Source organism: Pyrgilauda ruficollis, unplaced genomic scaffold, assembly GCF_017590135.1.
Source record: "Pyrgilauda ruficollis isolate IOZ18807 unplaced genomic scaffold, ASM1759013v1 scaffold32, whole genome shotgun sequence".
Lineage (NCBI taxonomy): Eukaryota > Metazoa > Chordata > Aves > Passeriformes > Passeridae > Pyrgilauda > Pyrgilauda ruficollis.
In genome coordinates this window covers 813,602-874,549 of record NW_024524600.1, presented here as the reverse complement: position 1 = coordinate 874,549, position 60,948 = coordinate 813,602, and the positions used below count along the sequence as shown (strand labels likewise).

At 39.2% G+C, this 60,948-nt stretch overlaps 2 protein-coding genes across 2 annotated transcripts in view; both read left to right on the top strand.

Moving 5' to 3' along the window:
• The first annotated feature begins 10,416 nt into the window (after positions 1-10,416).
• Positions 10,417-34,640, top strand: SLC17A8 (solute carrier family 17 member 8). Its single transcript, XM_041474364.1, has 12 exons — positions 10,417-10,547; positions 17,173-17,425; positions 19,502-19,620; positions 23,000-23,114; positions 23,574-23,661; positions 25,501-25,587; positions 26,511-26,650; positions 28,180-28,329; positions 30,619-30,751; positions 32,012-32,122; positions 33,482-33,609; positions 34,244-34,640. Exons 1-12 carry the CDS (start codon positions 10,447-10,449, stop codon positions 34,580-34,582), a joined length of 1,764 nt encoding a protein of 587 aa, XP_041330298.1. The 5' UTR covers positions 10,417-10,446; the 3' UTR covers positions 34,583-34,640.
• An 18,082-nt stretch (positions 34,641-52,722) lies between these two features.
• The window catches only part of NR1H4 (nuclear receptor subfamily 1 group H member 4), a 38,507-nt gene continuing 30,281 nt past the window's right edge, over positions 52,723-60,948 (top strand). The window contains exons 1-2 of the mRNA XM_041474387.1: positions 52,723-52,789; positions 57,939-58,078. Of these exons, the coding sequence (XP_041330321.1) occupies positions 57,994-58,078 (85 nt within the window). The 5' untranslated portion in view covers positions 52,723-52,789; positions 57,939-57,993. The remainder of the gene's footprint in view (positions 52,790-57,938; positions 58,079-60,948) is intronic.

Sequence of the window (60,948 nt, the reverse complement as noted above, 5' to 3'; positions counted from 1 at the left end):
TGGAGCAAAGTTGACATTTTTACAAACTTTTTCATTAATCCAGATAGCCTAAATCTTCAAACAGGGAAGCTGGTTGGTTTTTCTTTGCCTGGAATCCTTTGATATTGGCAGCTAATTTTCTGTATTTAATCACTTAAATATCTCTAGTCCAACCTTTGGATTTGTCATATACCAGAACTTTAGATTAATCTTGTTTATGTCAGCATTTGTAGAGCTGTGTTACCAGCTGCAGACCACTGCAGTTGCTCAGAGGATTGGAGAATGGTTCATAAGGTAACAAGGTGGATTCTGATTTCCTGTGCCAAACTGATAAAGCAGGAATTCACTTCATGCTCCTACCCATGCACAAAACCAAGAGCAGCTCAATAAATACTAGTTATTCAAACCCTGAAATAATTTACTAAGTATTCTAGACATAAAATTTAAGCTCTAGACTTTTTTACTTTTTTAATCTTTTTTTTTTTCTCCTCTGTAGGACACCTGCCTATGAAGTGTACTATTATGGATCTACTGCAGTTTCTTCCCTCAGATTAAGGCTGTTGTGGGTGTGGAATGATTGGAAACTTAGAAATGGTAGAAGTTTAATGACCTACTTTTACATACCTACCAATTTTTTAAAGGGTTTTTTTTTCATTATTTTGCTTGTGCCTTAATTATTATTTAGCCCTTTATGATGGAATTTCTTAAAATGCTTCATCTTCTGCACAACATCAAAAGACTAGGTTTTACACTCTCCTGTAATAATTAGCCAAATAATCAAATAAAGACCTCCATTTGTAACTACATCAATGAAAACATTGTTAAAACCCCTGAGAAGCAAGGAGTTTGGGAGCTGAAGTTATGACACAGGCAGCCTTTGTTCATGTCACTCTCTGTGTCTCCTTAATGCAACCTAGTACTTGTAAGAGTAAACAAAATCAAAACCTTTAAGAGCTTGCTTTCCAGCAGGTGACTAAAGAATAACTGCTTATCTTCTGAACAGAAAAATCAAATATTAGAGCGGAGAACTAAAAAAAAAAAAACTAGAATTGCAATTCCTGCTGTTACCATGCAGGTGAAATAAACACTTACCTGTGGCACCAAAGCTGTAAATAAGCATTTTAACCAATGTCACAGCAATGACTTCAAGTATTGCAAATAAGAAAATGCTAATGAAGCAATCAGATGCCTCTGCAATTACTGTAAATTTCATTTGAAGAATCTATCTTAACTTGGCACCAGATAAATATTTTTATTTTTTTATTTTTTAAGAATTTCTAAAAATAATTGTGTCTTACAATGAAAATCTTAGAAAATCAAAGCAGGAGAATCAGGAAAAAATAAAATTAGACTAGAATATAATCTTCATATTTTTGTTGTTGAGTGGGAACTTCAATTGTAGACCTTACTCAACTAGCCTTATCCTATAAACCCTGGCTTTACTTGGGTTTAGGGAATAGGAAAAAAAATTTAAAGTATTTGTAGAACTGTATACAATTTTGGTGCAAGCTATGCTTAAATTCTTGATCTGTTCAATAAAACTATCAACTGAAGTATTTTCTGTATAATTTTCGGACTTGATAGATACTAAATGTCATTTCTGCAATTAGGGTGATTTCAGTATAAAGTACTAACATTTTAATCATTATTCTGTGCAAGATTAAATTATTGTTTATCCTTTTTTATTATCTGGCAAGCAGGAAGCTGTTAAATTAGCTTTTTTTTTTTTTTCAGTTTGATTGTCCTTAACTGGTTTTATGTTTCCTAAAGAATTCATTGCTTGAGTCTTACTGATTTACAGCCATTACAAATAAAAGATTTGCAGCGACATAGCAAATACCTCTTGCAATATCTTCACTGCCACACTTTGCAAACCAGAGCCATACAGCTGAAATTCTTTGATTTAGCAAACAGTAAGTATTTCTTAAGCTAACCAGATCATTAACTGGCTGCTGGGTAGGGAGTGTTACCTTACTCTCTGACACAGATAGGACAAAGCTGTGATTTCCTGCACACTGCAGAGATTAAATAAGTGTGTCATAAATTATGTGTGTGTTTTACACATAATTTCCAATTTCACTGAGCTCAATCCCACATTAGCACTTCCTTTGTCAGAATTTTTCTTTGGACCATGTGCCTGCTACTTTTCCAGGCCCTTTCTGGTGAAGGCATTTCTTGCATCTACTTTCTTCGATTTTTTCCTGCATCAGTGCTCCCAAGCAGTGCATGGCTTTAGACGTGGAAGGGCAACAAAACTCACGGGCTTCTGACAATTTCTTTTTTCTGGTGATGCTTGTTAAGGGAATGCTGACTTCATGAAGAAGGGCAACAAAACTCAAGGGCTTCTGATAACTTCTTTTTTTGGTGATGCTTGTTAAGGGAATGCTGACTTTATGACAGTGACAGCCTGAATTTTGTGCTTGTTGCTTTTCAGCTGGAGATTGTTGCTGTGCCATGAGGGGCTGCAGAAGGGAACCTAACTGGAGGCTCTGCATCTCAGCTTGATGGTCCAGCTCTGGCAAGGCAGTGGAGTGGGCTGATGAGTAGGCATCTGTTTGCCTTGTCTTCTGTTCTACAGGCAGCGTGAGCCTGAAGTAGAAATATTAAAAGCAGCTGCAGGTGAGTGACCTGAAGGATTACTGAATTCAGGTGCCACAGTGATACAGCAACCCTTCAGTGCAGAGAGGCAGAGTTCAGGGAATTGCTGAGGCAAAAGAAAAAAAAAAAAGGAGGACGGTGGAAACTGTCATCTGCAAAATGCCAGAGTATCTAGTGCCTGCCCTGCAGGGTTGGACCTATTTTCTTTGAAATTGTATCTCCTGCCCACCTGCTCTCTTCACATTCCTGGGTCCTCTGCAGGGAGTGCTGCTGGATGCTGTTTTATGGAAGAGCCTGACTGGTCCTGACAACTATTGCTGCTGTTGATGGGCAGCTGCTTGAGCTCTGATTTAATCTAGTCTTAACACTTATTGAAATACTTCATTTCTCTGTGTTTGTTTTTTTGTTGGAAATTACTACTTTGTTAAATTGAATGACTGCAATTGGTAAGTTGAAAAATTCACTTTTTTTCCCAGTCCCTGTTTCACTATAACAGACATTTTCTGGTGAAAGGTAGGTCAAATATTCAGCATGTAAAGATACATAAAGATTAGAGACATTAGAAAGGAACTTTATTAAATCTGTTTTAAAACAAAATTTATTTGAACAAAAGTAATAATAATTAAAAGTACTATCCTGAACAGTGAGTTACTGGTCACCGTGTCTTTCAAGAAGGTACAGTTGTTTAATTTCATTTTTTTTCAGTACATTTTAATACAGGCATTGTGGGGGAAGAAGTTTTGCTTTCTGTGTTGCTCAGTTTCTTAGTTTTGCAACACTAATGATTTTAAATTGAAATAGAGCTGGTTTCCTTTCCGTTCTTTCAAAAGAGCTGCAGGTGATGCTAGGTGTTTAGTCAGTGATTTCAGCTAGCTTAGCAGTGAAGATACATTTAAAATTATGGCAAAAGCATGTGGGTTTTAATTTTTTAATTTATAGATTGTAAGAGATTTTACATATTTAGTCATTGACATCTGTTAATACACTTAACAGTGTATTAACTGACATCTGTTGGCGCTTAAGATATTGATTTAAAGCAAATATCTTGCTCAAAGAAAAAAAAATCTTCATCATTTTAAGCTGTCTCTATGTCAATTTTAAAACAAGAAAAAGTTATCTGAAAAGTATTCTGGAGTTTATTTTATTCTAAGATAACTAAGCCCTAACTGCAGTTCAGCATAAACACAACTCCTCCTTCAAGTCAGCTTGAGCATTTGTAGATTTTCATCTCTGTTTTTAAGATTAATGTGACTGCTCAGCCATCCTTCTCCCTCATTCCTTCTCAGCCCCTTGCAACTGCAAACCTGTTGCCCACTTTCCGCCCTTGTTTGATAAAAGCATTGTTAAAGCGTTGTTAAGATTCCAAAGATAAAGAATTAATGGACGTTTTATGGTAATTGTTGCCTCATTAGAGGGACCAACTTTGCACCTCAGGTGAGGGAAGGGCTGTAAGTAGAGATAGCTCTGGTTAGACACAGGAAAATTCATTAAAGGGAGAGCCCCAGGAAGGCATGTTTTGTAAATTCTGATCTTCATGTAGTAGTGAGTTGTATTTTCATGTCCCACCGTTTTGGTTTCCAACAGTATTTAAAAGGAAAAAAAAAATCATTAACTTTTGTCATGATGTTTTGTTTTAAAGAGTTCAGATCTAGGATTAGAGAAACACAATGAGCTACATTCTATAATTTAGTGAATCCATCAAGTAAGAGACTATTCACAAATTGGGTATCACCATAGGTAGTTATGAACAGTACGTTATAGCTGTACTGCCTGGCATAGATTATCTGTTAAATGTGGAGAGAAGATAATACCAAAGACTGTAAAAATATTTTTTTTTAGTAAGAGGAAAAGGGAAAACACAAATTTGAAAAGGTGGAATGATCTTTTGAGTAACTTGTAACTAAAAGATTTCTAAAAACATCAAAGCAGTTCCTTACGGATAGAGACAGGCTGTAAAATGTTGAGATGTTAATTTCAAAATGACCTGTAAGGTACAATAAAACTGCCATAAGGTGTCACTATAACCCAAGAAACTTTCAAATAAATTTCAAACATTATAGAAATAGTCTTGTCCAGCTAGAAGACTTTTCTCATACAGCTTTGTGAAAGTAAAAAAGGACTTATTTTTAATTAATAAACTGTATTCCTGTATGCACAGAAATCATAATTAAAAAAAATCTCTATTAGTGCAATGGTGTAGAAACTCTGCCCATTTTCGTTTTGTGGAAAAACAGACATACTTCACCTAGGAACTTTCCACATAGAAATCCTATAAATGCCCTCTTACAGCCTAAGGTAAGAAATGAGTACTTAATTAGAAGCTATCAGTAAGGAAAATTATAAACAGGAAATCTTATTTCTATTGTTATTTTGTATGTTTTTAACATCTCAAGAGCCATTATTTTTATTTTGTGTCCAACTGTGATGTTTTTCATACCAGCCATCTGATCAGGAAGCAGAAACTAGAAACTAAAGAGGGATTTGTTTAACCCTTTTAAAACTTAGAATAAGTGCTGGTCTTGCTGTTGTTATCAGGGAAACAAACATAACATCTGACAATTTGGTTTGGGCTGACTCAACATGAAGCATTTTAACCTGGCAGGAAAGCATTCAGTTCTCATATATGGTAAAATAGAAATGAGGATTCGGAAGTCTTTGAATCTATCTTCATTTATGGCAGAAAACTGTAGGTGTAAAGCCATAGGTTTCAAAAGCTGAAGGACCAGATTGCTCGCTTACTCTAAACCCTTGTATAACATGGGATCCCAGGTCACCTCTTATCTTTGACAGCTGATGCTGTAGATCTTGAAGGCTGGATTCCTACAGTGCCCTCTTTTTTATGCAATGTTACAATGACTTTTACAGGTGCCAAGAGAAATAGGGTTTCCAGTACACCAGACACTATTCAAATACAAAGGAAGAATTGGCTTAAGCCCAAAATTTTGTGCCTAACAATAAAATATGCTTATCATCTCAGTGGACCTCTTAGGCACTGCCTAAGGACATGGTTTGGTGGTGGCCTTGCCAGTGCTGGGTTAACAGAGGGACTTGATGATCTTAAAGGTCTTTTCCTGAAAGAATGATTCCATGATTCAATGAAATCTACCAGCCAACTTTTATCAAGGCCTTGTTCTTGGGAAAGCATTGTCAAACTCCCAGTGCTGTAAACATTAAAGTCTGCCAGCCCTAAGACCTATGTTCAGATGAAACCAACATTCATTATCTCTGCTTCATTACTTTGCTCATTTGCAAGAAATGGAGGCACTTAAAATGTTCAAAGATACTTAGTTTTGAAACATCAAAATTTTAAAATTCAATTTAAGTTAAGAAATCTTCAGTTAGTAAGAGAGGTCACTCAGGATTTTCTAGCCTTTGAGCTCTTGGTAAGAGCTAAAAAGGCAAAGTCATCTCGCTTTAAGAAAAGAAGGTTCCTCCAAATAACAAGGGAAAACTATGATCTAAAATCATCTCACAAGCACCAGGGATGTGACCACATGGCCTTGAACTGAAAAGAAACTGATTAAAAATTGACAAAGTTATTCTTGTGTATTTCCACTGGAGGAGCCCAGCAGCCTTTGGTTATTGTTAAGGTTGATCACAAAGTGAAGCATCTGTATGTTAATTCAGCAGAGACACCAAAAGGTTAAATTGACTTTCTCAGGATGTTAGTGTCAGGGTGTCAATTACTGTCATAATTAAATACTTGTAAAGAGATCAAAATTTTATATTTTACAAGCACTGGAAGAAGTGACTGCTTGCAAGACAATCAGCAGATGAAATGTGTATGCTATCCAGTCTGCACTGAAAGCAGTAGCAAAAATCTCTTTTAAATGTGGCAAAGACTTTACCCTGTCCACTATGTTGAGGAATTCTCGGTAGGCGCAGCCTAAAGATGGTATTTCAACAAAAGAAATAACTGTAACAAATTAGATAGCCTCCAGGTGTACATTTTCTTGTACCTGTGGAAAGTACTGCTCCACATAAGTTATGTTTATTGCTAGTTCTGATATTTGCAAGCTTGGTTTTCATAAGGGGTCGCTAAAACTCTGAATCAAGCCCTGTGTCTGCAAGGCACAGCTCTTGTTAAGAAGGCACATCTCCTGTATGTGCACTCGACCAGTTCCAAGTTTTCGTGCTGTTCACTTTACTCTTGAACACCTGAGGTAGTGATGGTGTATGAGCGCTCAGCAGTGGCTGTCTGCATACTGCTTTAGGTCTGTATTGGGTCTAAAACATGGTTTTAATACATTTACTAATTGGCTCTGGAGATAGGAGTCTGTAGTTACAGTAGTATCTGCAAGCTATGTGAGCCATACAGTTTTAATTTTGCAAAATATTTCCTTACAAGTGCAGGCAAATGCTGTGTCTTGGACTCAGCCCCAGCTTGCAAACAGGAGACTTAAAATGAAATTATGTAATACATTGTGTTTTAAGGAGGTCTGAGGTAGCAAAAGGAGAATCACAAAGTGGTATAATTTCTGAAAAAGGAAATTAGGGCACAGGTTAAAACAGGAAAGAAAAAGGCAGTAACGATGACAGCTGGGTCTGTGAGGTCTGGTATCATGTTAGGTCTTATCAAGGAAGAGTTCCTCAGCTGATCCTCTGAAATGTGTGCTGGGATTAGTCCCGCAGGCATTGCCATGGCCTCATCCAGCACATTCTTGTTGGGAATTGGGTGGTGCCCCTGTGGATGGTGCCCCAGCAGGAGCAGAGCACTGCCAAGCTGCTGTGACAGTCTCTGCAGCAGTGTTTTGGAATCCAGGCAGTTTGTTGCTCTGTGAGCCTGAGGAGGAGCAGAGAAGCAGTGCTGCTCCTGTCGAGCTGCCTCCCCTCAGAGAAGGAGCAGTGAGTAACGCACTTTCTCTGGGCCTTAGAGAAAGGATCTGTGAATTTCAGAAGGGGATACTGCTGTAGCACTGCAGACATGCAGGAAGAGAAGGATTACTGAGAGTAAGGAGGAGGGAGAGAGGAAACCTGCTGTGAGAAATGTGTAATTCTGTTAATGGTGAGACAAGTGATATTGCTAATGAGAGACCCCTACATCCTTGAGGAGAACATACTCTGCCGGGGTCAGCCAGGAGAGATCTCTTAGGGAGCCACTTGAATCAGCCCCAAATGCGTGGAGGATAGGCTTCAGACATCTGTGCTAAATGCAATGAGAATGTGTGGATACGTGAACAAAACAGCACATTTTAAGCATAACTCCTTTCTTGTGTCTGCTCTGTGCTCTCTTTATCCAAACCAGGACCAGAAGACCAGAAAGATGGGCAAGATAAAACCCTTTTTTCCACAGCAGATGGCAGGTATGGGTTTTGAACACCACTTTCAACCTGAGTTCCAGTCTTCCAAAGGGGATTCCTTGCACTGGAGTTTGCACCATTTCCAGTTTGGAGCCGGATTCTTCCATTATTTCAGGTGTTCAGCTGCCATAAGAGCATTCAGAATGCTATCTCAAATGCCAGCAAATACATGTTTGTTTACATGGAAGACAATTTTGTTTTGTAGTTTCACATGTATATATTCCCAAACCCCTATGTACCTTTGGTGTCTGGCAGCTGGCCTGCTGGAGTTCATTTTCTGTGTGCCTGGTGAAAACCGGAGGGGCTCCTTTAATGCACACACGTGGTTGTATTGGGCCTTCCCATTGTGGAGACCTTGCTGCTTTGCCTGTCTGCACACACACAACATAGGATTAGGGGTCTGGAGTGAGAAACCACTCAGGAAGGAGGAATTCCTTCTTTTTGCTCAATTTAGAGATGGCCAGATGCAAGCCTGAGAAATGTGAGGAGGAGGAAGAGGAGGTGCAGCTGCTCCCAGGGCAGTAGGACATGCTGCAGGGAGGGTCGCTGGTAAGTCCTTGAGTTGGCATGAGAGCAGCTGCTGTTCAGCCCAGATAGAGAGAAACACACCCAGAGAAGCCCTGCCAGAGGCATGTGGGTAGGTAGTGCTGGGATCTGGAGGTACCCATGGTCTAAATGCTTGCTATGGGAGAGTGTTCTGCAAGGACAAATGTGTTGGTTGTGCTGAGCCAATGCTTCCTACATCACATGAATTATTCAAAGAGGAGAAACTCTAACCAGTGCTGCAACAAAAGAGACTGCAGCAAAGCCAAACTCTCAGCTCCTAAGTATGCTCCCTCTCCCTTTCTTCTTCCCTCCTGGTTCATACTAGGAATAAAGGACTTCAGTGAAAGCTGCTTGCTTGCCTCACATAAATCGCCTTCCTCAAAGTGGAGCTGGGACAATCCAGAAATTTGGTGTTTGTATTATGGAGCGTTCTAAAACCCAGAGACTGGGGGCCCATGCAAGGAGCCAAGAGAGGAATGAAGTGGTGGATGGATAGTCCTCGCACAGCTTTGGCCCAGATTTACATCCCAGCCAAACCTGCTCACTCAGGTCAAACACCCAAAAGAGGAGTTTTTAAGTGAAAACTTAAAAGGAGGAGGTTTTTTTTTTTTGTGTTGGTTTTTTTGTTTTTTGTTTAACTTGTCCATAACCCAAATCCAATATCTGAGGCCTTGCCAAAAGCAGAAGTTCTTCATTTGACTCCAGCCAATGTGCAGGCATGATGAGTGGAGTGGCAGGCTGCATTTCCACAACAGTTTTCATTAAGTACTTTCTGCCACGCTAGGAGGAGTGTGTTGTCGTCATGAAGTCACACTGAGTTGGACTGGTTCACCTCTTTGAGCCACTTTGTGTTTCAAAAATGCAATGGATTCCGTTTATGACTGGTCTTCCATTGTTTATTCAAACAGCATCTCACCAATGCCCCTCCATGCCTGTCTGCCCAAGGGCCCAGCAACATCAATAATAAATGACCAGGCATGGGAAGGCAGCTTTGGGTTCAAACCAGCGAGTGTGTTGGGGCAGGGGGCCTCCCCTGGGCGGGGGGTACAGTGTGTGGGAGCTGTAGCTTGCAGCAATTCCCTCCCTGCAGAAAGGACTCGTAAATATTTAATAAACTTCTGGCCCTTGCCATAGACAAGGTCTTATTAGTGAACTGGAGTGGCTTGAGGACAGGTATTGTGTCTGTTACTATAGCACCACCTTGCACAGGATCTCGGTGTGAAAGAGGCAGGGGAGGGAGGGAGGGAGGGAAGAAGAGAGGGAGGGAGGAAGGGAGGGAGGGATGCACTGAGGATGAGCCCCAGCGAGCCAGGCTGAGGTTTGCCTGTGGAGCAGGCAGCACCTCCTGCCCAGGGGCGCTGGCCTGAGCCGCACCTGCAGCTCCCAGCTGCAGCCCAGAGCCGCTGCCCCGCACAGTACCGACCCAGAGCTCAATTCCCTCCCTGCAGAAAGGACTCGTAAATATTTAATAAACTTCTGGCCCTTGCCATAGACAAGGTCTTATTAGTGAACTGGAGTGGCTTGAGGACAGGTATTGTGTCTGTTACTATAGCACCACCTTGCACAGGATCTCGGTGTGAAAGAGGCAGGGGAGGGAGGGAGGGAGGGAAGAAGAGAGGGAGGGAGGAAGGGAGGGAGGGATGCACTGAGGATGAGCCCCAGCGAGCCAGGCTGAGGTTTGCCTGTGGAGCAGGCAGCACCTCCTGCCCAGGGGCGCTCCCAGCTGCAGCCCAGAGCCGCTGCCCCGCACAGTACCGACCCAGAGCTGCTCCCAGGGCCACGCCGAGCCCCTGAGTGCTTCTGGGGGGGCTTTGCTCCACAGCTTTTCCCTTCTGGCTTTGCAAGATCTGACTTTTTTTATTATTATTATTAATTTTTTACCCGCTCCTTTCTTGAGCAACTGGTTGTTGTTGCAGAGGTCACTGGCGGAACTGGTGGAGGCTCCCGGCTCTGGCATTGGGAAATATGACAGCAGAAGTGAATGCTCGTTAGCATAAGGGATTTACTGAAGAAGAAAGACAAAATGCCTTTCAAAGGGCTTGGTTCACTGAAAGAAAGATTTTTTAACCCAGGAAAGGAAGAGGTGAAGAACACCATTAGTGACTCGCTGGGGAATCTGAGAAGGTAAAACCCAACAGAAAATTCCCAGACAGATCAATTGATCCAATTTATTAAGAGAAATGCAGTTAGGAAAAAAATGTATAAACATAAAACAGACTATAGAGTTGCAAAATTAATATCAGAGTACAGAGAGTGAGACAGCTTGCTGTAAGACAGAAGATGTAAAAGGAGCAGTTACAACAGCATATGACTGTAGGTCATAGAATATTTATATTAAACAAAAAAAAGTGAAAATAAATTATGAAATAATGTTCTAATATTAAAAAGAGCTTGAAAAACTGTTTAATTAAAAAACCTTTAAATAATTAAATGTGACTAATTCTGTGGTTTAGCTTGCATGAGAAAAAACCAATAATTTAATGGGAATTAACAATCCAATGATGCCACTCTTGAAATGAGACTTAAATTACAGGTTTGGGGTTTTTTAAAACTTGTTCCAAATCAGTAAGAGAAAATGTATTGAATAGAGATCTGTATGTGTGAGTTTACTGACTCTTCAAATGAGAGAGAGGATAAGAAGCGGCTGTTTGCTATCAAAAGCAGAAAAAATATTTAAGATTTTAATCTTAACGTGATGGTTTTATGAACCAAGAAAAGGAGGATTCTTATTTTTAGAGAAATGAAAATCTGATGTAAGAAATTATCAGTTTCATAAAGGGAAAGATATTTCTCATTTAAAGGGAAGATTATTTGTGTTTGTAATGGCTACTGACAACACTTATTTGTATAATCAATAGATGAGAGCCAGAGGGGTTAGTGGCATTTCTTCCATGCTTGATTTTGTGTTTTAAATCTTTTTGTGGATCAGGACAACACTTTAACTGAAGGTGTTTCTAGTGACTGAATAGTATTTGCTTTCATACTCACCTCTTTGCCTTCTATTGGGAATGCTATTTTGACTCAAGAAATAGTTCTTGGTACATATAACCAAGCCTTTGATCACAAGAAAATGTGTAAGAATGTACACATATCATACTGCGATTATTCTATTTCTTTATCATGTGAGCAGAGTATCTGTGTTCTACACAGTTTCTCCTTAATTTTTTTAAATTTACAGTGTTACAGATGAAGTATGATGTTTTGCTTTTTTTTTTACTTTTAAGATACTCTACAGTAATTCCAGGAAATCTGTTTATCTTTTAGAACATTGATTCACATCATTTATTCAATGATAAATTCTCTTTGCTGGGGACTCTGCTGGTCAGTTTGAGCAAATGCCTGTGAGGTTTGTATCTAGTGAATACGTGATGTGGCAGTACACTGGGCTCACTTTAGATTATCCAGATTGCTCTCCTCTTATAGCCATGTATCAAAGCTGTCATGCTAGTTCCTACACAGTTGATAGTACAGGCAGCCAACTTCAGCAACACTACTCCTGAATCAAATTAACCCAAATATCACTTGAGGTGCAAGAAAGTTTGCTGAACTTAATTATTTTCTGTTTTAAACATAGGTATCTCAGAGCCTTCCTTAGATGTACCAATCAGCAGAGGAAATAATCCAAACTATAAAATCTTTTTATTATGTCTGCAATCAGATCTAAGTAAGAATTGCTGCAGCTTGAGAAGTCCTGTAGGAAATATGCAGTCATCTTTGAAAGTTTCCATAAATGAATGAAACATGCATGTTTTTAATATGAACTTCATTCTCTACAGCTTAGTCTACAAATGAGAGCATACACTTGTGTTTTTGTATGGTGGCACATATACCTATATACCAGCTGCAACCTTGACTTTGCTCTCCATCTAATACAATTGTCTTTAATGTGGTTAAAATCAGCAAAGAATTTGGTGTCTCTTCTAGCATTCATTATAATTTGATGAATTATTATAATGCACATCCTTGATTAGACCTCCAAGTGTGACTTCACTGACTGTGGTGTGTTGATGTCAAAACTGACACAGTGGGTAGAAAAACATGTTTTAGCTTTGGTAAATATGACTGGTCTATGCCTTCCTGCCACATCCTCTATCTTGCAAACAAGAAAGCAGACCCAGAAGCGGGTGCTTGGCAAGAGCAGCTGCTCCATAGCAATTATCCACAGTCCAGCTCAAGTGCTAAAGCACAAGCAGCATAAAGCAGCTTACTGCCTCCTCACAGGTGTGCTTATTTGGTGGGTGCTGCAAAATAAGAGTCTGCTCACAGGAGGTGACTTTAGAGTGTCTGGATCCTGGAAGGGAGGCAGGGGAGACTGAGCTGAGAGACCCAAGAGCCATCCTTTCTTTAGGCTGTTGGCAGCTGTTTAATTTGTGAGATCTTAGAAAGTGTTTTAGAAAATGTTGTAAATGCTTTGTATAATTTTTTAATGCAAAAGTGGTTTTTTTTTTTGATTAATTTTATGCAGTTGGGCAGTAAAAATATTAGAGAATTCAAGGCTTGGGTGAATGAATATCAGAGTTGGGGCTCTGTCACCATTATGTTTCTCAGAAAAGAAAGATTTCATGCATATCTTCTTGACAGACACAAACACTTTGATCCTTCTGTGAACTTACTGCAGTCAAGGAAAAAGTCAAAGACTGAAGTAAGATCTTAGGCTCTCCCTACTCTAAGGATTTCAGGAGTCCTGGACCAGCTAATGGCAACTGTGGTCTTCTTGATGAAGTGGGATGTGTTTAAGTGGGTTTACAGCCCAGTATTGTCACTTTTAATGTAAAAAGACATATGGGCCATGTCACATGGCTGCTGTATCAAGTGTAGCCCTGATGGGTGTAGTTCTGGCTGCTGTAGGTGTCCCTTGGTGAATTAGCCTAAATTGCTGAAAACTGCATCTTGAAGCTGGGTGATAGACACTTGCATTGGACAGGGCTCCTCTGACTGTGGATCATGCAGTTATTCCTCTTAGATTTTCCCTTTGTGCAAAAGCAGGGGCAGCTTGGTGCCTCCCAGACTGTGCAGTGCTGAGAGCACTGTGTGGGGTGTGCAGACCCAGTTGATGCACCAGTCGTGCCTTTGTAGCACTGTTAGTGCCAGGCCACAGTGCACTCGTGCAGCGCTGCACCGCAGCACTCTGGGGACAAACATCCCTGCTGAGGACAGACTGCCCTGCAGCCCAGGAGTGCAGCACCTGGCACATGCAGTCCCTCAGTGTCTGAGCCTGCCGTGTTGTGGGTTTCATGGAAATACTGTGCAGGAACCAGCAAAAGAGGTCCTACGCCCTGAGTAACTCAAGAGAGTTTGGATATTTGTGCAGGGATTTGGTACCAATGCATCAAATACAGGATTTTTTATGGAAAATTATCACCTGGACACATCCCTAAAGAATTAATAAGATCTTAGGAGATTGTATCTGCTTTTGGATTAGTGATATTTTTTGATAATTGCTGTATAGGTTCCTAAGTTACACAGGGATCATTGTAGTTACTGTATTTGTAGGTGTGAGCTTTGAACATTGTGTACGATTGTGCTCCAGCTGCCTGTGAAAGACTGCCACATCTGGTGAAATCCATTCTACAATGTGTTTTAACACAACAGTTATTAACATTTGCCTGTTACTGTAGAATCAATGAGTTTTTAATAAAACAAAACTAAATTCTAGTACACCTAGAAAGAACTAATTCCTCTGCTAATACCCCCTTAAATACAGAGAGCCGAATATATATGTGCTCTAGGGATTTTACTTATTACTGATAGGGATTTTTAAAATGTCTTTCATGCTTTCAAAATTCTGTATTTGCCAGAGTAGGCATTCAATAAAAAGGAGAAATGTTGCATAAAGTTGTTATGACATTTGGGCAGAGAATATGGATGCAGATTCAAATAACTTAGCTCTTACTTGCCAAGTGTTGTACATTTGCTGAAAAAAGGAAAAACAGATCTAAGAAATGAACATTTCCTGTGCAGGAAAATACACACCTGCATCTCCTGCATGAGGCTGATAATTAGAGGAGAGCATTGGCCCTGAAGCAGTTTTCTTCTAAGTCATTGGTCTACAACTAGTAAAAATTTTCACTGACACTGCAAAAATACGTGGATCAATTGGAAGATAAATTTCTCTTCATTTCATGGAGTTGCTATATTTCCATTATGTACCTGTTCAATAAAATAAAACCAGAAAAACAGTGAAGACACTGGCTGTGTGAATGTTTGCACTGCTCTAATACCAATGTGTTTGGACTGCTACTGAAAAATAATTTTCTTCAAGACAAACCTGGTATAGAGGCATTGAAATTAATCTCTGGGAATAGGAAATAAACTGTGTGGATTTGGGGTGATGGATCAGTCCTCAACTTTCTCCTTTTAGTTAGTGAAATACAATAGCAGAATAATTAATTTCTCTGCAGAGACAATATTGGTCCATAGTTCTAGTCCTAGGTCACCACTTTTAGCACTGAATTTGGGGCAGAAAGATGTTTTCATGCCTATCTGAATTGACAGCCAGACGAAAATGTCCAGATGTTTTGGCTTTGCATGAAATGTCTAATCTTTACCAGCTGCCCAAAATAATGAACCCCCTAAAGTCTAATGTCTTTCTTATAAATAGAGCCTGGTAATATTTGGAAAATTGTTAATTGATTTAATTCCATCAATATCTTATATTCTGTTAGAGGAAGACAATTTTTTTCTTTGGGCTTGTTAATAACACTTTGGAGATGACAACAGTTCCAAAAATAATTATTCAATTGTTTTTTCACTTCCTGAGATCTTTATTTTTGGTATCTCATTCTGTTTACACTTACCTCTATTAACACATAGAGCATGGAATATATGGTTTCTTCTTTTTCAAGTGCCTGACTGAATTAGTCTCTCTACTCCCATTTCACTAACAAATGCTGTTTCCCTGCAGGTGAATCATAAGATCTCAATCACCCCCAATAACACCACAGTAAGGTTACATTTTCTGTGTTACCTCGCTTGAATGGAAAGTCTTTGCTCCAGTGTGACAATGAGCTAAGGATCTTACTTTGCAGTGAGCACTAGTTTGAGAAAGGAATTAAATAAAATAATCCCAGGACTTCCATTCTGGCCCAAAACACTGTGATTCTAGTGTTTCTTGAAAATGTGAGCTGATGGACTGTAGCATGCTTATTTTCTTTTTCTAAGACTATGGCTGAAATAATGGGTTTATATCGTGATGTAAAAAGGAATAATATGGTAAATGATGCTCCAGTTAGCTCTAGGGCCTAAAAATGATGAGATTTTTAAGTGAAACTTTATATTGGAAAGATATATTTAAGTGCACAAGAAGCCATACTTACCATGTTTATTTGCAAACTGTCTAGTGCAGAGCACTATCTGTAAGATTATGGGTAGACTTCAAGCAACTGGGAAAAGCAGTGATTTAACCAACGATGTCCCAAAAAACCCAACCCAGTCAGATGTAGCCCATGCAGGCATGCTCTGTCAGCATTTGTTTATCTTGATTTTCATTCTGAAAACTGATGTTTCAAATACATATCAAATATATACATTAGATTTCAAGTACACTCAGCCAGATGTGTGGAAGAAAGAAATAAGTTATTCCTTATCAGAAAGGAGTGAATGAAATAATCTCATCATTTTACATGGCAAGCTGGGCTTCCTTTAGGTTAATTAACTATTCATATTTTCTCAGTACTCCATGGCAGGCACATAAAGAGCTGGATCCTGAGCTCAGTGCTTCAGGGTGATGCCAAAACTGAAAGGCTGCTGATCAAGACCTCTCTTAGTAAATGCTTAATCTTAAATTTATGGTTAGTTTTCAGTGAGTTAGTCACATATTCACAGCTAGCCATGTCCTTAAGTATTTCAGCATGTCAGAACAACCATAACCTGCATTTTAAAACAGACCTGGAAAGGTAATGTTAGAAAAGGAATTATTTAGCTCTGATCTGGTGGGTGTGTCTAGTTCTTTCTTACCTCACCTTTCCTACCACAGACTTTGCCTGGTCCTGCAGCATGATATTAATAGCCCTAATCAGACTGAGAGACCAAATTAAATTTTCATTGCACTATCATGTAATTCCAGATTGCATGGAAGTACCATTTTGTTTAATATGAATATCTCAGGTAGATTGCCTGCAGGAAAAGGAAAGGCTGGACATGCAAAGCCTGAGGAGCTGCACTCCTGTGTTGGTAACTGATGGGAAAAGAAAGTCTGGGCCTGTCACTTTTGTGTCTTTAATAGGGGATCTGATTCCAGAGAGGTTTCTCCTCTGCTGTACAGCCCTGATTTTTGTCTCACAGGAGAAAACAAATTCCAGGAAGTTTGGGGCTGAGTGAAACCATGCTTTGTGTTGTATTTGCCCTTTTTATTGAAACCTACTGGCAGCTCTGCTTAGTAGATCTAGTCAGAAATTATGGTTAATTTATTAATATGTAAATTTGCCTGAGAATCAATAGAATTTATCACAACAGACCTCCAGTTAGACCTCATAGTTATGCTCATGAGTACCCTGTGAACATTGTTGCAGCTGGCTGTCTGGCTAGATGGTTCAGACGTGCAACCTTCAGAAGTCGTTCAGGAAAAAGTGTGGTCACTGCTAACCTTTCACAGCCTGTCCAGCCTTAACTCACCTCACAACCGCCCGGGGACAAGCACCTCACAACAGGAGCTGGCAGGTGACCGGAGCATGGAGCTGTCCATCAATGTTTCAGCAAATTTTACTGAGACCACAGGGCGCCTTCATTTTTTCTTCCCTCGTCTGTTTAGGAAGATCGATGGCACCCACGTGGAGGAGGAGCCCCTGGAGCTGACGGCGGAGGGGCGGCCCGTGGCGGCGAGCAGCCGCAGGCCCGCGCTGTGCCAGTGCTACTGCTGCGGCCTGCCCAAGCGCTACATCATCGCCATCATGAGCGGCCTGGGCTTCTGCATCTCCTTCGGCATCAGGTGCAACCTGGGCGTGGCCATCGTGGAGATGGTCAACAACAACACCGTCTATGTCGATGGGAAGCCAGAGCTGCGGGTGAGAAGACATCTTCCTTTCACTGCTCTGAGCAGATCCCATTGCGAAATCACCCAAATGCCTCACAGCAAAGTCCTGTGTATGCACAGATTAAAAAAACAGGAGGAGGGAGACACGTCAGTGTTGATGCACATAGATATGCAGGCATTTAATTCCTATTTATGTGATGAAGTCATGTTAAAAACCTTCAAGATCTGAGGATTTGTAGTGTCATTGAGAGGATATAAGTACCTGAAATACTGAATTAGTCTGCATGTCTCACAGGTCACTGATCTGTCAGTTGTAGACAGATTTTGCTGTGGTGGCAGAAGCTTTTTCTCTTTATTCTCTCTCAGGGTAATGTGCTCTGATGCTGCTGCAGAAGGAATTATCAATTATTTTATGTAGGGCTGCAGCCACTATATTCATATAATAATTTTCAAGACCTTAAAGCAGTCACTGGCAATTAGGCATCAGGTTTTTGACAGCGTAGATTGTTGTCTGGAGCTATTAAGAGCTAGGTGCCAAGCTGTTTTCAAATTTGCAGTGGATGGCATGTGGTCCACACCAGATCCTACACAGCTTTATCAGTGCATACCAGCAGGTTCAATCCATATCATTGCGTTCCCCATCCTTCTTCAGTATTTGTGATGTCAAGTGTCCCTTTATGGATTTTATGAACTTAAATCCCTACATTTGCTCTACTTGTTGACTTATTTTTTATTATCTTTTGAATGTTTTTGGCCTAACAAATTCATAGGAATCTTGACTCTTGAATGAAATGCTGTGCAAATATTCATCAGCTTTTCTCCTACATCTTTAACTTTTGGTAAAGAAGAGTGCAGAAAATGTGTATCATAAATATGCAGTGTTAAAAGTATGCCTGTCTCCATGACTCATGATCATAGGACCCATGCTTAGACTTCCTACTGAATTTGTATTTATTCAGTCTAATCCCTGCTCCCCATGGTCCTGCTGGGACTTTCAGGTTCTGTACTTAAGCAAGAGAAAGTTTGTGCCTGCATAGGTTGGGAAGCTCAGAAGAGGTAATTTCAGAAAATGGGAATAAATTTCTTCCACAAATCTAAACTCATAGTGGTTGGGCATGAGCATCTCCTGAATCAGGAGGAACCTTCTTCCATATCTCATGGTGTTTCTGCTTTCAGAAATTAACTCTACCTAGAAACTCAGCTGGAAATTGCCAGTAGAAAGTTAGGTGTGTTTAAACAGAAGTGCTTCAGCCAGCACAGGAAAGTGGGACACATCAAAATGCGTATTGATGGGGAGGAAAACCCTTTAGCCTTCTGTAAACATGTCTGGCTAATTAATGCCATCTGGCTGTAGGTCAAACAATGAGCTGTTTTTCAGTTTGCTTCTTTGTGAGCAAAAAATCAATGTAGTGGGGAAAACTGTTTTTCTTTTAATGTGCAGAAAGTAATATTGAAAAAAGAAATGCTAATGCTTATCACTACAGTTGCCAGTTCTCTCTATTTTAGGGACAACTGGCTACACTGGCATCACTTCTAACCAAAGGTAAACTAGTCACTGGCTAGTATTATCTGATTTTATTTTCAGATTGCTTTGTCTTCAGAGGTTCTCCTCACCCCCAACTCTTTTCTGCTCCATGCCATTTAATACTGACAGTGGATGATCAGAGTTGGGCCCTGACAGGGAGAGCTATGAACAAATCTGACCAGGAAACAAATCAACTCAAAGGACTTAAGCAACCTTGATAATCTTGGGAAAATGGGCATGTCCATTGAAAGGTATCAGGTCCTTCTTATAACTCTGAGCAGTCTTGAAAGCAAAGGCTTCAAGTTTAAGGAGCCCAAGTGGCAAGTGGCGAAGTTGAAGGTCCAGCATTAGCTACTTTATGGCTGAAACCTTTCCCACTCCTAAGAGCAAAAGCAGTAATCTCACAGGGGAATTGAGCATCCTTTTGCCTTAACTGGGGGCTTTCAAGCTCAGCAATCCTGAGCAGCCAGTGTAAAGAGGCTTGATTTGGAGCATGGGGTGACTTCTGTGTGACTCCTAAGCAATAGTTACTTTACAATGAGTATGCTTTATCTTGCAGCATGTGTCCCATTTCCTTTACAGTCAGCCCAATTCAACTGGGATCCAGAGACTGTAGGACTCATTCATGGCTCTTTTTTCTGGGGTTACATTGTGACACAAATTCCAGGAGGGTTCATCTCAAACAAATTGGCTGCTAACAGGTAAGAAAACAACAAGCAAATAAATTAAGCTTTAGAACTTGACAGCTGTTTTACACTATGTAAATGGAAATTGTGAAAATAGCAAATCAGTGTTTCAGAAATGCACATCTGAAGCTGAAAATTCAGAAATTTTCAATAATTATTAATAATTAATAATAAATAATAATTAATCAAAAATTATTTCAGAGGACAAGACTTCCATTATGGGTCTATTGGTGATGTTTTCAATTTAACTTGTTCGTCACAAATATTTACACATTTCTTTTCTAAACAATAATACTTTCTGTAGAGTTCAAGGAAAGTCACACCTAGTGCTTCCAACAATGGTTGAAGCCTTTGTCTTTAAGAAGTTGCCTTAGTGCTTTTTATCTCAACACCAAACAATAGTTTTCCAGCAGTGTTTGGTCTTCCTCCTTTAACAGTTCACAGTTCCTGTGGACTGAAGCTGGGAATAAAGGAATTACAGAACTATTTATGATCTGAAGTCACAGATCTATCCTTATGCACACAAATATCCTTGCCAAGGCTAGATACAGTACTGACTGTAATTAAGATTGCATAGAACTTCTAATAGAGCCTCCTGATTTCTGCTTGGTGAAGTCTGAGAATCTGTACAGATTTTATTTTTTATGATGAATGTGTTTGTCAGCCAATTTTTATTTTTTTTTTTAATTTAACTGCTTTTGAAAATGTGAATAAGAAAAACTAGCTACATTTGTCAATGTTAACTTTGATTTTAGACTTTACTTCAAAAGGTCTTCAGAACTTTGAATATTATCACAAGAGAGAGGGAGGTTGTCTGAAGACAGCTGGCTGTGAATGAGCTCATGGATGTGCATATTAAGGGTACTTGGGATCTACAGATTAAAATAAAAAAAGAGATGGCTGGTACTAACTTTGTTCTTTGCAAACAAGATGTGACTTATCTACAAATAGTGCCAGAACTGGAAAGGGTCTTTAAGACCAGTTTTATGTTGTACTTTGCCCCAAATCAAAGTACTTTGCTTTCTGCATTCTGCAAAGAGCTGTAGGGGTTACAAGATTGCCTGGATGTTCTTCCACCCATATGCCCTTGTGAAAATTTCTCCAGAACAGAGTCATCCCATAGAATTGTCCAGACTGTTCAGTCCCACTCTCTTCTGTCCATAACGAAAAGTTACTCAGCATTTGGTTTGCACAGCTTCTCCAGCACTTTTCTCATCCTCAATTATTAATTTCTCTACCACGTAACAGAACCTAGGCAGAATATTTTTCCATCTGCCAAGTAAGCCAAACAAATTAGCTAAGCTTAATCACTTCTCCAGCCTTTCTAGTCTTGCCACCAGCTTTTGCAGCAGGAGGGCTCCAAAACACAGATGTGCACACTGTTGGCTGAATAATTCAGCATATTATTAGTTTAGCTTTTGTTTCCTTAATTTACTTGCAAACAGTAAAATAGCAATGTTTACACCATACACTGTCAGCAGAATGTTTCGTTAAGTACAGGCTGTTCGCAAGCACAGAAAATTCTGCATGTATTCCTGTGAGAGTTTCCAACTCAATCTAATGCTATACTATAACATCACATTATGGATTTGCCTGTCATAACTGAGTTTAGGAGTAGAATTTGCTGAGGAACAAAAATAGCTCAAGAGCTGAGCTCAAAGAGAATTTCTATTTGCAGTAATAAGATTCACTAAGTCCATGTTTTTCCTTTATTTCTTGTTTACCCAACCAATTTCAGCTCAGGTAGGTTCGCCAGTGGTGCCAAGTTTCAGTTTCAGAGGGGTTATTTGCTAAGACACAGGGCAGGAAAACAAGGGTTCTGTGGCCAATGAACCTACCAGCCCTAGAAAGAGGAAAAACTTTATTTTGTCCCAGATGCACTCTGGAAATGAGATTCTAGGCTAATACTGACCTTACAGATTTAGGCAAAGACTCCTTTGCCACTTGTTTAAACTGTGCAACCTTGAACATATGTACGGATGACCCACCCCAGGCACTTCTCTAATGCACATAATTATCTGTAATAGTGAGGGATTGAAATGGATCTCATAATGGCTGAAAATATTGAGTGCTTTATGGGTTTGCACCAAACCCCTCTAACGCTACGTAATTTACTCAATACATTCACCCAAATTGATGTAGATCTGCATTCCATCAAAAAGTTCATCAACCATTTACTGGTGTCATCCCTTTAACTTGGTGCTTATCCTCAAACACGTATCTAAATGTGATTTCAGAATTGCTTGGTGGAGGCATGAAACACGAGGCACCTCTCAATATCAGTTTTCAGTAAGGGCACCCTGGTGGGCAGAGCAGCCTGTAGCTGAAGAAGTCTGTTTTGATGCAAAAGCGGCAGCTGTCCAGGAATCCTGGTAGTGAGGACAGAAGAATATGTGAATGAATTGAAAAAAACTGGAATATTTCTTGTCAAAGTGGAGATGAACTTCTTTGGGATAAATGGCAGTGAATTGAAAAGATGCTGTGTCTGTGGAAACAATACTCAGCCCTTTAAATAGTAGTAGAAGATTGACTAGTTCTAACTCAGTATAAATGATGCACTTACAACCAAGGCATATTAAGACTTGGCATTAAGAAAAGTAGCAGAGATTGGAAACTCAGTCTTTAGAGATAGCTGTTTGGATAATTCAACATATTCTCTTTGTTACAGTTTCTTCTTTCACATGGTTATTAATTCACATGGTTTGCTGTAGTTCCCTGAGTCAATAGTGTTATGACAACAGACCTGATATTTCTATTAGTGGTAAGAAAGCAAAAGGCAGAAGTCTTTTCTTCAGGGATCACAACAGAGAGATAATACTCATTTCTCAGTTAAATGTTTACTTGGCTTTTAAAGCAGTCTCCTAAATGTTGAGATATGACTGTGGGCTTTGCATTCCAATTAATATTTTCAGACTGTTTTCTATATAACTTTGTCACTTAGAGAAGTGACAAAGGAACTGATTTATATAGAAGCCTGCTCAGCTTCTTTGCTTTTGTACTCATCTGTTTAGTGCTTTGTTGTCACTCAGATAATGAGCTCTCTAGGCATGGGTTGTTGCTTTTGTCAATAGGTTGGAGAATTTAGGTAAAACAGTGTTGTTCTCTGACTGTAAATTTTTCATGCTATAACACAACCATTGATCCTACTGTGAATAAGACCATACACAAAAATGAAGTCATATGTATTTCCTGTGAACAAGTTTTCAGAGACTGAAATGCAAACAATTTAAATACTTATGAAAAAAAAAAAAAACAAAGAATAGTAACAATATATTTTAAAATGAATTTTAATGAATTTATAAATGAATTTATAAATATTTATAAATGGAACATGAAAACACTTCTGAGGAATAGATAATAATTGTATTCCCTTTCATGCTGCTTTTCTCCATAGGGTATTTGGTGCAGCTATCTTTCTAACATCTACACTGAACATGATCATCCCTTCTGCAGCCAGAGTGCATTATGGCTGTGTGATGTTTGTAAGGATTCTTCAAGGTTTGGTGGAGGTAGGAGCACACACCATTTTGGCCCTTTCAAACAGAGTTTGATTTTGAGATTTGGTTCAGGAAGAACCAGAAGATCTCTTTCGATCAGGGTTTCTCATCAATGTATCTCATTTTGAGATGATAATTTTTTAATTATACTGATTTATATTTCTAAGTTTACTTAAAGTAAAGAAAAACTATATTTCTGGTGCTGCAATTTGAGTTATTTTAGTTTTCTTGTGCCATCAATAGCATATACTAGACAGTGTTTTTACCTCAGAACGTATTACTATTCAGGAATAGGTAATTCAGATTAGTGTGGCATCTTCATGCTCAAACAATGGAGTGCTTCCAGACTTACCTTACCCTTCCTGTATCATTCCATGGTGACAAACAGCTAGGCAGTAGGGATAGTATCAGCAACTGCTTCAGGTGGAACGCAGTGAAAGCAAATCATGTGATGTGTGAAATGTCTGCCAGGGTGTCACGTACCCAGCCTGCCACGGGATGTGGAGCAAGTGGGCCCCGCCGCTGGAGAGGAGCAGGCTGGCTACCACTTCATTCTGTGGTGAGTTGATGGGCTGATATGCTTTATATCCTTATGAGATTTATTTTATTAATGTCGTTATTGGAAGGAGCTGCATAGATCCTCTGCCCTTAGGTGCATTCAGCATGTGCCCTAAGCTGAGGAACTTGTGAGTCTTTTTTTGTTTAATATGCCATCATTTTATCATTTAACGTCAACACTCAAAATAGCTCTCATAATAAACTAAAGAGGTTTACATGAGAGAAATTATATTGTATTTTTTAATTTGCATCATCCTTAGGGATTCCATTTATTATACATACTCAATGGATGCTCCTAAACAAACACACATTTTAAAATTATCTGAAATTATCTTCATTACTTTAGGCTGGTTGCTCAATATACTGCAGTGGAGGTGATGTGACTTCTTGCCAGCAGCTGTCCTGCTTCATTTTGTTTTGAGTTATGATCAGACATGTACTTTGCTCTTTTCTCTGTGTCCCTTTCCAATGCTGACAGCTAAGATGAATGTCTATAGGAGAAAATGTTCAGTAAAAATGTAAAAGTCACAGGAAAAAAAATTCTGTCCATCAGTGGTAGAGTTGTATGGCTGGGAAAAATACAGCACTAAAAAACAAGAGAAAAAATAAAAGGAAGAGTGAAGCAAGTGGAAAAAGCCCCATGTTCGTATATTATGGGAATTTTGTTTTACTACAGATGGCTTCAGGTTTTAATTATTCAGGTGTTTTCACTTCCTGCAGAAGAAAAGACCCAAAGAAAAGCCTCTCCACTCTCAGTGTTCCCTCCTTGAAATTCCTAGCATGGGATCTCTAGAGAAAGATCCATCCTTCAGCTTGACATCCATTTTAGTGACTACAGGTCACTGATCCTTGCACTTGAAAGGTGCATAGGAACAATGGAAAAATTAGGAAAATCCAGATTAAGCAGGTTCCTGGATTTTCTATCTACGTTCTGGCCTAGGGCTTTTCTGTAGGAAAGCTGTAGGAAAAATGAGTTACATGAAGATGAGGGAGCAGGATCACTGTGAACCATTGCAGAGAAGTATTTCTTAACGAGTAGAGCATTAACAAATGTTTATTAACAAAACATGTACTACTCTCAAAACCACAAGTATCTCTTTCCTAGAATAATTTGGAGCAACATGTAAAGCCATTGGCACTGTCTTGCACTGAAACCTATTATCTAGATTGCACTTAAATACTCATCTCTTTCTATGAGACACTTAGAAATATATTTCACCAGTATTATGTATTTCCCAATGAGAATCCTTGGCACAGACCACATTTTTATCCTCTTTTATCCCCCTGTCAACATCTGCCTATTTATTCCAGCTGTTTGTTTGTGTTGTTGATATGAGTCAAGCATGATTACACAGACTCAGGGTTGGTTTGAACACCCTCTCTGCTACCAGTGCTTGTGTGGTCATGGATCTAGGGCCATGACAAGAGCCTCCCAACATATCTGTAGCCATCAGAATTCCTCCATGAAGCTTCTGAAACTTGGTCCATTATCTTCTCCAAAACTCACCTCACACACCACAGTGTCAGGTGGGATTTCCCACTCAAGAACACACATATAGCTTATGCCTCTGTAGTCATCTGTCATCACTCTTGAATTTGCAAATCCTATTTCCCTACAGGGCACAACTCTGCAAAATGAGACTGGTGACACATGAGGAGTCAGTGTTTCCTGTCACCCCAGTCAAAATTTTGCAGCTTCCATCCCATTCTCCAAGTTCATAAAAAGTCAGTCAAACACTTTCCTCCAGTTCCTCTCATGAGCACTGTCTGGATCATCTGCTGTGAAAGCTGGGCACACCTACCACAGCTGACATGTTTTACTGATCTGTTTTCTCTTCAGGGTCCTACGCAGGTGCGGTGGTGGCCATGCCCCTGGCAGGTGTGCTGGTACAGTACATAGGATGGTCATCAGTCTTTTATATTTATGGTGAGTTGCCTAACATGAAGGACATCTGGCACTAGATCAGTACTGCCAGTCATTTATTAAAACCTGTCTAACAAGGATGGATCAAAGTTGTTTTGATGAATGAAGACGTTGCAAATAGGTGCTCCAATTTCTTCCATACTTATTGCAGATTCTGAGAGCTTTCATTTCGTAGTCACCTGTTACAAAAGGCTGTAAAATTGTAATGACCAGGCTGCAGCCCATGGTCACCCAGTGACAGGATTGGATGGGGTTGCAAAGGTTCCCCCGCAGCACAAACAGTTGTGTGGGACCTGCCCCAGAGTGCACACTAACAGCAAAACTTACAGCAAATGCTGCTGACAGGGAGCCAAATGGACCTGGAAACTTCTGCCCTGAGAAATCTTCCCCATGCTGTCCATCTTTAATAAAGCAGTGCCACCTTTACAAAGTGGTCCCATGGGTATGGCCTTGTGGCTGATCTGTGGTGCCTCATTCTTCCCCTCACAGTGTACGGCAGAGGTGGCTGCAATCAGCGTTGCACATCAGCAGCCCAGTTAAAGTGAGTTTTCTCTGTCCTCCCCAGAAATACAGGACACAGCACAAGATTTGCCATTGCCATCTTACAGTGAAATCCCTTCATGCAGATTACCACCACTTTATGGCGCATCTGCTTTTTTTTTTTTTTTCCCCTAGGTTCTCAGAGAGTTTTCTTCCTGCCTTTTCTTTGCCCTGTGCATAATGTAATAAAAGTGACAAAATGCTCAAATTCTTTGCAAGCAGGCATACAATGTACAGAGTTAGTTGCCATATTTTGTTACTTCCCTGGGCATAATTTCTTTGCAGGTTTTGTTTAGCTGGCACTTGAAACAAACTTCAAGGCTTGCAGATACTGAAGTGTGGCTTTATTGGCTTTGAAAACCAAGTTGCTTTTCCTGCCTCTTCAGGAATGTTTGGGATTGTTTGGTATGTGTTTTGGCTGCTTCATGCCTATGAGAGCCCTGCTGTGCATCCAACAATAACCAGTGAAGAAAGAATATATATAGAAACAAGTATAGGAGAAGGAGCCAGCCTAGCTAATGCAAGTGTAAGTAAAAAAAAAAGGTTTTCCTTGTTGTCATTTGTGAGCACTTTGCAGAAGATCAGCATATGACTGGATGGATACTGTTAGCAGAAATAGGGGCTTTTCCTTTCAAGAAAATTACAGAATCAGCCTCTTGCAGCTGGACTGGATGAGTACAGGAAAACTTGTAATGCTGTTAAAACTCTTGGCTTATGTAGCTTCTCTGATCTAGGGGGGAAAAGGATGGGTTGAGAGGGGGAACCACACATTCTGGTCTCCTGCTCTTGAGTAACTGTCATGATTGTTCTAAAAAATATTCATGGATTTAGCTACATAAGAATCTGACTGCAGATACTAAATTATCCATCTGCCTTTTTAACTTCTGATTAAGCATGATTGTAAATCTAATAGTTTAAGGACTGGGTTTCTGCTGTGCTCACTCTCACAGCAGCTCAGGTCCTTTAAGACTTCTCATCCTCTCTCTGAGAAGATCCTGGAAACTTTGAGTTAAAACCTATTTTCCCATCTAACTTCCCTCTGTTACCTTAGGCAACTTTTTTTTGCCAGTAGTGAAAAACAAAGGTGTTTCTTGATAAACTGTTCATTCTTAGCTTTAAGTTTTGAACATTCTGGAACAAAGTAACTCCAGTTTTTTCCTCTACATGTTTTGGGTAACAGCCTTGCTAGGAGTGTAAAATACCAGACTGTCTTTTTGGGCATGCATCTGAAATTTGGCTGATCAAGTCTTGGCTGGAGACACACACACAGTTGTTCCAGGTCATGGATTTTCCTTGCAGAATTATGGTTTTTCTGCAGAGGAAACTGGGACCAACTTCATGGGTGCACACACAATTGCAGGCATACGGTGACCTGAAGAACACAATCTATGTGCACAAATCTGTGCCATAGCTACAGATTTCAGCTTCTGATTGGAATTCTATTAAAAATCAATAGGTTTCTGAAGTGTTTCCTGCTGTATGGAGTATTGGAGCATAATACTAGTTGAAAATGCCAAAAAAGCAAGTTACAAAAATTAAATTCTGTACCACAGGTCTTTTTTTTCTGAATTAAACTAATTAGGTTGAAGCAGATAGCTGCTTGTTGCTGTGCTACTGCATGTGTCAGCTTGGACAACCCTTTTCCCCCACTCCTTTCAATAGAATGTCTCAAACTGCATCAAGCCAAAAAGTGGGGAATGGCACAAGGTTTTCTCTAGTTTTCTTTGATTCTTTTACTGATCCTGTTATCCCACTAGCAGAATTCCAGAAGACCCCATGTAATTTCAGTAAGTAGGGTAATAGCAGTGCAGTATCCACCTTAAAAATCCTAACTTCTAAGAAAATTTCTTGTTTTTACCACTAGTTCAAGAGATATCTTTCATTTTAAGTGATCTGCGATGTAAGTTGTAGTAGTTCAAGAGATATCTTTCACTTTCATTTTAAGTGATCTGCGATGTAAGTTGTATGCAATGCATCAAATAGGCTTGATAATAAAAGAGATTGGTTCTTTATTTTGCCTCTATCTACCCAATTTTGTGGGGTTTTTTCCCCTAGAAATTTAGTACTCCGTGGAAGAGATTTTTCACTTCAATGCCGGTTTATGCAATCATTGTGGCAAACTTCTGCAGAAGTTGGACCTTCTATTTGCTCCTTATAAGTCAGCCTGCTTACTTTGAAGAAGTCTTTGGATTTGCAATAAGCAAGGTAAATATCTGAGAATAAGCAGTGACCTTATGAAGTATGGGAGGTTTAGGTTGAACATCAGGAAGAATTTCTTCACTAAAAGGGTGGTTAAATATTGGAATGGTCTCCCCAGAGAGGACGTCAACATCATACCTGGAGATGTTCAAGAAATAACTGGGCATGGCACTTAGTGCTATAGTTTGGTTGTTTGAGAAGGGCCAGATAGACCTGGAATCATTACAGTAGATTATTCCCAGTATTTGGGATTACATACTTCTGCTGACCTGATAGAAATTAAAATATGTGAGTATGAAATTATTAGAAAAAGGAAAGAATGGAGAAGTTATTTTGGGAAATAGTTGATTAAAAGCCCCCACATACCATGAAAAACCACTAAGTAAATAGAAATGTACATTTTGTTTAGTGTTGACCATTCAGCATTTAATCAGGTAATTTTTATCCTCCTCTTGATTTTTGTGACTTTCATTAGCAGTGAAGATCAAATTCTTTATAGGTTTATATTCCATGCCACCACCACCACTTCATTAAAATCAGAATTGTTATACTTCCTCTTCAGGGGATGAATAAGGAATACAGAATAATTGTTTTAGAAAAGTTTTAAAAACTCTTTCATTTAGCAACCATACTTGCTGTGTGGTAATTATTTTCAAGCAAGTTGAAGGCTGATAACAAAGAACATCATTATTTATCTGTTCTGGGAGCACTGTGTGCCCAGGCTCTGCAAGAGAAGCAATGGTTGTGGCATGGCAGCAATGACAGTCTAAATGGTCAAATACAGCATGGAGATGAAGAAGAAGCTTCCAGAAGATGACATGCTGATCACTAAAACTCTGTCTCAGGGGTAGTACTGAGTCTGATCCTATTTGACATCTTCATTAATGACCTGGATGATGCAGCAGAGTGTACCCTCAGCAGGTTTGCAATGACACAAAACTAGGAGCAGTGGCTGCTACACTGCAGGGTTGTGCTGTTGTACAGAGGAGCCCTGGCAGGCTGGTGAAGCAGGAGCCTCATGGAGGCCAGTGAGGGAAAGTGTAAAGTCCTGCACGTGGGGAAGAACAAGCCCGTGCACCAGTACATGTGGGGATCTGCCCAGCTGGAAAGCAGCTTAGCTGAAAAGGACCTGGGGGTGTTGCTGGACACCAGGCTGGACACGAGCCAGCAGTGTGTCCTTGCAGTAAAGACTAATGGCATGCTGGGCTGCATCATGAAAACACCACCAGGTAAAAGGAGGTGATCTTTCCCCTCTACGCAGCACTGGTGAGGGCACACCTGAAGTACTATGTCCAGTGCTGGGCTCCACAGAACAAGAGAGACAAGGACACAGTGGAGAGAGTCCAATGAAGTGCCAAGAAGGAGTGGAAATATTTCTCCTATGAGCAAAGGCTGAGAGAACTGGGACTGTTTAGCCTGGAAAAGAGAAGGCTCATCAGGGTTCTCATCCATATGTACAAATATCTGAAAGGAGAGTGTAAAGAAAATGAAAATAGGCTCTTTTCAGTAAGTGCTCTGGGCATGAACTGAAATATGGGAGGTTCCTTCTGAACATGAGGAACTTTTTTGTGAGGATGAATGTGTACTGGAACAGGTTCCTCTGAGTGGTTCTGGAATCTCCATCCTTGGAGATGCTCAGGAGCTGTCTGGACAACATTTCTGGGCAACATTCTCTAGGCAATCCAGCTTGAGCAGAAGGAGCTCCTTTCAATCTCAACAATTCTGGAATTCTGGGAAAATGAAAAGAAGGTGAACATCAGTTTGTAGGTTGTAATCCCACAAGAATAAAAAGAAATCAATGTTTTTACATATACAATTATTTATTTTGTAAAATTGTTTCGTGAAGTCAGGTTTTATGCTTGTATGGTCTTAGTCCCTATGCGATGTGCAGGTGCTTCCTTCCCTTTCACAGAGGCAGGCAGCAGGGATTGATTTGTTGTTCAGGAAGGAGGTCCTTGAGAACATGAATAACAAAAATATAAAAAACACAGTAGAAAACCAAGATAAAAGCACTCCACTATCAGGACACATATGACAGGGCTTTGTGATGTCTACAATAGAATTTAATATGAAGGGATATTGCATGGCTTTTCTAAGGTGAAGTTCTCACTTGTGCTCTGGTTTTTCCTCATGGGCCACAAGGAGATCTTTCTTCCCTCACCCAGTTTTGAGAATCTGCTGTAATCAGATAAACTGATTCAGGGGAAAAGAGGTGAAAAAACATTATGCTTCATGTTCTCTTGCCCCTAAATCCTGAAGGAGAAATGACAGTTAAGCACTCTTGTCTAATTGCAGGTTGGCCTTTTGTCAGCAGTTCCTCACATGGTCATGACAATCATTGTGCCCATTGGAGGGCAACTAGCTGACTTCTTACGGAGCAGGAAGATCTTAACCACTACCACTGTAAGGAAGGTCATGAACTGTGGAGGTATTATTGGATTCTGAAAATATGACATTTCATTTGTGTGCTGCAGTCGATGCAAATATCATAGTTTCATCCATGTTTAATTGTAACAAGAGACAATTTACTCAAGATAGCATTTATAGCTGGTTAATCTGAAGCACTAAGTGGAGAGCTGATGCCTCATGACATAAATCCTTACTCATATAAGCATGCTTTAAAAAAGGGAGGAGACAAGAAGTCTGGTTAATAATTGAATGGGCATAGTATGATCAAATAGGCCTCATCCTGCAAACTCATAAAAAGTTAACCCTGTACCATGGTGATGGAAAGACCCTTTCCCAGTGGACACATTCTTGAAGTAACTGGCCATGTTCCCATTTGCTACTCCCAGCAGAACCCACAGACAAGTTAAGGCTGAAAGGTTTAGGGTGGGGGTAAAAAGTGAAGGATGAACAGGACGATATTAACTCAGCACAAAATAATTTGTTTCCAGTTCAGTCACTGAACTGAAAAATCAGTGACACATAGGGTTGATATTGAATTAGAGAAAAGATTTCAAGCCAGGCAGCCTGTAGAGTAGTTAGTTGCCCACTGCCAATTGCTGGCTTGCATTATTTATAGATGGCACGGGCTCCTAGAAATAGAGATGCCTGCAGCCAGTGATAACACATAACTTGGCTATGCATCTTCAGAAAGAATGGTTAAATTAATTGTATTTTCAGGGCTTATTAATAGTGTCATTAAAACAAAACAAAACAGAAGGTGTAATGTTACATATTAGAAAATATTAATGGTGGAGACTGGAAGTTCCCTGTGATGCTCAGGGATGTCCTGTTGTGTTGGTAGCACAGTTGTATGTAAAACACTCTTTTGTTCCATTTACTAAGAACATCTTGTATCGCTACAACCATGAGAAATTAAAGACAAGTGTTTTTCTTCTTTCACTCAAACGTTTGTTTGTTTGTGAATTTTTCTGTCCTTTGCACATACTCACTTTCTCAATTGTCTTCCTGTATTTCTCAGTGAATACAGTGAAGTAACTTCACCAGCTGCTTGGGTCTTCTGTACAGCAGTGAATGAGGAGAAAAAAAGAATGTATTCTCAAACAATAAATATACAAATATTTCTGCAAATGCACAGAGCTCCCAAGTGCATTCAAGAATAGCTAAAAGATACAAAATAATTTTCTCTCATTTCAAGCTATTATTCTCGATAGTGTTTATTAGTATTTTCATGGCAACTAGATACTTAAATGTAATTCATTCTCATATGTTTCATTGGAAGGCTTTGGCATGGAAGCAACCTTGCTTTTGGTGGTTGGTTATTCTCACACAAAAGGTGTGGCTATTTCCTTTCTGGTGTTAGCAGTGGGCTTCAGTGGCTTTGCAATTTCAGGTAAGAATTAATCTTATTCTTGCTTTTACTGTTCATGATAAAACTGATGTTATTATCCTCACTGTTCTTACTGTCATAATTTCTATTATTTTGCTTGCTCTTAACGTGGCAACTTATGGGGTGTTTGTTATTTCTTCCCATATCAGAACTAATTTACTTTGGTATCTAGGAAACATGTTGCACACAATACCCAAAGCTTTGAAAGAACCTGCTCTTTATCGATCCCAATTTACATCAGCTTTATGTTGTTATTTTCTAATATACTTTTACACTGGCAGTCACCTTTTCATCCTATTTAACTGTATGCTTAAAAGGAAAGAGAGAGAGACAGAAAGGGAGAGAGAGAATTACTCTGCAGGGAATAGCTGCACAAAGGCTATTGCTCAGGTGCAATCCTGTCCCCAACCCTAGCACCTGATTTCTGCTTTCTATGTCAGCCCTCCCCTGTTGCATCCTACATCCAGCCCTTCTGCAGAAGTTGTTTCTAACACTTTCATGAGTCTCATCCACGTTTTGTAGTCTCAAGCTGCTTTATGGCACCATCAGTACCAGCATCACTAAAAAAACCTCCTTTTGCTATGAAGATTAAAGATTTTCTTAAGAAGATTGAAGATCTTCCAAGAAGACTGCCAAGAACATGGATCTATTGAACAAAATTGACCAGCTAAGTAACTGCTGGTCTTCAGTTATTTCAGGATTCTGAAAATTGTGAAGTAATTTTGCTGCTCAGTAACAAGGTCCTTGCATAGCCGGCCATTTCTATCAATCAACTTTTATTGCAGGATTTTCCCAGTAGTCTATTGCTTACCTTATTTATTACCATGCACTTAGAATTAATCATCACTTCTTGTGATCAACCATAGTTAATATGACTAATTTGCATTACCTAAGGAATGATAAATATCTGAGCTGATATTTAGTATTTGTTTTTATTTCTTAATAAAATATGTGCTCAGAAGACACACTACATTAAGGATGATTGTTTTTCCTGCTGGTTTATATTCTTTTTTTTTATTATGTTGTTAAATTGCTGTTAAGCCACTCACATGGTTAAAACACTGAAAGAAATTAATTAAAAACACTACTACATAAATAAAAAGATAGAAGACATTTCACTAATTTGAGGCATTGATTCCTTAATTAAGAATATTTGCCAAGTTCACTGTTCCAGTATGAGAAAATGGAAAGTACAGACACCTTAAACAGGGCCAAACTAAACTTTATTTTCTATACAACATAATCTTCAGAGGTGCAGTAGGGAGGTTCCTAACCTTTTCAGTCTTCTTCAGCCAGATGGCTGTAGAAAGCCCTATTGCCTGGTAGTGCAGTGCTGTACAGCTGTTTCTCTCCTTTTTGTAGGCTTCAATGTGAATCACTTGGACATAGCCCCTCGTTATGCCAGCATTCTGATGGGGATCTCCAACGGCGTGGGGACTCTGTCAGGAATGGTGTGCCCACTCATCGTTGGTGCAATGACAAAACATAAGGTAACATTTCTCCATGTTTTCTAGGAAAAGGGTTAGGCAATGCAACAAATTTAAGGCATTTCAAAGATTCCTGGGGATGCCATTCCATCACTGGTCTCTGCAGCTGCTTTTTGTTTGTCTTAAATGTGCACTTTTTAGTTACCACTTTGGCCTAATTCTCAGCTGTTATAACTAATTATCTGTGTAGGCATATATTATTTAATACCACCTGAGTCTGAGTCTCTGTCGTATCTCCATACAACTGTGCAATGCATACAGGTCTTGGAAGACTCCTCAACAATGCATCCATATCCCTGTGGTAGAGTTTCTAAGCAAACATTGATCTACAATAATATTTGTGTCGTTGTTAGAGAAATCCCTGCATTTCCAACTCCACAAATATTTCACATGCAAGAGAGAAACTTTACTGTGACAAAAAACCAACAAAGAAACCTAAGTTTTATTATATTTGCTGTAGTTATAAATATATATAAAAAAAATCTTTGCAATGTTTCTCATAAGTTGCTCTATCTTCAGCATCAGGAATCAAACAGTGATCACAGTCATTCCTCAATATGTGCTAATTCATGGTATAATTCGGAGAGCGATATTTCTTATTACTAGAAACTTAATGAAACCTGCACCATTCTTTCAGACCCGTGAAGAATGGCAGAACGTCTTTCTGATTGCAGCCCTGGTGCATTACAGCGGTGTGATATTCTACGCTATCTTTGCCTCTGGGGAGAAGCAGGAATGGGCTGACCCGGAAAACCTCAGTGAAGAGAAATGTGGAATAATTGATCAGGATGAACTGGCAGAAGAAACAGAGATGAACAATGAAACTTTTGTAAGTCCAAAGAAAACGTATGGTGCTACCAGTCAAAATAGCGAAGTACAGAGAAGGGAATGGAGGAAGCAAAGGCAAGTAACTCAAGACATGGAGGAACAGACTTCTTACCATTATGAAAATGGAAATTTTCAAGATTTGTCTTAACACTTGAAACTGTAAGATTTGTATAGCAGCTGCTCCCATGACTCCTGCCTAGCTGCCCAAATCATCTGGTATTAGCATTTATTGTCTTATTCAATTACACAATATCTGGCCATGTGGCTAGATTTGAGGGGTGGTAGTTCCCTTCCAATGGTGTGTAAGAAGGCTAACAACAATAGGAGTGGGATAAGTGATCCTAAATCCTCTCCCTGCCATTGTATGACCTTGGGAGAGATTCTGTGCCAGTTAGATGACCAGCCCTGGCAGGGCTGCTGCTTGATGCAAGCTCTAGAACTTACTGTAGGAGCAAGGAGTTCCCTCATCATCTCACCTGAACAGAGAAAGGACAAGTGATACCAGACGGTGGATCCATGGTGATCTGTGTAATCGCTGGGTCTCCAGTGGTGTCACCATCTGCAGTGAGCAGCCCTGCTTTGCCTTTTTAGGATTCCTGTAGAATGGCATTTGAACTGCTTAATCCATGTCAAACCACAGGCTCATGCTGAAAGATCAGAGCAGAGGGAAAAGCAGATTTATGACAGTAGGATTTAATTAATTACTAATAGTCACTCAACAAGGGGAAGAGGAACATGTGGCAGAGGTGGCACAGGATTGCTTCAACAGTTCCTACAAACGGATTGGCAGATATCTTTATATGCACACCCCACAGAGTATGGATAAGACCATAAAATGGATACTTGTAAAATTTCTCCCCCTCCAAAGCTTTTGTGCTGGCATGAAATAATTTTGAATACAAAATCATCGTTAGTGATGCAATATTAATAATCCTTATGAAAGGAAATTTTAGCCCTGTTTTGATTAGGATTCTCACTCAATTCATTATTGTGAAGTAATTTGAATATATTTTGCTAGTGTTATAGAGTTCCTGCTCTCAACACCAATAGTCCTCGTTTAGGTGAATGAGATTACTCACAGGAGTATTTAGTTCTGGATCTGTAACTTTTCAATGCCTCAGTCTTGTTCTTGCTAAGAATGAAGCACTGTACCATTTGAGAGTTAACAGGGTACCTATGTATCAAAGTAATTATCCTCTGCCATTGGTATACATTTGACAGTACAAAGTGGCTTTTGCCTTTTTCTACCATTTTTAGAATTAAACAGTGGAGCATGCTGTATCATCTCAGTTAGCTGCAACTCAGAGACTCATTGTGGCATTAATACTCTTTTCAGAATGGATAATTTATAATTTCAGTAAGATGTGATTTAGTTTTTCTCTCATTATGACTACTGCCTCATTAAATTCAAGTGAAAGCTATCTTGTCTAGCCTACGCTGTGCTTTGTGATGTTTCAGTATTATTGTTCTCATGTACTGCGTGCAGCCACTGTGATGCACCCAACATTTGAACATTTCTCAGATGCATTTTACTATTTTATTGAGGTGCAATTGAATAGCATGGGTGCAATTACGCTTGTACATTCATTTGAATCCATGGATGATTTATCTTCCCTACAAACCGGTATATTGGGAAGTTAGCTAATTCGCTGTTCGTGTCTCTTGTATCTCTTTTACTCAGCAAAATCCAATCTGCAACTGCATACGGGTAAAAAGGAAAGTGAATTGAATGCCTAATTTGACTACAGTGAAGACTTTTGATACGAGCAGATAATTTAATGAAATGGGTAGTTTTATGGTACAGCTCAATCCTGCTTTTAAAAAAATCAATTTATTAATAAGCCAGACCAAAAAACCTTGTCACTTTGTGCTGCTAGGTCAGAAAATAATATTTTTTTAGAATTCAAAAACTCATTTTAGACTAGAGTTTCTTATTTCACTAATGATATTTAGAACAGATATAAGAAAATATTTTATTTCTTTCAGGTGATAGTCAGCTTTTGGGGATTTAATTGGCAGGAATTTGGGTCAAATATTCTCATTAGTCTATCACAATAGCAGGACCAGCTACTGTCAAACTATTTTGCAACATTCACCACAATTTACAAAAGAAAGAGGTCCACCGCTTTGCATATGTGCAAAGCAAACAGCTTCTTCCTCCCTCTCCAGTAATGCAACATTCCTATAGTTGCTACAGGAAGTCTGATAGAGAAAACCATATTATGAAAGGATTCAATATAAGAATCTGTGTAAGCATAATCTGAGGGAGAAAAGAGATGACCAGACAATGTATTACTCTAGAAACAGTAACATTTGCTTAGAAGCAGCATCATTTTTCCAGTAATGATGAAGGGTAACTTTTCTGTCGTTAAGAGGAATACAAAGGGAGTTGAATGCTGTTGTTATGACAAAGAGCTACAAACATCCCAACAGTCTGGGAAATGGCCAGCTGGCCCATGAGAGCTTGGCTGCCTTTCTGGTGAGTAGCTGCTATTTTTTCCTGTTGCAGATGCACCACAGCTGTCACAAGTGACAAGCCACAGCTCAGTTTAGCAGGATCATTTTGTATCCACAAACAGACTGCACGGATTTAGTTCAGTGGAAGTTTGACTTCAGTGGGTATTTGAGCATTATTTAATACATTGAAAGAAATGGCTTAAGAACATCTAGACAAACTTTTGCATTTAAAAACCCCCTTTCTTTTTTGTCTGAATTTAACTGTCTATGAACCCAATATATCAACTCTTACCAGCTGAAGTTGCATACATGCCACAGTGTGTTTTCAGGCACTCACAGTGAGGTGTTTGGGCTTTCTCCCTTTCCTTTTCATTTGTTTAAATATTTCAGGTGCATTGCATGAAGTGTAAACATCAGCACTGGTTGGAAACTAGGCTTTTTTCCTGGAAATCTCTGTACTTAATCAACTCTTTGATTTACACAGTGGCTTCCACAATCCTGTATGACAAAGAATAAAGACAACCTATTAAGAACAAACTGACTTTGTAGCTCCAGTTTTGTGGATGTTTCTATCTGCAACATGCTTCAGTAGAATTTTCTTGTGTAGTCTAAGGAGATATGGTCACTGAGGATGTTTTTCCTACAAAATGACTTAAAATATGTCAGAATTTTGAACATTTAAACAATCAGGGAAACTGGTATATCCGACTCAGACTTCTAAAATGTCATGTATCAGATAGTAGTAGGTGTGAATAATTCAAGTTATATTTTCTATGGAGAAATAGTAGCTTGATTACACTTCATTTATTACACTGAATATTTTTCTGTCCCCACGTTCAAAATAACTTTTGCATATTTTCAAATATGACAGTGCTCATACAAGTCGAAGTTTGATTTGGAAATGGCTTTCTGATTGCAGAAGGAAGCAAGATGTACTTTACACTGGGTGAAGATTTCAAGTAGGCCAGAGGAAATTTCAACTCTCCATAAGTTGAAATGGTAGAATAGTCCACAGGAATGAATTCAAGTCTGAGGAGAAAAAAAGCAGTACAGTAAGCCCCAGGAATATGTTGTTCAGTGTTGTTATCTACTGATCTTTCTTAACAAAGAAAGCTGTAGCTTTTATTTCTTTGACAGCTTATATTTTTTAGGCACTACCATTAGACATGTAATGATAATTAATACTCCTCTTATATTTTTGTAAGAGTTAAACAAAATGCTCCTTTTAGTGAGAAAGGACAAATTAATGACAGAAATTATGAAAAACTCACCTGAGTAGGAATTTCTCCAGGGACATAATCACATAGTCCAAAAGAATGTACAGACTTTGGGGTGAAATACATAACAAGGGCATCCAGATGTTGACAAAGCCCCAGGAGGAGTCTCATGTGTAACATAATTAACTGAAAGCAGGAAGGTAACAATTAACTGAAGGTCATGCAAAATGTGTTAAGGCTTCACATGTATGTTTCCAGCTGACTTCTTTTGACAGTTACAGAGGTCTGTAAGTTCAGTCATTATTGTAAGGAAAATTTTGTAAAACACCAGATTTGTTATTTATTTTTCTCTTTATTTTCCATTGAAGATCTTAATTTTAGACTTCTATTTAATTATTTGTATTTTAAGAGAGAGGAGTATTACTTGTGATTTAAAGAGTAGAAAGGGGACTAGAGAAAAAGAGAAAGCAAATTGCTGCCTCAAGGCCGTGCAGACAGTAGGCTGAGGATAAGAAATCAAACTTCAAATCTTGGAAATAAAACTTGTAGTTCTCTAGATTTTTGAGTTAAAAGCCTACAGGATGTGTGCCATGATCTAATGTTCTTCATCATCCTAGGGTCCAGGGAATTCACTCAGGTCCCATGTCGAAGCTTAAATCTCATGAAATCAGGAATAAATGGGGAGATTAAAAATTCCTCATTCTTATGTCTTCCAAATGCTTATGTTGGATTAGATAAGACTGCTGGAAAGGTAGCACTACTAATACTACTGCATATGTCCATGCAGAAGACAGGCTTCCTAGAAAAATGCTTTCAACTACTTACATACAGTTATTTCTTAACTTCCATTTGATAACAGTGTTTAGCTGTGACAGAAAAAAATTGTTCCTTTTTTATCTCAACTTTTTTGGTTTTGTGTTTATACTATTTATCATTTTTACAGCTCTTCTGCGTGCAAAATTACAGAAGTAAAGAAGGAAATTTATGTAAGAAATGTAGTAAGATTGTACTTCTTCATGCTGAACTATCTATAGCATAAGAGCCAACACATTTTTTCCACAGAATATTTGGGTATTTTAAGTATCAAGACTTAATAAGTATCAAGACACAATAACAAATTGACCCATTTATTTTGTTGTCTCCATCCCATGTTGTTGTGTACGGCCCCTCAATTTAGTTACTGTATTGGATATCTGCAGTAGCTAACAGACTAAATTTGTTTATGTATAACCATATTTATCTGCTCAATAAAGTCAGTGCTCAGACACTCTCTGTACAAATTTTTGACAACTATTTCACTCCTTGTTTTAGACTTAGTTCTGTCTGCATGGCAAATTCAGAACACCTCTGAGCCGGTCATGGCTGTTTTGTTAAATACGTGTCAGGAAAACACTGGAACTCATGAAAAATACCTCTCCATTGGCTCAGAGTTTTGGTTGCCCGGAGGTATCTGACAAATCTTTGAAGCACCAACCGGGAAGCAACAACGTTTATAAAACAGGAAGTATTTGAGAACCCCCAATAAAGATACCTCTGCTCTCTGAAGCTGGCAGTCATCACCAGAAGCAACATGCCAGGTGCTTTCTCTTGGCTGGGAATACCTGTAATGAACAGAAGGGGAATTAATGGGAGAAACTTGCTGATACGGTGCTTAAGATAAGAAAAATGGGACTTTCTCTTCTTCTAGGGAGGGGACTTTGATCCCATCTGCTTGTTCCCTGCTCCTTCTCTAGTGTGCAATCAAAAGAATAATGTCTGCAGGTCCTGAGAGACCCCATTTTTTCCCTTGGCAATGATCAGTTGTGTAGTTTCTACTGGTGCAAATCTGCAGGAGGCTGGAAGTGACTTATGGGCCCTTGTTGATTTATGTTGGGCAAGGGAAAGTTATAGCACTAACATGAAACTTGAATTTAGATGTGAAAGAGGTTAACATTAAGGACAAGCGAGTGAAGGACAATCAGTGTGAATAGATGTAATGTTACTTCTGTGGAATAAAGCTGCTGAGTGGGGCAGACACGGGCAACTGGGAGTAACCCCAGCAGGTAGGCTTTCCCTCAGCAAGGGAATGTAATGGAATTACCTCTGTCCTGCACTGTTCACTTCCCATTTCCCAGTGCCCTATACTGGCTGCAAGTTTACCTGTTACAATGCCTGGATGGAATGAAAAAAAAAGTTGCAGTCACACTAGACCCCTATCTTTACCTTGTATTTTCTTGTTTTTATGAGTGGTTTCCCTTGACCCTTGCTAACTGATGGAATGGTACACTAGACACCAGGGCAGCCCAAAGCCAAAATTAGCAAGGGTTTGTTTTTTAGCATGTTCCTTATTTTATTTTATTTTATTTTATTTTAAATTTTATTTTATTTTAATTTTGCTAGGAGGAAGCAAATTCTGTGCCAAGGTTCCTGGCAGCAGAGGCTGGAGCTGTCGGTCCTTGGTGGGCAGCTGAAATGTTACTCTGCCTGGCCAAAGGTCAAGGCCATGCTGGCCTGTCCTGCTCCCTCTGCTCTGCCAGAGCACGCAGCAGAGCTGTCATGCTTGTAGGGGGCTGAAGGACAACGTTGCTGACAAAGCTGGGAGGGGAACTGCAGTCAGGATCTCTGTCTCCTACCCTTGTTGCCTGCCTCGGTACAGGAACTGTCAGACCAAGAGAAACATTAGGTGTTTCTAAGAATTTCCTGCGTTCCTCATCCACAATCTTACTATTCCCAAGGAACCACCTCTATTCCAATTTAATAGGAAATTGTGAGCAGCTTAAAATGCCCTTTGTCAGCTGGCATCTTCTGCCATATTTACCTGAGACAAGGAGTAGACTCTCAGCTAATTCCTTCTCATCTTCCAAGACCTATCCCAAACCTGGAGCTCATTATGCATCAGTGCTCCCAGTCTCACCCTCCTTCACTGCCCTTGAGCTGTACTTTGGGTCCATGCACCACTCTTGTCCCCTCCTTTTTCCCCAGAGTGGTGGCAGGTGCCCCAGCCAGGGAAACATTCAAGGTCACGGTGGATGGGGCTCTGAGAAACCTGGTCTAGTTGAATATGTCCCTGCTCATAGCAGCGGCGGTGGACTAGATTACATTTTAAAGGTCCATTCCAACCCAAACTATTCTATGATTCCATGATTCTTGGGCAATTTTATGTCTTTCAGAGAAGATATGGTGCTGACTCATGCCAGTTATTGGGTAAGACTTACCTCAAAAGAAATGTGCCTCTTCAAAAAACATGTAGAAGTTTGCTAACAGTTTGCTCTCTGTTTGTGTCAATGGCTGGAATTGGTTTCAGAGGACACAGACACAGATTGAAAAAAATACCACAAAATGTTTTCTTGAGCCATTGAATTACTGCAAGAGCTGAAGGTCAGCAAGGCTTGCAGCCAACACACCACACATGCAGATTTCCTCATCAGGAATGCCTGGTACAAAGCCTACTAGGAAGCAAAGAATTTCCTCCAGTAATTTTTGTTAATGCTTCCCCTGAGAAACTATTAAATATCTAAGAATAAGAAACTGAAGTCCACCAAACTTGTGTAGAGTTTGAGTTCCCACACCTGGTGCTCTCTCCAAATTGTGGCTTAAAATTTTAATTTATTTAGTAACACTATATTTTCTTTGGAGAGATAGTTTTCTGTAGCTATGGTCTTAGTGAAAGATGTCCAGGTCAATTTGGGTACTCCCCAGCTGCAGTACTTGAAATTCTCTTTGTTGAAGTCAGGCCATTTCTACAACCTGTCAAGGCCCCTCTGAGTGGCAGCATGAGGAGCTATCACACCAACATCTTCTGCCAGTTTTGCACCATCTGCAAAGTTGTTGAGGGTGTGCCCAGTCCCATCATACAAGTCTTTAATGACTTGTATTAGTCTTTAATGACTGGTCTTAGTCTTAGTCTTAGTCTTCAGTCCTGGGATATACCACAAATCACTTCCTCTGGCTGGGCTTCCTGCTGCTCGTCCCAAGCCTTTGAGACAGTTTAGCCAGTTTCAAGTCGAACTCACTGTGTACTTATCTATCATATGCTTTGTGATTTTGTCAATGAAGACAGTGCTGAAAGCCTTGTTAAGTTCACGCTCTGCCCTTGTTCACTGAGCCTGTCTTCTTGTCATAAAGGTTATCGGGTTCCTTCCCTCATTCTTAAGGACCAGAGTGATGTTTGATTTTTCTCCCAGTCATCAGGAATCTCTCCCAGTAGTTACAGCCCTTCAAAGGCAATTGAAATTGGCCTTATAGTGGCACCAGAAGCTCCCTCAACACTTTTGGTACATTCCATCAGAACCCACAGACCTACGCATATCCAGTCTGTGTAGATGTTCCTTAAACTGATTCTACTCCATGGAGGGCAAGATTTTCTTGAACTTTTATACAGGTTTCAGGTACCTGGAATTCCTGGAGGCTACTCTTATCAGTGAAGACTGAGGCAAAGGCAGCATTGAATACCTTGGTTTTCTCTGTGTTTGTCAGGTAGTCCCCTGTCCCATTCAGCAGCAAACCCAAATTTTCCCTAATTTTCTTTCTGCTGCTTATACACCTGTAAAAGTCTTTCTTGTTGCCTTGCACATTTCTTGCCGTATGCAATGGTGTGGCCTTTAACTTTGCTAACACCATCTCTGCATGCATTGTATGCTCTGTATTCCTCCTGGATCATGTACCACTGCTTCTACCATTTCTACGCTGCTTTTCTATGTTTGATTTTAGTTAGAAACTCCTTGTTCATCTATGTGGTCCATCTGATGACTTTGCTTGATTCATGCTTTAAAGATGGACTGCTTTTTAGCTTGGAGGAGGTGATTTTTGAATGATATCCAGCTCTTCTGAACCACTCTTCTCTCCAGGGCCATATCCCATGATGTTCTTCCAAATAAGTCCTCAATATGCTGAAATATGCAGAGTAATGGTCCACCATCTAAAGGCAAATAATGGAGACACACCAAATTTTTAATTAATTTCTAAAATTCTGAACTGGGAAGTAGATTGCTAAAATACTGTTGAATTGTGAAATTAAGCGGAGAGATCAAGCATAGGTACAGGAAAAGAGTGCTTTTCCATACCTCACTTATTGCCTTGAAATAATCCAAGGTCAGTTGTAAATGCAGTCAAGGTCTCATTTCATTTTAGCACCTGCTGGCTGACATTTTGATTAGAGAAATCATGTGTCTCTGCCCACTTTAAATGGTAATCTCAAAAAAACTGTATCCAGGCAATTATGGATCAAGATTTTCCACCTGAAGAAGCAAGGAACAGTATATTAACAGAACAGAGATTTATTACATTCAAGAAGCCTAAAATATCTGGTTAATTATAGTTAATTCCTGGAATAAATTGATGGTATTCCAAACAAGATTTTATCAGCTTCTTTGCAATACAGTCCATTTTACTGGCATGGTGTTCAAAGGTTTCTATTGCAACTCATATTTAAGGGAGTTACATAAAGCTTGGTGTAGGAATAAGTGACAAAGGTTTTGTTTATTTCATATTATTATCTGTTGACTTTAAAAGGCCTAGGTAACAAGACGAGTTAAGCAACAAGTCAATGATTAAACGGATAAGATGGATATCAACTCTGCTAGTTTAAAAAGATATTTAGAAAGTATGAAGAAAAAAACCCAGTTCTCTGAGTTGTAAGAAATTTGAAGTACTAAAATTTTTCTGTTCTGCTTATTTAAAGTCTCTGATATTTATTAATTATCCTCTTTCTCAGGCAATTTATTTTTGCATAATTTCTAATATTTGAGGATAGGCGTATTTTTGGCATATTCCATTTATACATTCCATTTATACATTTATACAGAAAAGTTATGTTTTGTCAGTTTTCCAGAAAGATTTAAGACTTGATGTTTCTTCAGAGCAAATATCTTGGAATATAGACAGTATCACGCAATAGCAGTGACATAAAAGTCTTGCACAGTTTAAGGTTACAGTTCATCTGCTATTCAGAACTGCTATTTGAACAGCAGTTCTGTCATTTGAAAAATAGCTGTTCCCGCACATTTTCTAACTTTGACTTACCACCCTTGAACTAAACTGAAAGTGGTAAGAGCTAGGTATATTCTTCCTTTGCTCTCTCTGGAATGAACTGGATGTGGAGACAAAAAAGAATGCAATTTCAGGGTTTATAAACATTTCCAGATTGATATCACATATCCAGGAGAAAAATGTTTTTGGTTTTGAAAGACAAATGTTGCTACATGCATTTTTTCCCCTCCTCTATTCATCTTTTATTTGGCATGTGTATATATGCATATTTAGCAGCTGCATATTAGTGAGACACAATCTAAAACAGAATAATCTGCCTGCATCTGGGTAATTTTCATGCTTACAGGAAGGAATCCCTTTTGTTGTTGTGTTACATGAGGATGACTTTCTGGAGGTATACATTACATACTGGAAGTAATCAGTTTATTAATGTTAGAACAAGATTAGTTGCATCTAATAATCACACAAGGCTTCCAGTATTTGGTACCATTGATGTTTCCATCAACTTCTGCTGCTGAGTTTATCAGCAGCAGCTATTATGGGGAAAGACAATAGGGTATGACTTTTGCTTCTCAGTTGTTGGTGATGTCAGTTTAATTATGTGTAGAGGTTCTCTTTCCTTTGAGTAGAAATAACAACACACACATGGACATATAAATACTTCATCTCCCAAAAAATTCATGTTTAATTTTGCTGCAGCTGGGACTTATCTGCCATCCTCATGATAACTAGAACAGCAGCTCCAATTATTGGTGCTATTTTGTTTTAATTTTTCACTCAGATTTAATAGATCAGAAACTGGAACTGTACTCTCCATTCTCTGTGGTGGCTGGTTCATGTGGACTGGCGATGTTTTTGTTAAGCAGTTCTGCACATCAAACGGGTTGGTAGAAAACCTCCTGAATCCTACTGGAGCCCATTTCTTTGCCATTTCCTGCTGGATGAAAGCACTAACACCAGGACTGGATGCTCAATCCAGTCACTTCTCTGAAGAACTTCCTAGCTGGTATTTCTGTAATGATAACACCTTCCTTTCCCAATTTCCATTGTGGTAACCAGTTTCTGTGTCCAAGAAATACAAATGTGGCTGCAATTGGCTGTGATATGTAGGAATGAATCGCGCAGGATCTCGAGGATTTATCCTACCATGGATTATTAGCTGAGGAAGGGCCATCTCCTTATGAGCACAGCACATCCTCTGGGTAGGCAACTCCATTGACCAAGGGAAATGCAAGTTTTGGTGGAAGGCTTCTAAATTCAGAAAGCTGTAACTAACTCAAGTTAGTCCCCCACTAACTTGAGGCAATTTTGAGGAAACCTCAAGGGAAAGGATAGAAATCCTTTCCTTTGAGAAATCCTTTCAAATCCTGTAATTTGGCTCCATATACTTGTAAACAGCCAGTGCATAGGGAGGAACAATTGTTCAATAGTTGCTGATTAAGTTGCTGAGTAGGTGAGCTGCCATGCTTTGAATTGATTTTCTTTTTCCCTTTTCCTAATAAATTTTCTTATATTACACATCTACTTAGAGAAATAGTTAATGCCTAAAATTCATTGTGAGATTCCCTCCTTTATCAAGGTTTTGCAGGAGGGGGTCACAAAAGACAAAAAACAGAACTAGACAAACTTTCCATGCATGCAATCTACTCTAGATAACCTGGTTTTGTTATATGTTTTGTGTTTTGGGATGAGGTGGCAAGATGGAATACATCAGCCAAGTGAGATTTGACATAAATGAGGGATCTGCCAATGCAAATGATCCCATATTTTGGGATGAGACCCAATTTTGGACAAAAATGGTATTCAGATTAGATATTGATAAATGAAGCTTTTGTTTGGATTGAGCCCAAGCTAATACCGCTATGAGATAAGCAACCTCTCCATTTCCTGATATGCTTTATATAAATTTTATAAGCTTTATACCACATTTAGTTTCTTTCTTCTAAAAAGGGAAGTAATTTGTTTTCAGAATGCAATGATGTCAACAGAAGATTAGGAAAGAAAGGAAAATAAGCTAATTCTTCCAAGATCTATTGTTCAATATCCCTTGAACTTTCCGTTCAATGACCACACTTTTCCTTGATCTTCAAATTCCTTTCTTTCATTAGTACCAGCTCTTTACTAGGTGGAAACTAAGAGCGTGATCAGATTGACCTGGGCCCTGGTACATGAAACTACTTTTCTAAGTTTGGAAATATCTCAGCTATATCCAGGACCCCACATTATCTAATTTCCAGTCCCTTTCATCTCTTAGCTGAGTGGCGTCATGAATACTCTTCAGCTAAACTTGTGACATATCTCAGTATTTTCTGTGCTAATTGGACATTGAAGGTCTAGTCCTGCTGCTACTCCTCTTGCCTTCCATAAGTGATCTTAAGTTAATTGTTTGCCTAAATTCTCTTAGGGAACAAGGAAGAGTTGACAAAAGCTTTGAGAGATGCTCTGCATTAGGGTCCTGAGGTACTACTAGGCTTTAAAACACCTAATCAGCCTCATCTGGAGCCTCCCACATGCCTTGCCTGTGGGTTGAGGATGCTGTTTGAGTTCAAGCCTGGCCTTCTAGTCCTGGTTTGTGTTAAGTTTCTGGAAGTGTGTTTGGTATTGTCTCCTCATGCCCTGGCTAATGAGCGGATTTTTCCCCAGGTCTGCAGGTGCTAAGCTGTAGCCACAATATCTGCAGTCCTGCCTCTGCTCTGCCTCCTGGAAGGACCTTGGGCTGGGGCTGCAAGCAGTGTGTTCCCAGGCCTGCACCTGGTCCTACCTCTTCCTGCTGCTCTTGGCTGATCCCTGGATGGCCCCTCATCCTGATTTACCATGCTGCCTCCCCTGGGCCTGTTGGTATCAGCAACCTGGACACTCAGGTAGTGTGGAGCTGTCCTTAGCTCCAGTTTTATCCCCTCATGGAGCAGTTCTGCTCCTGTTCTTGCTCCTTCCTGATCAACAAGTGCCTGCCTTGCCAAAGGAAGAAGGCAGCTTCTCCCAAACTGAGCACTGTAGCATTACTGACGGTGGAATCTGATGTTCTGTTTCCTCTTAGATGTCAAGGCAGATGTGATGCCATCTCCATCAGCTGCTGAGTGTGAATATTCCCATTTTTCCCTGGCTGATCATGGACTTCTTGAGGCAGGATATGGAGATTCCCTCAGGCTTTGCCCTGGGTACCTCTTGTGCATCTGATGCTGGCTCTGCAGCCCTCCCTCTCAATGAGTGAGAGCAGTCATCTGCCTGCAATGCTTCAGGGCGTGGTAGAGCCTCCCCTAGAACAACAAATTATAACCTGAGGGTTTTAGAGGTTAGTGGTGACTCTGCCTTGCCAGATAGCATCAGCAGACCTCCAATGCTTTACACTGTCCATTCATATGATGTCTAGTCTACACTTCCTCTCCCCTCCTGAAAGAAATGGTTTTTAGCTAGCTACTGAAATAGTCCTTTTAAACATCTGTCTTTTTCTTGACATTAGACAAAGTAAGAGAAAAAAAGTACAGGTTTAAAAGCTTGCAGAATTAATTTACTTCTGATTATTTTAACAATTCAAAAACCCATCTAAAAATATTCTGATATTTATTTATTAATAATACTTCACTGTCACCTTCGACATTTAGTTTAAGAGAACTACTTATTAATGAAAGGACAGTGCTTTCATTTACTGGAATAGATCAACATTTCTTAACAATTTTATCTCTCCAAATACTTACATAAATGAAGGCTAACCCTTATTGAACTCAATCATTATCACATTGTAAAACATCAAAATGTCAAGAGAAAAAAATTGTAAGAATAAAGTATATATTTAGTCCGAGGCCTCTAGGAAAACTTCTTATCAGCTAATACTGTACCAACAAGTTTAATTTAAAGCTGTGATTTCTTTAGGAACTTGTAAACTTGTAACCTTTAGAAGGGGGTAAGGGTGGGGAAGAACATGTAATATCAGTGTCTTAATTAAAATTTAAAATAATGAGATATAATGTGGAATACCAGAACTCATTAATAGAAGAAACACATCCAAAATTTCAGTTAAGTCAGCTGGAGGGAAATAGACCAAGATTCCCCCACTGAAACTTAACTTTTTGATGCTGTAGCTGATCCCACATATAGTCAGCTCTCCTCTTGCACCCAGGCAGCTGTAAGATGGTATCTTGCACGTATGGTCTCACTAGAGCATGTTGGCTAACAATTAACTGCCTGCCACCAGGGAGGAATTCCCCCTCTTAGGAAAGATTGTTCTGTGGTCATTTTACCCTTTATGACATTCCACTTAAAATATGCGAGTGGCAAAGACAGATTTCATCAGGGCAAAATATAAGATTATTGAATAAATTTTACCCTGCTCAGAAACTGAATAATCAGAGACCAATTTATACTGAAGAGGCTCTGATTAATGAAAGACTTAATCAACAAACTAAACTAATCTTAAAAGCAATAATTCCTCCACTTTTGAAATGCAGGAGCTAAAAAAAAATATTGACATAAGAGTTAACTTATTGAAACCTTACAGCCATTCCTTACCAATTTTTTAACCTGTACAGAAACAACCATAGCTATTAAGATTGCTTAATTATCTTCAGATGATAAAATTGATTGCAAGCATGTGATAATCTTGGACATCTTTCCAGAAAAGGTGAAGGTGCCTGAGAGTAAGAAATGGCTGGTTTGAGGAGACAGACCGTGGCCCAAAGTGATGTAGAGGATGTGTATCCTCTGGGTAGCAATGATAAATAAGGCATGCCACAGGGATGAAAGAAGAGCTGAGGGTGACTGCAGCTTAGTGGCAACTGTTTATGATCATATTGTGAACACTTTCTGAGCTGGAACTCATGGTTTGTACTGAGTCACAATTTAGTTTGCATGATGTCTCAGGTGTCTGCAGTACCATTGACTCCAGGAGATGTAAGAATAGGGAAAAAGAAGTCCTTGAGCACAAGTAGATCTTGGTCAAGACACCTGTCCCTTGGCCTGTGAAGCAAACACAGATCCAAGGTAACTCACTCATTGTGACTGCTGCAAAATAGATCTTTTGTCAGAAATGCCCAGGTGTTTTCAGGGTATTGACAGCTCCAGGTGCCAGTTGGAAAAGCTGATTTATCTTTCAACCAGACCAGACCTACTCCTTGTTGCAATTCCCCCCTGCCCCAAGATGTTTCCAGGAATCCCTAGGCCAAGAAGATATGTTTTCCCACTGGCAAGACAGGAAATTTCTCCTTTTGCATTTTGGGGAACAGAGAAATTAATCCATTTGCAGAGATCTATCTGGCTTTAGCTCCTCATCCTTACCTTCCCTGTGGTAATGACTGTCTAATGCAGGAAAGAATCTGCCTCCAGTTGTGCCAGGGGTGATTGAGATTGAATATTAGGAAAACTTTCCTCACCAACAGGGTTGTCAAGCATTGGAACTGTCTGCCCAGGGAAGTGGTTGAGTCACCAACCCTGGAGGTATTCAGATGTTGTGCAGATGTGGCACTTCTGGATGTGGTGTACTGGTGGACTTGGTGGTGCTGGGTTAATGGTTGGGCTCAATGATGTTAGAGGTCTTCTTCAACCTGAACAGCTCTACATTTATCATGTATACAATGTTGTTGGAGCTCCAGAAAACTGGCTGTGAGTAGTCAGTAACCTTTTCAGCTGCTGGAAGAAAATTCTGAGCAAAAGCAGCAGGTACTGGTTATTTGTGTGTATATTATTTTTGTATTTTTTTTTTTTTAATGTGTGATGATGCATTCATTTGGATGTGGAGAGAAGGAAATGTTGAAGGTGAACACCCAGCCTACTTTTTTCTTCTTTTCCCCTCTCTTTCTGTACTACATTTTTCCCACCCACACTTTTGATGGCAAACTGCTGCCAGGATTTTTCTCACCTTTCCATGAGGTACCTTATCAGTTAAAGTGTGGAATGGCATTTATTTCAGTGGAGAAAAGACAGAGTAGCAAGAGGAGGAGCAAATGAGCTATGGCAAACACCCCCTTTCTTTCATGGAGTGTGAAGTTTATGAAGTGGTATTTTCTAGGCAGACAGATTTCTAGCTCTGAATGTTATCTATATCCCTGGTTTTGTTGTTGAACATGTATTTGGACTGCTAATGACATAGATGTAGTGTAGAACACATACTCTGTGTCAATCACAGAAGTAATGTTACTGTTTGGAAAAATTTCAGGATGTCAGATAATATTCTGAAATTTAAAAAATTTTAGAATGCTATCTTATAGAAGATATTCCATTTATAAGTATCTGTGTTTGAATATTTCCTCCTTCTGTTCTCTCCCTTGATTGCTGTGTATGTAATCTCTTGAAACACCACAGAAGATATATCTAATTTGCTCCAATTCCTTTCTCTTCAATTCTCATTTGTACATGAACCACAATAAATAGGAACACCTGGCTTTAACCAGTAATGCCACATGTCATCGCTACAGGCAACATCTCCTCTTTTGATCATGTGGATGATTTCTTTGCTTTTTCCAATAATATCTTGAATATATTGATTAGTGGACAAAGCACCACTTTGGCACTTGCCTCTTTATTATTGTAAGTAAGGGAAAATGTTTTACTACAACAAATGTGTTGGTGAATAGGGGCATTAAATTCTATTTTCTTTGTGCTAAACTCTCAGCTCTCTGACAAACAACATCCACACAGAGGAAAATGCTTTTTAGGAAAAACATTTATTGAAAATTAGTCTCTAGGGGCTTCTAAAAAGCAATTGCTCTGTGCCACCAACTATATCAGACCAATGCTGGGGGAAGCTGAATGATGAAAAAGGAATTTCAGATCTTTGGAACCTACCAAGAGACGGAAAGCTCCACGGCACATAATATGACATTTGTTGGATTTCTTGCCTCCACTTCTGCTTTTTCTCCTGATGTGGGACAAAACCCATCACTGGCCTCAGGATGACCAAATAAATTGGTTTTTTTGGCATAGTAAAATAGCATGTGCTTTCTAGGCACCACCAGGATGGACATATAGTGGAAAGTGTCAGATGGGCTGTTGGCATGCTTGGTTGAAGAGACCACCTGTCTCCTGTGGGTAGAGTTGTTTTGGAAGAATTCTCTTACTTGAAAGTTCTTTGTTGATTTGGCTAAATATGAATTTGTCAGACAGAAATCTTACTGTTTACTGGAGTGAGGTGGTGTTCAGAGAGTCAGAAAGGAGGACTGAGAGACCCTTGTCTTAAATGCATTTATCATGTGTCCAGTGCCCGCTGGAACGAGCTTTAGGTATAAATCCCTGGAAACAGTAGTTTCTTGGGAGTTAGTGTCCAGGGACAGCCTTACGCCATCATTGTCCCATTGCTCTCTTCAGAAATCTGTCAGACCTGGAGTGTTTGGGTGGCTACCAGGTGAATTTGCAAGAGACAAAACACATAAGAGATAATTATTAATAATATTTTCATGACAAGTATAGAGAATTTATGGAGAATTTGAGTTGCCCTGATAAAAGCTTGAGGATTAATATACCTTTTTAAAGTATTATTTTTTTCTCTTAAAAGAAGAGAAAGTGAAGGAATTTTATTCTTGGCAAATTTTGGGGCCAGCAGCTCTCACCTTTCTCAGAGAAAGGACCGTGTTTGCTGCCCAGTGCCTCTCTTTGCTCAAGCAGGAGGCACAGCCTGTGTCTCTGTGTATTCAATCTTACTCAGACAATGTAAATATGTAGGCAAGGATGGACATCATATACTGTGTGGCAATCATGAACTCACTTACCATGAGTGATGCTGTCAGTAGTCTCCTCTGACTGAAATTTGTCTCAGTACCACTGTCAGATCAACTCATGCCCACTGGGTATGTTTAGCAATGCAAACCAGGGAATTATTATGCTTCCTGTGTATGTGCGATGTTGAAATAAAACAGCCTCAATCCATTTGTCTTCACTTTGAATCCCTTTGCAGGGTAAATTGGGCTGTGGTAGTTCAAGGTCCCCTTTCTGTCAATGACAACACATCAGCATTTTCAGATGCAGTGCAACCCACTCAAGGATGTGGTTCTCTATCTACAGGTACCAATTTCTTCCCCCTGTGCACACCTAGTGCACGAGTCTGATAGATTTAAAATTAGGAGCCTCAGTTTCTTGTCTAAAACTTTAGGTGATGAGCCCAAATCAAAATGATGCAGTTCTTCAGAGATTGTTGCAGATACAGGAATTAAACTTTAATATCCTCACATCCCTGTGATGGTGTAATTTATAGCCTATTCTGCTTCAGCACTCAGTGTAATGCTCAGTCTCCCTAAAAAGTATGAAAAAATAACAGAAAGACATAAAAATCAAGTTTATGTCTTGGAATACTATCTGGGCTCTTTGGATGGGAAAGGCAAGGCGGCCGAGGATGCCATAAAAATGTACATGTGCAAGGAAAGTGTTATAATTAGCAACAAAGTACTATCACCCCACTGTCTGAGATAACTTCCCCTCTGCACTCGATCAGAGTATTAGTGAGCATCTCAAATCTCTCTGCTGATGGTCAAGCTGGAATTCACAACATTTTAATACAGCCCATGTTTGGAGAGTTTCGCAAAGAAAGAATTGTTAATGAGTAATCCTTGTCCATTAGGGCACTGAGCCAATAAACCCAAGCTTTGATTCATTGTGTTATCACTACAGGCTTCTGCTAAACATGAAAGAAAAACAAAACAAAAATGTTCCTATGTGAGAATCATTAGGATACTGAACTGAGTGCAGAACTGTCTTACATCCTGCCATCTGCAGTCTTCCAGAAAAGAACAGTAAGTAATAATTCCTTAAACTGATATCTTCTTGCTGTTGTGTAGCATAAAAGTAATTTTATCACCTGAATTATTTAGTGAATGTTAATGGATTTTTTGATCAGAACAAAAGAATTAAAGTGAAGAATAATTTAAGAAGTCATTTCATCCACAAAACTCTCAACAGTAGGAATTCCCTTTGGGAAAAATGATAAGGTGAAAAATACGGTCATGTTGAAATTTATCTTTAGAAGCTGGCTCCTGTGTGTCACTGGAAGACAAGGTGTAAGTTTGATATTGAGACTTTTTTGCAACACCAGTATCTAGTTAATTGTGTGCATTAGCTTTGAATTTTTTTTCTCATTTTAGAAACAGGAAATATTTTCAATGTGATTAATGGGAGAACAGAGAAAAATCCGGAGAGGGAAAATTATATTTGTTTCATACATTTTTTTCTTTGACAGTTCTGTGTACATATTTCAAGTGCATCTTCCAAAGTTGAAGATTTTAGAACATATTTCACATAACTAGGAAAAGTAAAAGGGGGTTTCAAATTTCAAGTGATTACTATTTGAATCCATTGCTAGTTTCTAAGAAAATGTAATTCTACTCTGAGTATTTCTGCTACTCATTTATCTTCAGAAAACTATAACTGTGGCGGAACACATTTCGCTTCTGTTATTTTTATTGCTATTACTTGTGTTATAGAGAACCTAAAGATTGGGAATTATATTGGAATTGCACTAGTCTAAATGGCAGTCCAAAAACAAGTTAGAAGTGGAGGGCTTGCAGGTTTTCAGGTCAGACATGAAAAAGATGCTGGAGAAAGCAAGAAACACAAATGGTGTCTAGGAGGTAATCCCAGGCAGAGTCAGAAGCTGGCCCCACTCTTTGAAGTCACTTACCTGCTTACAGAAATGTCATTGATACTTCTCACAGAGTTTTCAGTTCTGCCTGGGACTCAGATAACTGCCTTTACTTCAGAATTAAGAAGTAGGAATATTCTATTTTTTTTTCTGTGTCCTGTGTCTCTCTTCCCTGCTCTGATTTTAAACTCCATATTAAGAAATGTAACAGAAAATTTCAAATAAGCACAGTAACACTTGTCCTGACTTTGCTTCTCAAACTTGCTTGTATGGTTGCTCACATTTTGCATCAGTTGCTGTGTAGTTGCCTGTAGTGCTGTTCTTGCCAAAATCACCTGAGAGCAGCAGGCTGGAAATAGAGAGCATGAATCTTCCTAATGCTTTCAGGTCCCTTTGATACACTTTAAAACAAACAGGTAAGCAAATAAAATAGCTTCTCAAATAACTGAGGCACTGCATTAAATATTCTACAGAAAGGCTATGAGGCCACATCAAAAGCCTGTGAATGAGATGGGAATCTATCTTCCCATTGATGTTAACAATGTTTGGATTGGGCCATAGATTAATGATGTTACTGAAATTTCTCTTTGAACAATAGGCAGTCAGATGTGTGAAGAATAGGAAAATATTATGGGACAGATGGAAGGAAATGTACTTCACTAATATTCGTGAAAGATTTTCCATGTGCTTTGATTTATCTTCCTTTGCTGAGTAATTGAAATAGATTCAACCATTCTTCTGAAGTTAAACCACAATTAGAGCTGTCATGGAGCTTTTCTGATGATCAAATATATTTTTGACATTTACTTGAAAGTGTGGGGCCATGATGCTTTCGTTTTCAGTGAAGTCAGTTGATTTAATAATTATTTCAGTAAGAGACTTGGCTTTGCTGACACAGAAGCCAGGGAAATCTTTACTATTGACCATAGCAAGGTCAGGGTAGTGCACAGATAAGAGCCTACAATAAATCTGAAATCTAGAGTTCAATTGTCTATACATATATATTTGTATACCTCAATCCTATAAGAAACCTGAATAAATATGTATATACAACCATACAGTGGAAAAACAAGCCCCATATAAAATAATATACATGTAAATTTTCTTAGTTAAACATAGAACATGTAAACACACACTGATTGTTCTGAAGTATGTTAAAGGTTACATGTAATGAAGTTTTATGCAATTCTGAGCTTTTAACATGCAGTTGAAGGCAATAACCTCAAGCAGTTGGGCACATATTTTACTTCATACATACTGATCTTCCTTTGCTGTATATGTTGGCCCATGAAATAATCTCCAAAGGTAGTGTAGTAAATTGGTTTATTTAAAAAGTTAACAAAAATTATTTGGAAAAAAGAAGCTTTCTAATTTATCACATGCTTTTTCTTTTCTCTTGAAGGGCTCTGATTTTGGAGAGCAGTATTGTTTTCCTGTGCTTCTATTGCCTTTATTTCAGCTTTTACATGTCAGATGCTCTTTGCTTTTGTTGTTACACCTCAGGATGGAGTATCAGTCCAATATAGTGACCTACATTATTTCCCAGAACTGAACAATACATGGAGTAAGTGTAGCTTCAGTGCCCTGTACTGTGCACATAGTGTAGGTCTTAGAGCTGGAAATCAGCACCTGCTCCTTTTAAATACATATGAAATTATTTATATGGATAAACTTAATGTAGGCTAGATAGCTCACAGCAGGCTGGACTGGGGAGAAAATCAAAGCCAAATATCAATCAGTGTTTAATGAATAATTTGGTGTTCAGTGAAATCTCCAGTACCAACGTTAGATGCATTGGAAAATTTATTTCTGGTCTTTTTTATGGTGATCTTGTGGCTTGCAGAAACCCCAAGAAGATAGGAGTAATCTCTTCCATGAGATCTAGTAAATGGTCAGCATCAGCTGGATATAATAAAGAAAATGAAGTATTAAAATGGTGGGAGTTGAAAAATCATCGTGAACATTTGGTTTGACCTGAATCCATCCAGACAAAGATATGTGTGGCATGAGGCATAGAGTTACAAAACCTGTAATGTCCTACAATAGTGCAGATTATTACAAATATGTCCTCAAGATTCTTACTATCAACAAGGCAGTATTAATAACATGAAGGTTGGGTCTTTTTGTGTGTGTATGCAAAGAATAATGGGTTTTAAGGAGTCCATCTTGAGGTTAAAGAGGGGCATTATACAATGACATGTTAAAAAAATGGAATATCCTCCAAAAAAAAAGAAATAAGTTTACAGACATATCAAAGAGAAAAAACACAGACAATTTATAAGCCTTTAGAAACATAGCTTGCCAGCTTTCTTCTTCATTTGCAGCACAAACTAGCAGGATGTAGAATATAAAACTTACCAGCTAAGAATCTATGCATTGAAAGTCTGAGGATATACTGGCAGTAAATACTTTTAAATACATGTCCTCTTGGGACTGTAAAGTTTAAAGTATTTTGATACAGCATTCCCTAAGAAGATAAATTCTAGGCTCAGTATTAGCACACAGAAATTCACAATCCCAGTGCTGGTGTTAGGTGTTGCAGTGTTAGGCCCACAAACAGGGGCTGATGAGGAGACATGAGAAGTATGAGTGGCAGTGGTGGAGCAGTCTTCATGTCTGGCTGTAAGGAGAGCTCTTCCTGCAAGGAGCTCTAAGGGCTGCACTCCCATGGGCTGCAAGAAAGATATTAAAAGGCTGGGACATGAGGAGAGGGCACTGATGGTCCCTCTTCTCGTCTTCAACAAGAAAATCCAGAAAATATTCATTAGCCCTCTGAAAATACCTCGTTTTGATGTTTTTCTTGCTGGCCATTATAATGGTCCTGACTGTGTCACTGCCTTCTCCCATCACAGAACACTTCTAATGGGCTGTAAGAGGAATCCCATCCCAAGGGTTTGTCATGGGTATTTCATGAGAAATCTGTCTGTCAAGAATTTTAAGACCTTAGAGCCATGTGAGTAGCCCCACATCTTGATTTCAGCAGATAACTTCTCTGGAAAATGAGGCAGCAAGGCAATAAAATGGTTGGAAGTAAACGTGGACCTAGTGGGGTGGTTGGGCTGGTTGCCAAACCCCATCCAAGATACATAAAGTTTTTCTGCTGTTGCAAAACTATGTTTCTGTGCTAGATTTGAGACTCTGTGTTTATATGTGATTTGCCACAAGAACCCTATCTGGTCTGTGATACAAGTAGCTTTTGACATTTCTAAGTAAACTGTTTAAATTATCCGTGGGCAGACATTTAAAATGCATCTGTCTAATTAGAGGGCCTCTGTTTATGTTAAAAAAGAACTTAATGAGTCCTTACAGACAAATCTGAATATAATTACAGAGTGTGCTTGTCACTCTCACAAGCTGCTTCCCAGCCTGCTCAGCACTGGGTTGTCCGGCAGCATTCACGTTTTTGTCAGATGATTTCATTTCTCCTCAAGAAACATGCTGGGCCCTCACTGGGAAGCAGACTGGGCTAGAACTCTCAAATGCCTTCAGTGAGTGGAAATGCAGTCCCAGGGACAGTCCCACGGTAATAAAACCAAATAAAGAATTAAGACTGTAAAACAAAAAATAGATTGCTGACAAGTTTATGCAGCATCTTCTTGGTGTCTGTATAAGCCCTTGAGATATTGACTGGTGGGAGCTCTGCATTCTCCTGTTGGTCCTGCCCCAATGCAATCTGGAGTTGACCCAGTCCACCCAGGTGAGCTGTCCCAGCCTCCCCAGGGAGAGTTGTGTGGCTGCTGGAGACCAGTGAGAGCGCGTGAGTGAGCCTGGTTATCAGAGCAAGGCTTGGCTTTCTGTGTTTGTCACCATCTATCATCTATCTATTCAGTAATTACTGAAGACAAGATAAAGAACCTGTCCCTAGAAATTAAATTCAACTTTCCCGTCCGTGTTCTTCTGATCTAACCATAAACTTACACTTTTTCAGTAAGTGAAAGCAATGAAATGATGAAAGGGTGGTGAAAAATAATGCAGACAATTGGTATTGCATGGTAGGGGGGCTGGGCAGCATGCCCCCAGGAGGTCAGGCCAGTGCTTCACTCTGAATATTTGAATAAACTTGGGCATGAACCGCTATTAATTTAAAATGACCAGAAAGAGGGAGAATAAAATATGCCACAGCAAGGAAAAAAACAAACAGGCTGGATGTAGCATTTTCTTTAAAGGCTGAATTAGGTTTTGTAATTTCAAGACAATGTTTGTTACAGCAAATATTGAAACAACCTCCTACATTCTGATTTACACTAGGTACACAAAAGTTAGTTATCTTGTTTTAAATATTCTTTTTGTTTCATATATTTCAGGGTCTCTTTTCAACCCCCTGTTTAATCAGCATATTCCTCCTGAACTGAAGAATAAATGGGATCTGAAATGAATCTAATAGGACATCATCAGCTAGCCACTGCTGATGGATTTCCTCTTGCTGAAGGTCCTCATTTGTTTGGTAAGTCACCAAATTGGTTGAAATAGCAAGCTGTCCTATGCTCAGAAACCTAGGAGAAAATTGACTGAAATTTCAAGTCAAGGATATTAGGCTGAAATGTGCCAACCTTCTTGAATCTTCAATACCTATGAGAGGAATAACAAACAATAGATCTGTGTGTTAATGCAATTCTGCACATTATTGCTCTCATCACTGCTCACAGCAGAACCTGTAGGTTGTTTTTGTGACACTCTTCTAATACTGGAGATCATTTGGCAAAAACAGACCTTTGTATGGAGGCTGGATGATACCTTCATGTGAGTCACTTAAATCAAGCTAAGCAGATATATTTCCAGTTAATCTGTAACAAAATTATAGTGCAATGTATTTGCATTGCATATTATGCAAATTTATGAAAGTCATTTCACCTAAATTAAAATTTCTGTCTTATTAAGACCATTAAAAACTTATCCCATTAACTTCAGTGCACAAGAAAATTTATAAAACTGGCTGGAAGATTCTCCTTGCTGCAGTTTCACTGAAATTTTCAGAGCTAAGCATGAGCTTGTTAATGAGTGAAAAATTCTTGATCAATCTTTTACAAGCATGGGTAAGCTCTTTTCTGATATATGTACTGCTAAGAAAAAAAAAAAAAGATAAATTTTTTAGCCTTTCATTTGACAAGAGAGTGGGTCCTTCATTGAGTAAGTTATGATACATTGAGGGCCTCACACACAGGACAGACCCCCACAAAATGCTACAACACTTCAGAAGTTTACAGCCTAAATAGGACCAGAATTCTGCCTTTTTGAGTGCTGGAAAAACAGAATCCATTCCAGTTTCATCTGTCTGAAACAAGAGTAATGCCTGGGGCCTGGAAGGAAGGACTCTGGCACCCAGAGCCACTCCAGCTGCAGAGCTCCTAGAAGTCAGGACCAAGTCTACAAGTCAGACCACTTGCAGTGTCCTGGCTCCATATAATTAAACTAAAACATTATCACTCATGGGAAGAAGAACCCACTCCATTATTGTGCATTACTGGTTTTTATCCCTCTTTGTTTTGGGGTTTGGTTAGAGAAATGTTTTGGAGTTGTTGAAAAAAATATATGGTAACAGCCAAACAGCTCCTTTGCTGCCTCTTAATTCCAATGTCAGGCCATGATATACAGAGAGGAGAATGATGTTCAAATCTAGGGTGCCAAATTTTGTATCCAGTCATCTTTCAAAACTCCTGCATACCCGAACTACTTCAGATTTTTGTCAAGAAATTTCCCCCCAATATCTACTTTTTCATTAATTATTTCATTAATTAAAGGACTAATGATAAGGTTGCTTGAAAATATAAGGAAGAATGTTAATGTAGGATACTTTCCCTCCACTGGGTAATCTTACTTACAAATTGTGAAGCTTTCAGAAGAGGCATTGTGTCTCTCATTAAAGGTGTTCAGAGCTTAGCACAATGGAGATTTAATTCAAACTGACATTTCTGTAACAGAAAGAAATAATGCATTAAGGAGTTGAATCAGAGGTCCTATTAGGAAGAAAACTTAACACTCCTGCTGTGTTTCACTTAAGCTGACTTTTGTTTTGTGGGGTATCACTCTAATATAGTGTCTTTTTTGCTTTTATAGTTGGAAAAAAGCCTATCAGAAATAATATGCAACTGAGTGCACAGAGAAAGTTACTCATTGTGAAAATATGACTCCATCTCTGCAAAATACTTGTAGGAAATGGCTTTGCCTCTCAATTCTTTATCTTTCTAAATTATTTGCAATTTTTGACATTCCATTTTGGCAGGAAGTGACTTGTGAACTCCAGAAAACAGGAAGAAAGCTTTTCTTTTAGATGGTCCTTATAATGCATTTTTCTTTTTAGGTCTTCTCATACATTTCAGCTCAAAAGTTAAAAATTGCTGGCTTACAGAAGTTACCCTTTTTACAAACCAGTCTCCTTTATTCAAAGATGCAGACTCACATTCTGTAAAAAAACCTTGGAAATGCATTTTGTTTTCACTATGCTTTATTCAGTCTACTGGGAGAGTATTCTTAGACCTTCAGAAGCAAATCTAATTGGTTCTCCAAACATTAGCTCCAGGTTCAGGTATTTCAAAAAGAAATGTTGTAAATTCTGAGCTGCTTGTGCTTTGAGCCTCATGGTAATTCCGGGGCACTTCTACATCCTGAGCCTCAAGACTTCTAGATGCAGTTGGTTTCAGAACAAAAGGTTGTCTACCTTTCAGTAGATGAAAACTCTATGCTGCCTTTTCAGAGTATATGTCCAAGATAAAGTATGTTTTTGGAGTTAGTGTGTTTTAATCATAGTTTTTCACGTCTGCAGTTATGAGTCCCTGGGGAAAGGGCCTCAAAATGCAAATGAAGAAGGATCTTTAACCTAATTAAAGTCAGGGTCCTTCCCTTCCACCCTGTCTTCCTGCAAAACTGCTTTTCTTTTTCTAACTCTCTACTCAGGTGATTCAGAAAGGTTATATATTTGTGTGGCACCTGAAATATATACAGTATGTGACTCCAACTCTCATTTCTATGATAAGTAAGTAGCTAGCTCCATTCTATTTTCTGTGAAAGCACCTCATATAGAAGTTGCTATTATGCAAGATACTAAGTGTGAAACTTCAGATACCAGAAACTGAATTATTTCTAAGAACCTGAAAAGAAAATCAAATTCTTAGTTTGAATGAAGGCCTATTTCAAGTATTTTCAAGTATTTCAGGTATTTTTGATGGCCTGAAAATGTTTTCTTATAATGTGACACTAAAATATAACAAGACAAGAAATGCCAGCCTCACTGTACATGTCCCTAGCTGGGAAAGAAGGTCTTGGGGGGAATGAACACTTAAAAACTGTACGGAAAAAGACGAAGAACAATAAGAAAAA

Excerpts from the sequence above, each read along its gene's own strand:
- SLC17A8 (XM_041474364.1), top strand. The coding sequence starts at position 10,447 with ATGCCTTTCAAAGGGCTTGGTTCACTGAAAGAAAGATTTTTTAACCCA. Across the intron at positions 17,426-19,501 it reads ATGGGAAGCCAGAGCTGCGG|TCAGCCCAATTCAACTGGGA; the intron begins GTGAGAAGACAT and ends TTTCCTTTACAG. Across the intron at positions 33,610-34,243 it reads GTGCAATGACAAAACATAAG|ACCCGTGAAGAATGGCAGAA; the intron begins GTAACATTTCTC and ends CCATTCTTTCAG.